At 44.3% G+C, this 72,089-nt stretch overlaps 1 protein-coding gene and 1 non-coding gene across 2 annotated transcripts; one reads left to right on the top strand and one right to left on the bottom strand.

The window, feature by feature from the left end:
* Positions 1-42,429: 42,429 nt before the first annotated feature.
* On the top strand, positions 42,430-42,511 carry TRNAS-AGA (transfer RNA serine (anticodon AGA)). The gene has a single exon. It is a non-coding gene; the product is annotated as a tRNA-Ser (tRNA).
* A 12,704-nt stretch (positions 42,512-55,215) lies between these two features.
* Positions 55,216-55,866, bottom strand: LOC138672463 (olfactory receptor 8U9-like). The gene has a single exon (XM_069760493.1). It carries the CDS (start codon positions 55,864-55,866, stop codon positions 55,216-55,218), a length of 651 nt encoding a protein of 216 aa, XP_069616594.1.
* Between the last annotated feature and the right edge of the window lie 16,223 nt (positions 55,867-72,089).

The raw sequence follows: 72,089 nt of genomic DNA, 5'->3' as shown, positions 1-72,089 counted from the left end.
CTGTGTCCAGTTTTGGGCACCGGTGCTCAGGAAGGATATAATGGAACTAGAGAGAGTACAAAGGAGGGCAACAAAATTAATAAAGGGGATGGGAGAACTACAGTACCCAGATAGATTAGCGAAATTAGGATTATTTAGTCTAGAAAAAAGATGACTGAGGGGCGATCTAATAACTATGTATAAGTATATAAGGGGACAATACAAATATCTCGCTAAGGATCTGTTTATACCAAGGAAGGTGACGGGCACAAGGGGGCATTCTTTGCGTCTGGAGGAGAGAAGGTTTTTCCACCAACATAGAAGAGGATTCTTTACTGTTAGGGCAGTGAGAATCTGGAATTGCTTGCCTGAGGAGGTGGTGATGGCGAACTCAGTCGAGGGGTTCAAGAGAGGCCTGGATGTCTTCCTGGAGCAGAACAATATTGTATCATACAATTATTAGGTTATGTAGAAGGACGTAGATCTGGGGATTTATTATGATGGAATATAGGCTGAACTGGATGGACAAATGTCTTTTTTCGGCCTTACTAACTATGTTACTATGAATGTTATTGACATCATAGATAGACCACAACTATGAGAGTCAAAATGAGAAAACAAATCCAGAAAATCACCTTGTCTGATTTGGCAAGATTTATTTTGCAAACTATGGTGGAAAACAAGTATTTGGTCACCTAAAAACATGCAAGATTTCTGGCTCTCACAGACCTGTAACTTCTCCTTTAAGAGGCTCCTCTGTCCTCCACTCATTACCTGTAGTAATGGCTCCTGTTTAAACTTGTTATCAGTATAAAAGACACCTTTCCACAACCTCAAACAGTCACACTCCAAACTCCACTATAGTGAAGACCAAAGAGCTGTCGATGGACACCGGAAACAAAATTGTAGCCCTGCACCAGGCTGGGAAGACTGAATCTGCAATAGGCAACCAGCTTGGTGTGATGAAATCAACTGTGGGAGCAATAATCAGAAAATGGAAGACAGACAAGACCACTGATAATCTCCCTCGATCTGGAGCTCCACGCAAGATCTTACCCTGTGGGGTCAAAATGATCACAAGAACGGTGAGCAAAAATCCCAGAACCACACGGGGGACCTAGTGAATGACCTGCATAGAGCTGTGACCATCGTAACAAAGGCTAGCATCAGTAACACACTACGCCACCAGGGACTCAGATCCTGCAGTGCCAGATGTGTTCCTCTGCTTAAGCCAGTACATGTCCGTACCCGTCTGAAGTTTGCTAGAGAGCATGTGGATTATCCAGAAGAGTATTGGGTGAATGTCCTATGGTCTGATGAAACCAAAGTAGAACTGTTTGGTAGAAACAAAACGTGTCGTGTTTGGAGTAGATAGAATGCTGAGTTGCATCCAAAGAACACCATACCTACTGTGAAGCATGGGAGTGGCAACATCATGCTTTAGGGCTGATTCTCTACAAAGGGAAAGGATGACTGATCTGTGTACATGAAAGAATGAATGGGGCCATGTATCATGAGATTTTCAGTGCAAACCTCCTTCCATCAGCAAGGGAATTGAAGATGAAACATGGATTGGTCTTTCAGCATGATAATGATCCTAAGCACACCACCAGGGCAATGAAGGAGTGGCTTCGTAAGAAACATATGAAGGTCCTGGAGTGGCCTAGCCAGTCTCCAGATCTCAACCCCATAGAAAACCTTTGGAGGGAGTTGTAAGTCCGTGTTGCCCAGTGACAGGTCCAAACATCGCTGCTCTAGAGGAGATCTGCATGGAGGAATGGGCCAACATACCAACAACAGTGTGTGCTAACCTGGTGAAGACTTACAGGAAACGTTTGACCTCTGTCATTGCCAACAAAGGATAAAAACAAAATATGGAGATGAACTTTTGTTAATGACCAAATACTTTTTCCACCAAAATTTGCTAAATAAATCTTCCCAAATCAGACGCGGTGATTTTCTGGATTTGTTTTCTCATTGTGACTCTCATAGTTGAGGTCTACCTATGATGTCAATTACAGGCCTCTCATCTTTTTAAGTGGGAGAACTCTCACAATTGGTGGCTGACTAAATACTTTTTTCCCCACTATAATGCAAAATAAAAAAATAAAAATAAATTATACCTCCCCTTTAGCATATGTTCACACAGAGCGTTTTGGCGTTAGTTTTTCCTTTAACATTGGTGAGGGCTCTCAATTCTACATTTGTGAGGTCCCTCCCTCATGCCAAATAGTTAGCAAGGTAGTGGAATACATATTCCCCATCCCTTTACAATGCCAGTTAAATTAAAACATGCCCATTTGAATTTTGGGATTCGCCCATCACCACCACCGCCATCTCAATATGCGGCCCTCACTTCACTTTTTCAGAGGGCCAGCAGGTGGTGTGAAACCTGCGTTTTGTAAGGTCCACGGTACTTTTTTAGCAATGGAGCTGCAGAATCTGAAAGAGGAAGCTTTGAATGCCGAGCAGTTGACTATGGAGCAAGATTTTACAGTGCCTGATACCACACAGCCCGGCCTCACACAATATTCTCAAGCCACATTGGGTCATGGTGAGGAACAGCAGGAGGAGGAGGATAATAATAATCTTTATTTTTAAATAGCGCTAACCTATTCAGCGCTTTACAGTTTGCACACATTATCAGGATTATCATCAGAATGAGGAGAATCAGGAGTTTTTGTTCTGCGCTACACCGGGGACTCCCAATCCCAGTTTCATGCATGCCCAGTATGGATGGCCTGAAGAGGAGGAGGAGACTGAGTAGGGAGGAGGAGAGGATGGTTAGTGTTCTTCCTGGTGAGGACACTGAATGCTTGACTCTTTGTAGTCTTCCACACATTGCACAGTTCATGTCCAGATGCTTTTTCTAAAACCCTTGCGTGCACCTTTCTTGACCTATGGTACAAGGAGAAATTTGCTTCTTTCATGTTGGAGGTAGATGTGCCATTTTCAGTGCGTGCATGCCAGAGGGCCGTTGTGGAAGACTTGCCAAAAAGATTACCCTCAGTCAACGCTGCTGGCTGAGGTACCGGCTCTTTTCACCCACAAGGATTGCAGTGGAGGGCCACAAACACAAGGTGCAATTCGGGAGGGGGGGAATGTCCACCAACTGGGCCATTCTCATGAGACCGTCACATCAGCAAGGACTATCTTAGGGTGTAACTATGACGAGGAGGGAGAAGTTGACCAAGATGATGGACTACTTAAATGACCATACCAGCGTCCTTCCTTATTGCTCAGTACCCTTTAGCTATTGGTTGTCCAAGCTCCACATTTGGCCCAACCTCTCCTTGTACACCTTGGAGGTGCTGCCATGCCCTGCTGCAAATGTGATGTTGGAGCGAGTTGTAGTTCAGGTGCAATCATAAGGGAAAGGACAGGCTGACTCTTCTAAAATTGAACAAGAGCTGGATTTCCTGCAACTTTGTAAGCCCTACAGATGACAGCAATATAATGTAAGAGCAGACAAAATGTTTTGTTTGGGAAGTTGTCTTAACGTCCATCCCTTACCATCCAGACCCATTTTGTTCAGGAAATCACCTCCTCCTGCTTCTGCAACAAGTGCTAAGTGTTCATCATTGTATTATAGAAACTTGATTCCTGGTCACCCAATTGCTCTATGCTCATCCACCTGGGGCTCAGACACCGGCCTCACCCTGGCCTCACATCAACTCATGAGTAAGACTGCCTAGTGCAGTCGAACCTCATAGACTGGGTCAAGTCGACCATGTAAATTTTTCTTTTTTATGTGTAGGAGGGCGATGCTGTTATGGACAGTAAGGAAAACGCTGTTACTTTAAGAGACTGCACCCCCTTGTCTGGCAGGATGGAATGTTCTGCTTCTCCCCTGCAGTAGACCGTGTGAATGAACTGGACTGTGCAGATGGCAGGGGTGGATCCTGAACAGAGTGTGTGAGCTAAGGCTGCTGCAGAGAGAACTTTGTACTGATAGCTGCAAGAGAGGAGAACTGTGTCTTGATATAGCTGCAAGAGAGGACTCCCAGCCTGTAACGGAGTGGACTTGTGAGATTTGACAGACTTTTCCAGGTGCAGTGAGGGTGGCTGTCCTGTGTTAGTTCGAGGAGCCATGAAGATACAGATTTACAGTTTCCAGGAACACCTCCAGTATCCAGAAGCAAGGAAAGACCACGTTTCATGGAGCTGACAGAAAGCTGTGCGCACCACCGTACTAGACTGTTGGGGGCCCCCTGGGACTGGATCTGGGTCCCCAACATCACCTGTTTTGTGCACATGCCAGGGCCTAGTGTAGGCTTCAATAGTCAGAACACGGCAGCCGTGAGGCCTGCTTAGTAAAGGCCAGGGAGGTTATATGTAGAGTAGCATCATTATTTGTTTATTGTTTGCATTTACTTGTGTGACGTATGTTGTGTCTGTAACAGTTGGAGCACCGTGCTATTTTATGGACAAGCTAAAGAATATAACTCTTGTAAATTATCTTTTGCCATTGCATACGCCTGTTTGCATCTTCCTCATCCGCTTCATTCCTTGCCTTCCAATAAATCTACCCTTTGTTGTTTGCACCTCATCTTGTGTAGAGTAGTCTTCCTGCACCGTGGTGGCCCCCCGGCCATCGCTTCATATGCACCATATTTTCTTTTGAAAAATAAGAAGAAAATGAAAATCCAGTCCAGTTGAGCGGGACTCCAATTTTTTCTATTATCCTTCATCTGTGTACACCCCATGTGGCTAATGCTTTGTACTTTGTGCAAACTTGGCACATTGTTCAATGGTGAAACTTTTCCTCCATATCAATTCCCTTGCTGACACACTCCAACAGCGTAGTAATGAAGACTATTGCCCCTGCCAAATTGTCACGTAAGATTATTTCTACCCAGATTGCATCAGTCAGACAACTGCTAAATAGAGATAAAAGGGAGACACAAAAGTGCAAATAGGGTCCTATCAAACGTTACACAGCGTTGCCCACCAAGAGAACTACTCACCTGGTGAGAGTGAAGGACATATACTAATGGCGGCAGCTGCAGATCCGCAGGTCAGTGCAAGACCTGATTGAAACATACACTTAGGTAGGAAAAAGGGATCATCCCCGCGCTGCCGCAAGAAGAAATCCAAAAATTGCAGAGGTTTTAACGCGCAGCGCGTGGATGATCCTTTTTTCTACCTAAGTGTACAACTGCTGGATAAAGATACTCTATTTTTTTTACTTCTATTATCTATCTGTCTTTTATCTATAAATTATATATCTATTATCTATTATCAAACTATTACCATATATACTCGAGTATAAGCCGACCCCCCTAATTTTGCTACAAAAAACTGGGAAAACTTAATGACTCGAGTATAAGCCTAGGGTGGAAAATGCAGCAGCTACCGGTAAATGTCAAAAGTAAAAATAGATGCCAATAAAAGTAAAATGAATTGAGACATCAGTAGGTTAAGTGTTTTTGAATATCCATATTGAATCAGGAGCCCCATATAATGCTCCATACAGTTCATGATGGCCCCATAAGATGCTCCATATTAAAATATGCCCCATACAATGCTGCATAAAGGTTAATAATGGCCCCATAAGATGCTCCATAGACACATTTGCCCAAAATCACACATTTGCCCAAATGTTGATTATGGCCCCATAAGATGCTCCATACAGACACTTGCCCCATTTGCTGTTGCTGTAATAAAAATAAATAATCACATACTCACCTCTCCGTTGCTCAAGCCCCCGGAAGTTTCAATATTCACCTGACTTCTTTCCGGCGCTGCTCCATCTTCATCATCTTCAGCACTAACGTTCAGGCAGAGGGTGCGCACTAACCACGTCACCGCATCCTCTGCCTGAGCGACACGGAACGAGGAGCAGGTGAATATCGCGCAGCGCTCCCCTCCCCTTTATACTCACCTGCTCCTGGCGCTGTGCAGTCCCTGCTTCCCGGCGCCGGCAGCTTCATCCTGTACTGAGCGGTCACCGTTACCGCTCATTACAGTAATGAATATGCGGCTCCACCCCTATGGGAGATGGAGCCGCATATTCATTACTGTAATGAGCGGTACCATGTGACCGCTCAGTACAGGAAGAATCTGCAGAGTCGGGGAAGCAGGGACCTGCAGGGACCGCGCCAGGAGAAGGTGAGTATAATTAGACAGCCCCCGCTCCCCCTCCCCTGCCGACCCCTGGGTATGACTTGAGTAGGGGGACTTTCAGCCCCAAAAAAGTGGGCTGAAAATCTCGGCTTATACTCGAGTATATACGGTATATATTTTCTATCTATTATCTATCTATCACTTACCTATTATATATAAATTATCTATCTAATATCTATAATCTATCTATTAATTATCTTCAATCTATCATTTATTTATTACCTATCTATTATCTATCTATATAGTATGTATCTATTTTATATTTATCAATTACCTATCTATTATCTATTATATCTACAGATAATGCAGTAGATGTTGCCTGCAGTCCTATGTAACACCACAGATAACACACTGATAACTCTCTGAGTACAGATAATGCAGTAGATGTCGCCTGCAGTCCTATGTAACACCACAGATAACACACTGATAACTCTCTGAGTACAGATAATGTAGTAGATGTCGCCTGCAGTCCTATGTAACACCATAGATAACACAGTGATAACTCTCTGAGTACAGATAATGTAGTAGATTTCGCCCGCAGTCCTATGTAACACCACAGATAACACAGTGATAACTCTCTGAGTACAGATAATGTAGTAGATGTCGCCTGCAGTCCTCTGTGCGCATCTACTCCCCCTCCAACCTCCAACTGGCTGTCATCTACCGTCCCCCAGGGCCAGCCACCACCTTCTTCGACCACTTCACCACCTGGCTACTCCACTTCCTCGCCGCTGACATCCCCACTATCATCATGGGCGACTTCAACATCCCCATTGACACTTCCCTCTCAGCTGCCACTAAACTTCTATCTCTCACTTCCTCCTTTGGCCTCACTCAATGGTCTTCTACAGCCACCCACAAAGATGGTCACACACTGGACCTCATTCTCACCCGCCTCTGCTCCCTATCTAACCTCTCAAACTCACCTCTTCCTCTTTCTGACCACAACCTACTTACATTCTCTTCCCTTTCCACTCCTTGTCTACAACCCCCACCCCACAAACTCTCACACCCTTGCAGAAATCTTAAACACCTTCATCTTCACTCACTCTCTGAATCCCTCCTCCCTCTCACAGACATAAGCTCCCTACACAATGCGGATGATGCTGCCACTCTATATAACACCACAATAGCTGCAGCTTTGGAATCTCTTGCCCCTCTCACACATGTCAAAGCTCGCAAAATCAACAGACAACCCTGGCACACCAGCATGACAAAAGAACTGAGGCGAGCTTCCAGAGCTGCTGAGCGCAGATGGAAAAGATCCCACTCCATCGAGCACTTCATCGCATTCAAACAGTCCCTCACTGCTTTCAAAACCATGCTCGCCACAGCAAAACAAACCTACTTCTCATCTCTCATATCCTCCCTGTCTCACAACCCCAAACAGTTATTCAACACCTTCAACTCTCTCCTCCGTCCCCCAGCACCTCCTCCCTCCCCACTCATCTCAGCTGAAGACTTCGCCTCATTTTTCAAGCAGAAAATTGAGAACATCAGAGACAATTTTAGTAAACAACCCCCAGAACCCTTCCTCCCAACTACCCAGCCCTCCACCTCCAAAACCAACTTCTCCACCATTACAGAAGACGGACTCTCCACTCTACTCTCAAGATCGCATCTCACCACCTGTGCACTTGACCCACTCCCATCCCACTTCATCCCAAACCTCACCACAGTCTTCATCCCAACCCTAACCCATCTCTTTAACCTATCACTAACAACTGGCATTTTCCCCTCAAGCTTTAAACATGCCACAATCACACCTATCCTCAAAAAGCCCTCTCTTGACCCATCCTCTGTATCTAGCTATCGCCCTATATCACTTCTCCCCTTTGCCTCAAAACTACTGGAACAACATGTCCATATTGAACTGTCCTCCCATCTATCTTCCTGCTCCTTCTTCGACCGCTTTCAATCAGGCTTCCGGTCACACCACTCCACTGAAACTGCCCTAACTAAGGTCACCAATGACCTATTAACCGCCAAGAGCAAGCGACACTACTCTGTCCTCCTCCTCCTGGACCTGTCCTCTGCCTTTGACACAGTGGACCATTCCCTGCTGCTGCAGACCCTCTCATCCCTTGACATCACAGACTTGGCCCTATCCTGGATCTCATCATAGCTAACTGACCATACATTCAGCGTCTCCCACTCACACACCACCTCCTCACCTCGCCCCCTATCTGTCGGAGTCCCGCAAGGTTCAGTTCTAGGACCCCTGCTCTTCTCCATCTACACCTTTGGCCTGGGACAGCTCATAGAATCTCACGGCTTTCAGTATCACCTCTATGCTGACGACACACAGATCTACATCTCTGGACCAGATATCACCTCCCTACTAACCAGAATCCCTCAATGTCTGTCCACTATTTCATCCTTCTTCTCCGCTAGATTTCTAAAACTTAACATGGACAAAACAGAATTCATCATCTTTCCCCCATCTCACGCGATCTCCCCAACGAACCTATCCATTACAGTAAACGGCTGCCCACTCTCCCCAGTCCCACAAGCTCGCTGCCACGGGGTAATCCTTGACACTGATCTCTCCTTTAAACCACATATCCAAACCCTTTCCACTTCCTGCCGCCTCCAACTCAAAAATATTTCACGGATCCGCACATTCCTAAACCAAGAATCTGCAAAACCCCTAGTCCATGCCCTCATCATCTCCCGCCTTGACTACTGTAACCTCCTGCTCTGTGGCCTCCCCTCTAACACTCTTGCACCCCTCCAATCTATTCTAAACTCTGCTGCCCGACTAATCCACCTGTCCCCCCGCTATTCCCCGGCCTCTCCCCTCTGTCAATCCCTGCACTGGCTCCCCATCACCCAGAGACTCCAGTACAAAAGCCTAACCATGACATATAAAGCCATCCACAACCTGTCTCCTCCATACATCTGTGACCTCGTCTCCCGGTACTTTCCTGCACGCAACCTCCGATCCTCACAAGATCTCCTTCTCTACTCCCCTCTTATCTCCTCCTCCCACAATCGCATACAAGATTTCTCTCGTGCATCCCCCCTACTCTGGAATGCTCTACCACAACATATCAGACTCTCGCCTACCATCGAAACCTTCAAAAAGAACCTGAAGACCCACCTCTTCCGACAAGCCTACAACCTGCAGCTACCACCGATCGACCAAACCGCTGCACGGCCAGCTCTACCCTCACCTACTGTATCCTCACCCATCCCTTGTAGATTGTGAGCCCTCGCGGGCAGGGTCCTCTCTCCTCCTGTACCAGTTGTGACTTGTATTGTTAAAGATTATTGTACTTGTTTTATTATGTACACCCCTCCTCACATGTAAAGCGCCATGGAATAAATGGCGCTATAATAATAAATAATAATAATAATAATAATATAACACCACAGATAACACAGTGATATCTCTCTGAGTACAGATAATGTAGTAGATGTCACCTGCAGTCCTATGTAACACCACAGATAACACAGTGATAACTCGAGTACAGATAATGTAGTAGATGTCGCCTGCAGTCCTATGTAACACTACAGATAACACAGTGATAACTCTCTGAGTACAGATAATGTAGTAGATATCACCTGCAGTCCTATGTAACACTACAGATAACACAGTGATAACTCTCTGGGTACAGATAATGTAGTAGATGTCACCTGCAGTCCTATGTAACACCACAGATAACAAAGTGATAACTCGAGTACAGATAATGTAGTAGATGTCGCCTGCAGTCCTATGTAACACTACAGATAACACAGTGATAACTCTCTGAGTACAGATAATGTAGTAGATATCACCTGCAGTCCTATGTAACACTACAGATAACACAGTGATAACTCTCTGAGTACAGATAATGTAGTAGATGTCACCTGCAGTCCTATGTAATACCACAGATAACACAGTGATAACTCTCTGAGTACAGATAATGTAGTAGATGTCACCTGCAGTCCTATGTAACACCACAGATAACAAAGTGATAACTCGAGTACAGATAATGTAGTAGATGTCGCCTGCAGTCCTATGTAACACTACAGATAACACAGTGATAACTCTCTGAGTACAGATAATGTGGTAGATGTCACCTGCAGTCCTATGTAATACCACAGATAACACAGTGATATCTCTCCGAGTACAGATAATGTAGTAGATGTCGCCTGCAGTCCTATGTAACACCACAGATAACACAGTGATAACTCTCTGAGTACAGATAATGTAGTAGATGTCACCTGCAGTCCTATGTAACACCACAGATAACACAGTGATAACTCTCTGAGTACAGATAATGTAGTAGATGTCACCTGCAGTCCTATGTAACACCACAGATAACACAGTGATAACTCTCTGAGTACAGATAATGGGGTAGATGTCACCTGCAGTCCTATGTAACACCACAGATAACACAGTGATATCTCTCTGAGTACAGATAATGTAGTAGATGTCACCTGCAGTCCTATGTAACACCACAGATAACACAGTGATAACTCTCTGGGTACAGATAATGTAGTAGATGTCACCTGCAGTCCTATGTAACACCACAGATAACACAGTGATAACTCTCTGAGTACAGATAATGTAGTAGATGTCACCTGCAGTCCTATGTAACACCACAGATAACAAAGTGATAACTCGAGTACAGATAATGTAGTAGATGTCGCCTGCAGTCCTATGTAACACTACAGATAACACAGTGATAACTCTCTGAGTACAGATAATGTAGTAGATGTCACCTGCAGTCCTATGTAACACCACAGATAACACAGTGATAACTCTCTGAGTACAGATAATGTGGTAGATGTCACCTGCAGTCCTATGTAATACCACAGATAACACAGTGATATCTCTCCGAGTACAGATAATGTAGTAGATGGCGCCTGCAGTCCTATGTAACACCACAGATAACACAGTGATAACTCTCTGAGTACAGATAATGTAGTAGATGTCACCTGCAGTCCTATGTAACACCACAGATAACACAGTGATAACTCTCTGAGTACAGATAATGTGGTAGATGTCACCTGCAGTCCTATGTAACACCACAGATAACACAGTGATATCTCTCTGAGTACAGATAATGTAGTAGATGTCACCTGCAGTCCTATGTAACACCACAGATAACACAGTGATAACTCTCTGAGTACAGATAATGTAGTAGATATCACCTGCAGTCCTATGTAACACCACAGATAACACAGTGATAACTCTCTGGGTACAGATAATGTAGTAGAGGTCACCTGCAGTCCTATGTAACACCACAGATAACACAGTGATAACTCTCTGAGTACAGATAATGTAGTAGATGTCACCTGCAGTCCTATGTAACACCACAGATAACACAGTGATAACTCTCTGAGTACAGATAATGTAGTAGATGTCATCTGCAGTCCTATGTAACACCACATGTAACACAGTGACTGCCCCTGAGAAATTGGTTGTTGCCCATGAGCACTTCGTTGTTACCCCTGAGCACTCGGTTATTACCCCTGAGCACTTGATTATTACCTCTGAGCACTTGGTTGTTACCCCTGAGCACTTGATTATTACCCCTGAGCACTTGATTATTACCCCTGAGCACTCGGTTGTTACCCCTGAGCACTCGGTTGTTACCCCTGAGCACTCGGTTGTTACCCCTGAGCACTTGATTATTACCCCTGAGCACTTGATTATTACCCCTGAGCACTTGGTTATTACCCCTGAGCACTTGGTTATTACCCCTGAGCACTTGATTACTACCCCTGAGCACTTGATTATTACCCCTGAGCACTCAGTTATTACCCCTGAGCACTCAGTTGTTACCCCTGAGCACTTAATTATTACCCCTGAGCACTTGGTTATTATCCCTGAGCACTTGGTTATTACCGCTGAGTACTTGGTTATTACCCCTGAGCACTTGGTTATTACCCCTGAGCACTCGATTAACACCCCTGAGCACTTGATTATTACCCCTGAGCACTTGGTTATTACCCCTGAGCACTTGATTATTACCCCTGAGCACTTGATTATTACCCCTGAGCACTCGATTATTACCCCTGAGCACTCGGTTGTTACCCCTGAGCACTTAATTATTACCCCTGAGCACTTGGTTATTACCCCTGAGCACTTGATTATTACCCCTGAGCACTTGGTTATTACCCCTGAGCACTTGGTTATTACCCCTGAGCACTCGATTATTACCCCTGAGCACTTGATTATTACCCCTGAGCATTTGGTTATTACCCCTGAGCACTTGATTATTACCCCTGAGCACTTGATTATTACCCCTGAGCACTCGGTTATTACCCCTGAGCACTCGGTTGTTACCCCTGAGCACTTAATTATTACCCCTGAGCACTTGGTTATTACCCCTGAGCACTTGATTATTACCCCTGAGCACTTGGTTATTACCCCTGAGCACTTGGTTATTACCCCTGAGCACTCGATTATTACCCCTGAGCACTTGATTATTACCCCCGAGCACTTGGTTATTACCCCTAAGCACTTGATTATTACCCCATAGCACTTGATTATTACCCCTGAGCACTCGGTTATTACCCCTGAGCACTCGGTTGTTACCCCTGAGCACTTAATTATTACCCCTGAGCACTTGGTTATTACCCCTGAGCACTTGATTATTACCCCTGAGAACTTGGTTATTACCCCTGAGCACTTGGTTATTACCCCTGAGCACTCGATTATTACCCCTGAGCACTTGATTATTACCCCTGAGCACTTGGTTATTTCCCCTGAGCACTTGATTATTACCCCTGAGCACTCGGTTATTACCCCTGAGCACTCGGTTGTTACCCCTGAGCACTTAATTATTACCCCTGAGCACTTGGTTATTACCCCTGAGCACTTGGTTATTACCCCTGAGCACTTGATTATTACCCCTGAGCACTTGATTATTACCCCTGAGCACTTGGTTATTACCCCTGAGCACTTGGTTATTACCCCTAAGCACTTGATTATTACCCCTGAGCACTTGATTATTACCCCTGAGCACTTGGTTATTACCCCTGAGCACTTGATTATTACCCCTGAGCACTTGATTATTACCCCTGAGCACTTGGATATTACCCCTGAGCACTTGGTTATTACCCCTGAGCACTCGATTATTACCCCTGAGCACTTGATTATTACCCCTGAGCACTTGGTTATTACCCCTGAGCACTTGGTTATTACCCCTGAGCACTCGATTATTACCCCTGAGAACTTGGTTATTACCCCTGAGCACTCGGTTATTACCCCTGAGCACTCGGTTGTTACCCCTGAGCACTCGGTTGTTACCCCTGAGCACTCGATTATTACCCCTGAGCACTCGGTTATTACCCCTGAGCACTCGGTTATTACCCCTGAGCACTCGGTTGTTACCCCTGGTCACTCGGTTATTACCCCTGAGCACTTGGTTATTACCCCTGAGCACTTGGTTATTACCCCTGAGCACTTGGTTATTACCCCTGAGCACTCGGTTATTACCCCTGAGCACTCGGTTATTACCCCTGAGCACTTGGTTATTACCCCTGAGCACTCGGTTATTACCCCTGAGCACTCGGTTATTACCCCTGAGCACTTGGTTATTACCCCTGAGCACTTGGTTATTACCCCTGAGCACTCGATTATTACCCCTGAGCACTCGATTGTTACCCCTGAGCACTTGGTTATTACCCCTGAGCACTCGGTTGTTACCCCTGAGCACTCGGTTGTTACCCCTGAGCACTCGGTTGTTACCCCTGAGCACTCGGTTATTACCCCTGAGCACTCGGTTGTTACCCCTGAGCACTCGGTTGTTACCCCTGAGCACTCGATTATTACCCCTGAGCACTTGGTTATTACCCCTGAGCACTTGGTTATTACCCCTGAGCACTTGATTATTACCCCTGAGCACTTGGTTATTACCCCTGAGCACTTGGTTATTACCCCTGAGCACTTGATTACTACCCCTGAGCACTTGATTATTACCCCTGAGCACTCAGTTATTACCCCTGAGCACTCAGTTGTTACCCCTGAGCACTTAATTATTACCCCTGAGCACTTGGTTATTATCCCTGAGCACTTGGTTATTACCCCTGAGCACTTGGTTATTACCCCTGAGCACTTGGTTATTACCCCTGAGCACTCGATTATTACCCCTGAGCACTTGATTATTACCCCTGAGCACTTGGTTATTACCCCTGAGCACTTGATTATTACCCCTGAGCACTTGATTATTACCCCTGAGCACTCGGTTATTACCCCTGAGCACTCGGTTGTTACCCCTGAGCACTTAATTATTACCCCTGAGCACTTGGTTATTACCCCTGAGCACTTGGTTATTACCCCATAGCACTTGATTATTACCCCTGAGCACTTGGTTATTACCCCTGAGCACTTGGTTATTACCCCTGAGCACTCGATTATTACCCCTGAGCACTTGATTATTACCCCTGAGCACTTGGTTATTACCCCTGAGCACTTGATTATTACCCCTGAGCACTCGGTTATTACCCCTGAGCACTCGGTTGTTACCCCTGAGCACTTAATTATTACCCCTGAGCACTTGGTTATTACCCCTGAGCACTTGGTTATTACCCCTGAGCACTTGATTATTACCCCTGAGCACTCGGTTATTACCCCTGAGCACTCGGTTGTTACCCCTGAGCACTTAATTATTACCCCTGAGCACTTGGTTATTACCCCTGAGCACTTGGTTATTACCCCTGAGCACTCGATTATTACCCCTGAGAACTCGGTTATTACCCCTGAGCACTCGGTTATTACCCCTGAGCACTCGGTTGTTACCCCTGAGTACTCGGTTGTTACCCCTGAGCACTCGGTTATTACCCCTGAGCACTCGGTTATTACCCCTGAGCACTCGGTTGTTACCCCTGAGCACTCGATTATTACCCCTGAGCACTCGGTTATTACCCCTGAGCACTTGGTTATTACCCCTGAGCACTCGGTTATTACCCCTGAGCACTCGGTTATTACCCCTGAGCACTCGGTTATTACCCCTGAGCACTCGGTTATTACCCCTGAGCACTCGGTTATTACCCCTGAGCACTTGGTTATTACCCCTGAGCACTTGGTTATTACCCCTGAGCACTCGATTATTACCCCTGAGCACTCGATTATTACCCCTGAGTACTCGGTTGTTACCCCTGAGCACTCGATTATTACCCCTGAGCACTTGGTTATTACCCCTGAGCACTCGGTTATTACTCCTGAGCACTCGATTATTACCCCTGAGCACTTGGTTATTACCCCTGAGCACTTGGTTATTACCCCTGAGCACTCGATTATTACCCCTGAGCACTCGGTTATTACCCCTGAGCACTTGGTTATTACCCCTGAGCACTTGGTTATTACCCCTGAGCACTCGATTATTACCCCTGAGCACTTGGTTATTACCCCTGAGCACTCGGTTGTTACCCCTGAGCACTCGGTTGTTACCCCTGAGCACTCGATTATTACCCCTGAGCACTCGATTATTACCTCTGAGCACTCGATTATTACCCCTGAGCACTCGGTTGTTACCCCTGAGCACTCGATTATTACCCCTGAGCACTCGATTATTACCCCTGAGCACTCGGTTACTACCCCTGAGCACTCGATTATTACCCCTGAGCACTCGGTTGTTACCCCTGAGCACTCGATTGTTACCCCTGAGCACTCGATTATTACCCCTGAGCACTCGGTTGTTACCCCTGAGCACTCGGTTGTTACCCCTGAGCACTCGGTTGTTACCCCTGAGCACTCGATAATTACCCCTGAGCACTTGGTTATTACCCCTGAGCACTTGGTTATTACCCCTGAGCACTCGATTATTACCCCTGAGCACTCGGTTATTACCCCTGAGCACTCGGTTGTTACCCCTGAGCACTCGGTTATTACCCCTGAGCACTCGGTTGTTACACTTGGGAATTGAAGGTTATATCCGAGCGCTGTGGGGTTAAATTACAATAATAATGAATATTAAGCTTTAAACACTGTAAACCTGGAATCCTTCTTGTACAGGTCTGTGGAGTAACTTCTATGTGATGGCTTCTAAACGCCACTTAATTGTCCCGTTAATTAGATGTTAATGATTACATTAACGCCGCTCTGCTTTTCCCATCAGAACTGGTTTTGCTGCTATCCGGGATGGATCAATTATCCCTCAGAAACTGCAGGTCGGCCATTCCCCATCACAGGCGACAGCAGAAGGTGGCGGAGGCAGCGATGGGGCCGAGCGCTCTCCGCTAGGGCTGATGGATCAAGCATTAAAGATGAAGGACTCCGGACATAATACCTAGAGAGTGGAGAAATCCAGCAAACACTGCGCTCGGCGCTGTACACAACATATCGGGGAAACGTGATCAGGGAATGGGGAGCAGGAAGGGTTAAAGGCGACATCAATAGATCGTGTTCTAGAAAATGTTACTAGCGGAGTGTAGAGGTGAAGGACACACGTCCGCAAACTGGTATCAAAGGGGCAAACTAATCTGAAATCACATTTTAAAGAGACTCCTTGTGGCACGGAGACAGGTAAAGGGAGCACGGGAACAGGTAGTGGTGGCACTGGGACAGGTAGTGGTGGCACTGGGACAGGTAGTGGTGGCACTGGGACAGGTAGCGGTGGCACGGGAACAGGTAGTGGTGGCACTGGGACAGGTAGTGGTGGCACTGGGACAGGTAGCGGTGGCACTGGGACAGGTAGCGGTGGCACGGGAACAGGTAGCGGTGGCACGGGAACAGGTAGTGGTGGCACTGGGACAGGTAGTGGTGGCACTGGGACAGGTAGCGGTGGCACGGGGACAGGTAACGGGGGCACGGGAACAGGTAGTGGTGGCACTGGGACAGGTAGCGGTGGCACTGGGACAGGTAGCGGTGGCACGGGGACAGGTAACGGGGGCACGGGAACAGGTAGTGGTGGTCCATGGACAGGTAGCGGTAGCCTGGGGACAGGTAGTGGTTACACAGGGACAGGTAGCAGGGGCACTGGGACGGGTAGTGGTGGCACTGGGACAAGTAGTGGTGGCACAGGGACAAGTAGTGGTGGCACTGGGACAGGTAGCGGTGGCATGGAGACAGGTAGCGGTGGCCTGGGTACAGGTAGCAGTTACACGGAGACAGGTAATGGGGGCACAGGGACAGGTAGTGGGGGCACTGGGATGGGTAGCGGTAGCCTGGGGACAGGTAGTGGTTACACAGGGACAGGTAACAGGGGCACAGGGACAGGTAGCGGAGGCGGTGGGACGGGTAGCAGGTGCGCGGGGACAGGTAGCGGGGGTGCCGGGACGGGTAGCGGGGGTGCTGGGACGGGTAGCGGGGGCGCGGGGACAGGTAGCGGGGGCATGGGGACAGGTAGTGGTGGAACTGGGATAAGTAGTGGTGGCACAGGGACAGGTAGTGGTAGCCTGGGGACAGGTAGTGGTAACACAGGGACAGGTAGCGGGGAGCTGGGACAGGTAGCGGGGGCATGGGGACAGGTAGTGGTGGCACTGGGACAAGTAGTGGTGGCCCAGGAACAGGTAGTGGTGGCCCAGGGACAGGTAGTGGTAGCCTGGGGACAGGTAGTGGTTACACAGGGACAGGTAGCGGAGGCGCTGGGATGGGTAGCGGCGGTGCAGGGACAGGTAGCAGTGGCAAGGGGAAAGGTAGCAGGGGGGGACAGGTAGTGGTGGTACTGAGAGAAGTAGTGGTGGCACAGGGACAGGTAGTGGTGGCACGGGGCCAGGTAGTGGTGGCACAGGGACAGGTAGTGGTGGCACAGGGACAGGTAGTGGTGGCACTGGGACAAGTAGTGGTGGCACGGGGCCAGGTAGTGGTGGCACAGGGACAGGTAGTGGTGGCACAGGGACAGGTAGTGGTGGCACGGAGACAGGTAGTTGTGGCACAGGGACAGGTAGTGGTGGCACAGAGACAGGTAGTGGTGGCACAGGGACAGGCAATGGTGGCACTGGGACAGGTAGTAGTGGCAAGGGTAGCTCCTTTCCTGCCCTCGATGAGTTCAGCCCGTGAATCCTGAGACAATTGCTGAAGCCTCGTGTTTTTAGAAGAGTAACAAAACTTTTCAAAAACTTTTCACCCGTTAAAGTCGACTTTCTACAGTTTTGACCCATGAGGTCTGGCTCGTAAAACTACTTCTGACCAGTGGAAGTGAGAAGAGGTCAACTTTGCCTCGATGGTGATCAGAGCCAAGACCTCAATAAAAAGTTTTTGGGTCCATGCTTCTAGGATTAGCTGAGCACTTCTGCCATTTATTTTTCCCAGGACCCAAACGCCCATCAATCAAAACTGTTGAAAACTCATCTCACAACATGTTGAAACTTTTTTTTTAAATGCTCAGTTTTAAAAAGCAGCGCTCCTCTTGATTTCCCTCCATACCCTTACAGATGCTGAAAGATTCCCCAAAGAAAAAGTCTTAGGGCCCATTTTATCATTTCTTTTTTTTTTTTTTTTTTTTTTTTTTGGGGGGGGGCACTTTTTTTTACTAACATTTTTTTTCTTTAGTGGTATTCACTGGTATTTTTTGTGTGCCAAAGTCATCAAAATGGTGCACACGGTTCATGAATTTTGTACAAAGTTGAAAACGTTCTTTTTTTAAAATGTTTAACCATTTTTACGATTTTTTTTTAATTAAAACTTGACTCTTTTTTTTGCAAAACTTCACAAAAATTGCCAACAAAAATTCTGGCGTACATAAAATCACACTGCAGAGTGGCGATGGGAGGGGAAAAGGAGACAAATTTTGCGACTTTTTGAAAAGTCACAAATGATCAATCAGGTGAAAACATCTGAAAACTCTAAACTTCTCCCCCAGGGGGCAAAAGTAAAAAACTAACAAATAAACAACAACAACAAAAAATAAACAGTGGAAAACATCTAAAATAGAAAGTGGATGTCAGTTATTTGAAGTGGATAGTGATGGAAAGTGAGTCACTGTCCGATCGACAGGCTGCAAAGAACACTCCAGGCGAAAAAACTCTCCGAAAACGACATTAAAACTGCTTCAGGAAACTCTTCAAGAAATGAAAAACTCCTCCAAAACTCCCTTAAAGTAGTTTTTGTAGCAGAAATTGTGAGGAAACTCTCCAAAATCTTCTCCAAATCTCAAAACCCCACAAAAAATGGGAGTTTTTGTTCCAAAATATTCAGTAAATAGCTTCCCCAATAGTACCGGTGGGTGATGTCTTTTTCAGGGGATTCTGCCTGGAAACCTCCTGAAGAAGCACTAAAAAGAAGCTTCATGTCCGTATTTTTTAACCGTTTAAGGCATACCCCAAAAAACTATTTTTGAAGTTCTCAAAACGCACCCTCAATCACTCCTGTTTCTTAGTCATTCGCCCATAGCTAATACTTCACGTAGCTTCTCTAGAGCTGCACGTTATGGGATGTCTGGAGTCCTCAGAGCTTTCCGGGTATCTGGTAGTCCTCCATCAGCCTATATTGTGGAGCTTTCGCCTGCGTTCCTGCTGACCCACAATATTCTGTACATCCCTATCATAGGATTAGCGTCTGGTGAGATCTGATGAGCCATAGTATGTGATACCCCGAGCCTTCAATCCCAGCCAAGGATCATTCCTGATTGTTGTGTAATCCCCGCCAGCCATGCAGGATCTTCTAATATATGACTCTACTGCCCCATCCTGGCTGTGCATGGAAATTTCCGTATTTCTTTTATTTATTTGGATAATTTAGTTATTGATCAAATATTATTCTTGCTTCTGTTTATTTTCACACCAGTTCTTGCCTTGCCATATCATTTTTTTGATCGAATTAACCCTGCTGTTCTGTTTAGATTTCACATACACTTGTACTGTTCCCGGTCATTTTTGACCGTCCTTATAAAATAATCATTTTTAGCTAATCTAAGTGTTTTTTTTAAACAGTTTTTGCACTATTATATTGCTTGTGAAGATGGTTGTTCAAATACCAGAAAAAAAATAAATACAAAGCTTGTTTTATATTTTTTTTATATCCAAAAGGGAACATGGTATTTTTTCGTTTTTTGTAAAAATTGATTATTTTTGCAGATAAAAAAAAATCTTGATCTAAATGTTAACTATAAGTAATAATATCAAACATTATGTAGATATACTTTTTTCAAAGGCAAAAAAAAAAAAAAAAAAGCTTTTTTCTCTATAAAATGGCAAAAAACGTTGTTTTTTATACACTTATACTGTTCCCGGTCATTTTTGACCGGACCTAACATCCTCGTCTGTATCGGAGTCGTTTATAAACTCCTCCAATTCAGCTTGGGTGAAGTGTCTTCTTCTCATGCTGTAAGGCATCACTGTTGAATGAAAAAATAAAATATATCCATAAACAATGAATGAAAAAAAAAATCAAAACAATTTCACAACAATACACACAATAACGTCCCGTCACACATTGAGATATGCCCTGTGATTATGGTGCTGGAGCGTCGCAAACAAAAATGAGGCATGCACTCATTCTATCACAGCAGTGAGAATATGTACTCATAAGCAGACATTGAGTCTACACAACCCTAATGCTAACCCCCTATCATCCATTCTATCACAGCAGTGAGAATATGTACTCATAAGCAGACATTGAGTCTACACAACCCTAATGCTAACCCCCTATCATCCATTTTATCACAGCAGTGAGAATATTGAATAATTTTAGAATAAAAGAATAATTTATCTGTAACATACCTGTAAAAATGGGACTTCAGAGCTCTGACGTCTGAACCTCTGCTCACTCTGTGTTGTCTCCAGCTGAACTGAAACTCTACACTGCTATGTTATCTGTCTACAGATAAGATCAGAGCAGACACCACCCTGCAGCAGGAAAAAGCTCACAGTACAACACTTTAGGTGAATTCTGCTTAGGACAGCATTGCACAGTATAATACTGTACAACCAGCAAACACATGGAAAATCAGAAAATCATGATTTACAATATGAAATGTTGACAACTGAATGGAACTAGATCTATATGAACAGCAGGGTAAATAAAAACCAGTGAAATAAATTGCGCATAGCTATACTGGAAGCGAATCCGTCGGCTGTATCGCAACTTGAAAATGTTGGTATGTGTAAATCTTTTCTGACCAAAAGTAGTCAGATACATTGATAAATAGTAGTAGATGCAATATATAGTTCAAAATGAGGTGATAGCACCTTTATTTTTGTCAAAAATTGTCTGGAGAGCTGAATAAAGGCCTATCGGTCATTTTTGACCGAACAGTACAAGTGTAAAAAAAATTGTACCAAATAAAGTAAACAAAAATTAAAAAAAAAAAAATTCCCACAGAGAGTACCCCCCTAATGACGAAAAGTCAGGGAGCCTCAAGTCTCAGAATCACACGCTGAATTTTTATAACATTATAGAATTTCAAAAACGGTCATTTTTGACCTAACAGAACAGCAGGGTTAAACCAAAAAGAAATTTACAAAAAAACTTTTTTAAGGTCTTTCTGCATTTTAAAGCACAGTTAAGGCTTTGCAGAACTTTTCAAACCCGACACCAAATCCTTGTTTACAATCCATAGGCTAAAATTCCCGGACCGACTGCAGGACTTCAGACCCAAACTAAGAGCCTTATATTTGATGCCTAGAATGCAAAACATGGAAATATGAATTTATCCATAGACTTATTTACTAAAGTTTGGTACTGGGGCAAAAATTTGGTGCAAGGTGAACAGCATCAGTGTCAACTTCATCTAAACTGAGGCCATCAAGTAACTTGTGTTTCTCTGTTTTAACTTCATCTAAACTGAGGCCTTCACGTAACTTGTGTTTCTCTGTGTTTCAGCTTCTTCTAAACTGAGGCCATCAAGCAACTTGTGTTTCAACTTCTTTTAAACTGAGGCCTTCAAGGAACTTGTGTTTCTCTGTGTTTCAACTTCTTCTAAACTGAGGCCTTCAAGGAACTTGTGTTTCTCTGTGTTTCAACTTCTTCTAAACTGAGGCCATCAAGTAACTTGTGTTTCTCTGTGTTTCAACTTCTTCTAAACTGAGGCCATCAAGTAACTTGTGTTTCTCTGTTTCAACTTCATCTAAACTGAGGCCATCAAGTAACTTGTGTTTCTCTGTGTTTCAACTTCTTCTAAACTGAGGCCATCAAGTAACTTGTGTTTCTCTGTGTTTCAACTTCTTCTAAACTGAGGCCTTCAAGGAACTTGTGTTTCTCTGGGTTTTAACTTCTTCTAAACTGAGGCCATCAAGTAACTTGTGTTTCTCTGTGTTTCAACTTCTTCTAAACTGAGGCCATCAAATAACTTGTGTTTCTCTGTTTCAACTTCATCTAAACTGAGGCCATCAAGTAACTTGTGTTTCTCTGTGTTTCAACTTCTTCTAAACTGAGGCCTTCAAGTAACTTGTGTTTCTCTGTGTTTCAACTTCTAAACTGAGGCCATCAAGTAACATAGTAACATAGTTAGTAAGGCCGAAAAAAGACATTTGTCCATCCAGTTCAGCCTATATTCCATCATAATAAATCCCCAGATCTACGTCCTTCTACAGAACCTAATAATTGTATGATACAATATTGTTCTGCTCCAGGAAGACATCCAGGCCTCTCTTGAACCCCTCGACTGAGTTCGCCATCACCACCTCCTCAGGCAAGCAATTCCAGATTCTCACTGCCCTAACAGTAAAGAATCCTCTTCTATGTTGGTGGAAAAACCTTCTCTCCTCCAGACGCAAAGAATGCCCCCTTGTGCCCGTCACCTTCCTTGGTATAAACAGATCCTCAGCGAGATATTTGTATTGTCCCCTTATATACTTATACATGGTTATTAGATCGCCCCTCAGTCGTCTTTTTTCTAGACTAAATAATCCTAATTTCGCTAATCTATCTGGGTATTGTAGTTCTCCCATCCACTTTATTAATTTTGTTGCCCTCCTTTGTACTCTCTCTAGTTCCATTATATCCTTCATGAGCACCGGTGCCCAAAACTGGACACAGTACTCCATGTGCGGTCTAACTAGGGATTTGTACAGAGGCAGTATAATGCTCTCATCATGTGTATCCAGACCTCTTTTAATGCACCCCATGATCCTGTTTGCCTTGGCAGCTGCTGCCTGGCACTGGCTGCTCCAGGTAAGTTTATCATTAACTAGGATCCCCAAGTCCTTCTCCCTGTCAGATTTACCCAGTGGTTTCCCATTCAGTGTGTAATGGTGATATTGATTCCTTCTTCCCATGTGTATAACCTTACATTTATCATTGTTAAACCTCATCTGCCACCTTTCAGCCCAAGTTTCCAACTTATCCAGATCCATCTGTAGCAGAATACTATCTTCTCTTGTATTAACTGCTTTACATAGTTTTGTATCATCTGCAAATATCGATATTTTACTGTGTAAACCTTCTACCAGATCATTAATGAATATGTTGAAGAGAACAGGTCCCAATACTGACCCTTGCGGTACCCCACTGGTCACAGCGACCCAGTTAGAGACTATACCATTTATAACCACCCTCTGCTTTCTATCACTAAGCCAGTTACTAACCCATTTACACACATTTTCCCCCAGACCAAGCATTCTCATTTTGTGTACCAACCTCTTGTGCGGCACGGTATCAAACGCTTTGGAAAAATCGAGATATACCACGTCCAATGACTCACCGTGGTCCAGCCTATAGCTTACCTCTTCATAAAAACTGATTAGATTGGTTTGACAGGAGCGATTTCTCATAAACCCATGCTGATATGGAGTTAAACAGTTATTCTCATTGAGATAATCCAGAATAACATCCCTCAGAAACCCTTCAAATATTTTACCAACAATAGAGGTTAGACTTACTGGCCTATAATTTCCAGGTTCACTTTTAGAGCCCTTTTTGAATATTGGCACCACATTTGCTATGCGCCAGTCCTGCGGAACAGATCCTGTCGCTATAGAGTCCCTAAAAATAAGAAATAATGGTTTATCTATTACATTACTTAGTTCTCTTAGTACTCGTGGGTGTATGCCATCCGGACCCGGAGATTTATCTATTTTAATCTTATTTAGCCGATTTCGCACCTCTTCTTGGGTTAGATTGGTGACCCTTAATATAGGGTTTTCATTGTTTCTTGGGATTTCACCTAGCATTTCATTTTCCACCGTGAATACCGTGGAGAAGAAGGTGTTTAATATGTTAGCTTTTTCCTCGTCATCTACAACCATTCTTTCCTCACTATTTTTTAAGGGGCCTACATTTTCAGTTTTTATTCTTTTACTATTGATATAGTTGAAGAACAGCTTGGGATTAGTTTTACTCTCCTTAGCAATGTGCTTCTCTGTTTCCTTGTGTTTCTCTGTGTTTCAACTTCTTCTAACCTGAGGCCATCAAGTAACTTGTGTTTCTCTGTTTCAACTTCATCTAAACTGAGGCCATCAAGTAACTTGTGTTTCTCTGTGTTTCAACTTCTTCTAAACTGAGGCCTTCAAGTAACTTGTGTTTCTCTGTGTTTCAACTTCTAAACTGAGGCCATCAAGTAACTTGTGTTTCTCTGTGTTTCAACTTCTTCTAAACTGAGGCCTTCAAGTAACTTGTGTTTCTCTGTGTTTCAACTTCTTCTAAACTGAGGCCTTCAAGGAACTTGTGTTTCTCTGGGTTTTAACTTCTTCTAAACTGAGGCCATCAAGTAACTTGTGTTTCTCTGTGTTTCAACTTCTTCTAAACTGAGGCCATCAAATAACTTGTGTTTCTCTGTTTCAACTTCATCTAAACTGAGGCCATCAAGTAACTTGTGTTTCTCTGTGTTTCAACTTCTTCTAAACTGAGGCCTTCAAGTAACTTGTGTTTCTCTGTGTTTCAACTTCTAAACTGAGGCCATCAAGTAACTTGTGTTTCTCTGTGTTTCAACTTCTTCTAAACTGAGGCCTTCAAGTAACTTGTGTTTCTCTGTGTTTCAACTTCTAAACTGAGGCCATCAAGTAACTTGTGTTTCTCTGGGGCAACTCAGTAATAAACACGGACATTGCAGGATTCTTATCTGTGGGCTGCAGGGAGGACAATGGTTAAAGTATCAGGAAGTAGAATTGAGCAGTAGAGAGGGGACTGGACAAGTGGGGAGGAAGTGGAGAGGAGCAGGGTGGTCTTAGAAGGAGGGAGGAGCTGCATGCCCTTTCCCGCCAGTGCCTGGAGAAGTTGGCCGCCAGTGTCCCCATACTTTCATTACCTGTTGACCGGGCCTCAGTGGTGGCCCACCTAGCATCTAACTTTGTTCAGTAGTCATAGTGGTTTTGGGCTCCCATCATTCCCATCCAATCTATTAAGACCAAGCTACCTGGTGTTGCTCAAGATACAGCGGAGTCACAGACGAGAAAAGAACTAACTTCCACACAGTTCAGTAACTAACTTACTTAGGAACAATGATATTCCCACTCGGTTTTGACAAACACACAAAGAAATCGCATCAAACAAACATTTTGCTAGAAGGCTATATCCACTGTACGAGACAGCTCGGCACCCAAGAGAAGTGTTTCTGCTCTTTTCTCTATGTGAATTTACCTGTTGGCGCACCCGTCTGGCCGCCGTTACCTTATTACACCCTGAGAGCAAACTGGTTCAATCAAGTGAGCGCAAAGCACGGGCTCGCCTGCAGTCCAGCACAGTGGTTCACAATCTTAAGAATTTCTATATATACTAGATGGCAGCCCGATTCTAAAGAATCGGGAGTCTAGAATCCATATATACTTGAAATTCGGCAGGAGCTTGAAGAGCAACGTCACTGGGCCCGCCTCCACGCAGTAGAAACTTGCTGTGAGGTAAAAATTCAAAAATCACACCAAAATGGCGGGCGGAGTGTGTCATAGTACGGCACGTTTCTGATTGGTCGCTCGCAGCAGGCGGCAACCAATCAGACACTGGACACTGTTGACGTCACTTATCTCCGGACATTAGCTCCGGACATTAGCTCCGGACATTAGCTCCGGACATTATCTCCGCACATTAGCTCCGGACATTAGCTCCGGACATTAGCTCCGGACAAAGCCACGGAAGTTGGCACAAATTGCAGGAAGTAGTATTCTAGGCAATTATATATTAGATATATTTATATTCCTATTTCCTAACCAAATGTTCCCCCCTGTCCCCGTATAAACTCAAGGAACTAGAGAAAAAGTCCGTCCTCGACTATATGGAGAACATTACAATATGAACCAAATATACAGGTCTGGCAAAAATTAAGAGACCACCACATCAAATCCCTGTCATGGCTGCCCAATCTCCAGACCTGAACCCCATTGAAAACCTCTGGAATTTAATTAAGAGGATGATGGATAGTCACAAGCCATTAAACAGAGAAGAATGGCTGACATTATTGTACCAGGAGCAGCGTGAAAGACTGGCGGAAAGCTGCCAAGACGCATGAAAGCTGTGATTACAAATCATGGTTATTCCACAAAATATTGATTTCTTAACTCTTCCTGAGGTAAAACATTAGTGTTGTTGTTTCTAAATGATTGTGAACTTGTTTTCTTTGTGTTATTTGAGGTCTGAAAGCACTATTTTTTTTATTTTGACCATTTTTCATTTTCAGAAAAAAAATACAAAATGTATTGCTTGGAAATTCGGAGACATGTTGTCAGAAGTTTATAGAATAAAAGAACTATTTACATTTTACTCAAAAATATTCCTATAAAGAGAAAAATCAGACAAACTGAACATTCTGCAGTGGTCTCAGAGCTGTATATGTGTATACATCAGAGAAGGTGCTGTGGACAAAGTCTGTTGGGGCCGAATCACTGCTCCACCTTATAATGTCCCACAGATAGACTTCTCTTCCAGCAGAACAGAGAGAAAAACAGAAGTCCTTCCTGAAGTTCACTGCTTGCTGTCAGCACCTATATGTAGCATAGAATCTTGTCACTGAACAGCATGAAAACGTATTGACAAATCCAGGGTTTCTGGCCGATGATTCTGGTAGGAAAACGTGGTCCGTCAATATACCTCACTAACTAAAGACTTTGTTCCGGCAGTGTGTCTCTTGGAGCGAAAATATATTTTGATGCGTGCATGTTCACTTACTGTGGCGTCGCAGTGCGCTTTTAGTGTTTCTTGCTGACGGGTCTGCTCCCAATGACATAATTAGGACACGCAGGCGGTGAGCAATACAGAGGAGGCTTGTGCAATAACTCTTCCACAGGATGTGGCATCTTTCACTTCACAGGTCCCGGGTCCCTTCTGTTCTTTATCAGCTTTTACAGCAGGAATTCCCTCACATTCGGACAGGTTTGGATACCATTTCAGTTCAACTTCAATCTGCCACTGTTCTTTACTCAGGAGGGTGCTGTCACCAGGGAATTTCACCACATCCCTCTCCAGCACAGCCTCATACACTCCTCATTCCTGCAGAATCTGCTCAAGAAGGAGGAGCTCCCTCTTCCTGACTTTCACTTTATAAAACTCTCCCTTTCACATCTTACAGACATACAGTGGGTACGGAAAGTATTCAGACCCCTTTAAATTTTTCATTCTTTGTTTCATTTCAGCCATTTGGTAAATTCAAAAAAGTTCATTTTTTTTTCATTATTGTACACTCTGCAGCCCATCTTGACTGAAAAAAAAACAGAAATGTAGAAGTTTTTGCAAATTTATTAAAAAAGAAAAACTGACATATCACATGATCATAAGTCTTCAGACCCTTTGCTCAGACACTCATATAAGTCCCATGCTGTCCATTTCCTTGTGATCCTCCTTGAGATGGTTCTACTCCTTCATTGGAGTCCAGCTGTGTGTAATTAAACTGATAGGACTTGATTTGGGGCGGCGCACACCTGTCTATATAAGACCTCACAGCTCACAGTGCATGTCAGACCAAATGAGAATCATGAGGCCAAAGGAACCGGCCAAGGAGCTCAGAGACAGAATTGTGGCAAGGCGCAAATCTGGCCCAGGTTAAAACAGAATTTCTGCAGGACTCAAGGCTCCTAAGAGCACAGTGGCCTCCATAATCCTTAAATGGAAGAAGTTTGGGGCCACCAGAAGTCTTCCTAGACCTGGCCGTCCAGCCAAACTGAGCAATCGTGGGAGAAGAGCCTTGGTGAGAGAGGTAAAGAAGAAACCCAAGATCACTGTGGCCGAGCTCCAGAGATGCCGCAGGGAGATGGGAGAACGTTCCACAAAGTCACCTATCACTGCAGCCCTCCACCAGAGTGGCCTTTATGGCAGAGTGACTTGACGGAAGCCTCTCCTCAGTGCAAGACATATTTGTGGAGAAGACCAGGCGCTGCTCATCACCTTCAAACAACAGCGACATCTTGTGGCCAGTTTACAACTTTAACTCTAAAGAAGCAAATCTATTGACAACAAGTGCAAAGATTATTCAGGAGTGAGTACAATTACATTTATCTTCAATAACACCGCCCTGGTGAGCTGGCACTCATCTCACTGAAGGACACGTTGCAGATTTAGCATCCTTGTTATGGCAGCCTATCCTTGAGTGAAAAAAAATGAAATGGGGGATCAGAAATGTTCCCTATGGGTCTAAAGAGATTCCACAGAGAAATCTGGGGACACAGTACATCTTTGTAACCTTTGTCGCGCCACCTGATGCAGAATGATGGAGGATTTTGCATTTGTTACTGATTGGAAAATGGCATACCAAGCTCTGACGACATCGTAAGCTCAACTCAGCTCCGAAGATGCCAGGATCTAGAAGAATACACCTTACCAGACACAAGAAGACCACCACATGTGAGAAAGCTAAAGGCCAGACGAGTATCATTTTTATATATTTTTTTTTTTAAACAATTCTGTGAGCAGCATCTGTAATCATGGCCTAGGACTTTGATTGACGGCATCTTTATACAGACGGGCAGCAGAAATATCTGTCAATCAAAGTGTCAGTGTTGTATACTGCAGCTGCCCACAGAATAGCGAGAGATGACTGGTGAGATCCGTAGTCCGAGTGCCATCCTTATGTACGTATGTGACATCCGTGTGACATCCGTGTGTCCAATGGCTGTCCGTGTGCAACATACGTGTGGCATCATGCGACACATATCGGCACCTGGGAAAAAGCAGTACAGTTCACGCTGTTCCGAGGTGCCGGCTGCTGAAGGCAGCTCTCATCATTGTTGACTGGTCTCCCTGAGTTTAGCGCGACTAGGCGACAATGATGGGAGTTGTATCCAGCACCCGCTGTGTACATCTTGTGTAGAATTAAGAATTACATTTTAAAAATGGCGAGGGCTCACATAATTTTCGTAACCAGCAGAGGTACAATCCACGTCTGGGGGCTGATGTTAATAATCAGGGAAATGGAACAATATCCCAAAAGATTCCCAGTCTATTAATAATAGCTCACAGCTGTTTGCTTAGCCTTTACTGGTTAGTTTTTTTTTTTTTAAATAAAGTGGGGCCCCCCTAATAAAATCAAGTCAGCAAAGGCTAAACAGATGGTTGTGGGCTCATATTAAAAGCCTGGGAAGGGGCAAGGGATATTGGCCCCCTCCTAGACTAAAAACATCAGCCACCACAGAAATGGCGCATCCATAACATGTGCAAATCTGGTGCTTAGCCTCACTTTTTCCACTTGCCCTGCAGCAGTGGCAAATGGGTTAATAAAGTTGGGGTTGGTGTCAGCTTTTTATTGTCAGCTGACTTCAAATCCACAGGTTTACAATGGAGAGGCATTTATAAGGGTATTTTTCCAGGTGGCGTATTTGCTACGTCCTATCTACAGTATCCAGGTGTTACAGCACAGTAGATGGGATTTTATGAAATCCCATATCCACTATGCCTACAAAAACACAGGTGGTATACCTGCATTTACGCACATGTGGCGCGTCTTTTTAGACCGCAGCATGTCTATTTATCTTGCGGAGAAGCACAGTCCTTTATTTGAAATAAAACTCAACACCTTCCTTTACACATTTACTAAAAAAACAAAAAACAAAGTTATACTCACTTTTACTCCTATAATCCATTGATGCCCATGTCTCCTGTAAAAAAATAATAAAACACCATATACCTCACCTGTTCAAGTATAATCTACTGAAGCCCATGTTCCCTGTAAAAGGCAAAAAACTATTACCTGTACGACGAGAAGATAATAATTTGTCCCATGCCATAATCCATCTCTGGATCTGCACTTCAAGTTGAACAGTGACATGATGCGATTGTTCAGGCTGAAATCCAAGAGACACTGAGCTGCTGAGAGCGCAGCTTCAGTGATGATTGGTAACGTCATAGAGGTTACCACAGGTCAGTGAAGCTGCAGTTCCCACGCTCAGTTTACTGTGAGCTAGCCCGATGAACTGCAGTGACCTCAATGAGATCACTGCTAGCACCTTGAGAATTAACATCAAAAAGGTTACACCCGTTAATCTGCCGGCTCACAGTGAACTGAGCGTGGGAATCACAGCTTCAGTGACCAGCAGTAACCTCTATGTCGTTACCGCTCATCACTGAAGCTGCATTCTCAGCAGCTCAATGTCTCCTGGATGTCAGGGTGAAAGGTCGCATCATGCCACCATTCATCAAGAAATCGAGATGTAGCAGAGATGGATGTGGATTGGTACAAATGGATTATCTTCTCATCGGACAGGGGAGGCGTATGAAATTTTATTATTTTCTGTCTTTTACAGGGGACATGGGCATAGATGGATTATCTTCACATCAGACAAGTGAGGAATGTGGTTGTTTATTGTTTTCCTTTTTCAGTATTACAGTTGTGCTCAAGAGTTTGCATTCCCCAGCAGATTTTTTGTTTTCTTCACCTTTTTTCAAAAAATATGAATGATAACACCAAAACTTTTTCTCCACTCATGGTTAGTGGTAGGGTGAAGCCATTTATTGTCAAACTACTGTGTTTTCTCTTTTTGAATCATAATGACAACCCAAAACATCCAAATAACCCTGATTAAAAGTTCACATACCCTCGTGATTTTGGCCTGATAACATGCACAGAAGTTGACACAAATGGGTTTGAATGGCTACTAAAGGTAACATCCTCACCTGTGACCTGTTTGCTTGTAATCAGTGTGTGCATAAAAACTGAGTGAGTTTCTGGGATCCAGACAGACTCTTGCATCTTTCATCCAGCCACTTATGTTTCTGGAGTGTGAGTCATGGGGAAAACAAAAGAATTGTCAATGGATCTACGGGAAAAGGGAAAAGGATACAAAAAGATATCCAAGGAATTGATAATGCCAGTCAGTAGCGCTCAAACTGTGATTAACAAATAGAAAATCAGGGGCTCTGTAAAAACAAAACCACGGTCAGGTAGATCAACAAATATTTTGTCCTCAACTGCCAGGATAATTGTTCAGGATGCAAACAAAACCCATAGATAACATCAGCTGAAATACTGGACTCTCTGAAATCTAGCGGTGTGGTTGTTTCACAATGCACAATAAGGAGGAACTTGAAGAAAAATGTGCTGCATGGTCGAGTCGCAAGAAGAAAACCATTACTGCGCAAATGCCACAAAGTATCTCACCTACAATACACAAAATAGCACAGAGACCAGACTCAAAACTTCTGGAACAAGGTAATTTGAAGTGATGAGACCAAAATTGAACTTTTTGGCCAGAAGCATAAATGTTACATTTGGAGAGAGGTCAACAAGGCCTATGATAAAAGGAACACCATTCCTACTGTAAAGCACGGAGGTGGATCGTTGATGTTTTTGAGATGTGTGAGCTACAAGGGCACAGGAAACTTGGACAAAGTTGAAGGATAGATGAATGCAGCACATTATCAGCAAATACTGGAGGCAAATTTACACTCATCAGCCCGGAAGCTGCACATGGGACATACTTGGACGTTCCAACATGACAATGATCCAAAACACAAGGCCAAGTCGACCTGACATTGGCTACAGCAGAACATAGTGAAGGTTCTGGAGTGGCCATCTCAGTCTCCTGAACTCAGTATCATTGAGCCACTCTGGGGAGATCTCAAGCGTGCAGTTCATACTAGACAGCCCAGGAATTTACAGGAACCTGAGGCTTTTTGGCAAGAAGAGTGGGCAGCTTTACCATCTTAGAAAATAAAGCACCTCATCCACAACAACCACAAAAGACTTCAAGCTGCTATTAATGTTAGAGGGGGCAATATACGGTATTAAGGAATGGGGTATGTGAACTTTTGATCAGGGTCATTTGGATGTTTCAGGTTGTCATTATGATTTAAAAAGAGAAAACACAGTAGTCTGACAATAAATGGCTTCACGCAACCACTGACCATGAGTGGAGAAAGCAATTTGGTGTTATCATTCATATTCTCTGAAAAAAGGCCAAGAAAGCAAAAATTCTGCTGGGATATGTACATTTTTGAGCACAACTGAAAGTGGACAAAAGAGAGTTGGAGGGTATTTATTTCAAATAAAATATTTCATTCTTGCTGTGTGTTTATTTCAAAACTTACTGTAGGGTTAGTAATGGGGGCATCTTAAAGACCCCTCTCCATTACTAACCCCTGGGCTTGATGTCAGCTGACTATACAAAGCTCAAATCAGCTCCAACCCTTTTACCCCATTTGTTGCCGCCACAAGGCAAGTGGAAAGAGTGAGGCTAAGCTCCAGATTTGGCACATCTTTTGGATGAGCCATTTTTGGGGCCAGCTGAGAGCTGATGATGGTAGTCTGGCATGATAGCAATATCCCTGGCCTCTCCCAGGCTGTTAATATCAACCCAAAGCTGTTTGTTTAGCTTTTGATGGTTAAAATTTAAAGGGGTACAATATGTAATTTTTTTTTCTGGAGTCCCCCATAAATTAACCAGCAAAGGATAAGAAAACAGCTTTGAGCTGTTATTAACAGCATTGGAACCTTTTTGGCTATTGTCCCTTTTCCCATATTATTAACATCTGTGGGCTTTCCCTCTGCTGGTTATAAAAATTACTTGGGAGCTCACACCATTTTTAAAGTTTTTGATTGTTGGACTGACTGAACTTATTGCTGAATTTTATTCACTTAGCATTCCGAAAAGAAAGTGTGACGTCACCAATCTCCGGCGGCTTTACACGCTGTACACGCCCACCTTCTCTGTACCAGACGGCTTTTCCCACACACACATGCCACCGGCCACTAGGCTACTAACCTACTCTGTGCACACTGTTACTGTAGGGTGAGTGGTGTCTGCACATATTACTCTATCAGAGGGAACACTTAGATAATCCCAATACCTCCTTCTAAGCGTAGGTTCACAATTTTACATTTAATTTTTTTAATTTAATTCTTAATTTTACACAGGAGGGACACAGAGGATGCTGAATACAGCTCCCATCATTGTCGCCTGTCACGCTATTCTCAGGGAGACCAAGAGACAATGATGAGAGTGTCCTTCATCAGTCGGAACCTGGGATCAGCGTGAACTTCACTGCTGCTTCCCAGGTGCTGGAATGTGCCACTCTCATGACACACAAATGTCATCCATGTGTCATCATGATGCATGTGTGCGACATGCATATTGTCCGTGCTGTGCAAAAAAAACCTGACATGTCTGCATGTTCTTCACACGGACACATGATGTGAAAACCTGACATGTGAGCACCACCGTTGAATACAATGGGTGCGTATGTCCATTTTTTTTTGTTCTTAAAAATTGGACATGTGAAGGGGGCCTAAGGGGCCGGGCAGCATTGTAACCCTATTTACCTGGAGATTAACCCTATTTCAGCAAATAAATAACGTTTTTCAAGGTGACAGGTTCCCCGTAAATAGCGTATAGGAGGTTTTCAACAAGTTACAACATTAAAACAATGTTTACGAATAAAGAATTAATTTATTTTGTGGAGTTATGTTTTGCCATTTGCTGAGTGAATATTGAGTAGTATGGTCCACAGTCTGATAATGACTGATATCAACAACTGCCAGCATCTTCTTACAATTGTCAAGGACATAATGGGAGCCATGTGATACAAATGTACAGTATATGAGGCTGACCGGACATTACACTTAATGTACCATGTACTGTTGGTGATCCTGGTAATGTGTCATGTGTTGATGGTGGTTGAAGTGATGTATTCATGTACTGATAGTGTTCAAGTGATGTATTCATGTACTGATGGTGGTTCAAGTGATGTATTCATGAACTGGTGGTGGTCCAGGTGATGTATTCATGTACTGATGATGGTTTAAGTGATGTATTCATGAACTGGTGGTGGTTCAGGTGATGTATTCATGTACTGATGATGGTTCAAGTGATGTATTCATGTACTGATGATGGTTCAAGTGATGTATTCATGTACTGGTGGTGGTTCAGGTGATGTATTCATGTACTGATGATGGTTCAAGTGATGTATTCATGCACTGGTATTCCTACACTGAGGAGAATTGTGATGCTGTGTTTCTGTATTGATGTGGTCTACTGATGCATTTCTGTACTGATGAGGGTTGTGATGCTATGTGTCTAAACTAATGAGGGTTTTACTGTTGTATTTCTGTACTGCTGGTGGTACTCGTGATGTATTTCTATGCTGATGATGGTTCTGGTGATGTTTCTATACTGCGGGGGGTTAATAATTGATAGTTTAGTATGGCCCGAACTGTTATGGCTGGCAATCAGGCAACACAGCGTGCAGTAATCAGCGCACATACAGAGATCTGGCAATAACCAAAAACAATAGGACGAGCTCTGAGACGTGGAATCTCTGTAGACTGCAGTACCTGATCTATCCTCACACAACTGTAAGCAGCAGTGGATTGCGCCTATCAACTACCTATGCAACTCGGCACTGCCTGAGGAGCTGACTAGCCTGAAGATAGAAATACAAGCCTGACTTACCTCAGAGAAATACCCCAAAGGAATAGGCAGCCCCCCACATATAATGACTGTTAGCAAGATGAAAAGACAAACGTAGGAATGAAATAGATTCAGCAAAGTGAGGCCCGATATTCTAGACAGAGCGAGGATAGCAAAGAGAACTATGCAGTCTACAAAAAACCCTAAAACGAAAACCACGCAAAGGGGCAAAAAGACCCACCGTGCCGAACTAACAGCACGGCGGTGCACCCCTTTGCTTCTCAGAGCTTCCAGCAAAAGTTAATAGCAAGCTGGACAGAAAAAACAGTAAACAAACTAGAAGCACTTATCTAGCAGAGCAGCAGGCCCAAGGAAAGATGCAGTAGCTCAGATCCAACACTGGAACATTGACAAGGAGCAAGGAAGACAGACTCAGGTGGAGCTAAATAGCAAGGCAGCCAACGAGCTCACCAAAACACCTGAGGGAGGAAGCCCAGAGACTGCAATACCACTTGTGACCACAGAAGTGAACTCAGCCACAGAATTCACAACAGTACCCCCCCCTTGAGGAGGGGTCACCGAACCCTCACCAGAACCCCCAGGCCGACCAGGATGAGCCACATGAAAGGCACGAACAAGATCTGGGGCATGGACATCAGAGGCAAAAACCCAGGAATTATCTTCCTGAGCATAACCCTTCCATTTGACCAGATACTGGAGTTTCCGTCTAGAGACACGAGAATCCAAAATCTTCTCCACAATATACTCCAATTCCCCCTCCACCAAAACAGGGGCAGGAGGCTCCACAGATGGAACCATAGGTGCCACGTATCTCCTCAACAACGACCTATGGAATACATTATGTATGGAAAAGGAGTCTGGGAGGGTCAGACGAAAAGACACCGGATTGAGAATCTCAGAAATCCTATACGGACCAATAAAACGAGGTTTAAATTTAGGAGAGGAAACCTTCATAGGAATATGACGAGAAGATAACCAAACCAGATCCCCAACACGAAGTCGGGGTCCCACACGGCGTCTGCGATTAGCGAAAAGCTGAGCCTTCTCCTGGGACAAGGTCAAATTGTCCACTACCTGAGTCCAGATCTGCTGCAACCTGTCCACCACATAATCCACACCAGGACAGTCCGAAGACTCAACCTGTCCTGAAGAGAAACGAGGATGGAACCCAGAATTGCAGAAAAATGGAGAGACCAAGGTAGCCGAGTTGGCCCGATTATTAAGGGCGAACTCAGCCAACGGCAAAAATGACACCCAATCATCCTGGTCAGCGGAAACAAAACATCTCAGATATGTTTCCAAGGTCTGATTGGTTCGTTCGGTCTGGCCATTAGTCTGAGGATGGAAGGCCGAGGAAAAAGATAGGTCAATGCCCATCCTACCACAAAAGGCTCGCCAGAACCTCGAGACAAACTGGGAACCTCTGTCAGAAACAATATTCTCAGGAATGCCATGTAAACGAACCACATGCTGGAAGAACAAAGGCACCAAATCAGAGGAGGAAGGCAATTTAACCAAGGGCACCAGATGGACCATTTTAGAAAAGCGATCACAGACCACCCAAATGACCGACATTTTTTGAGAAACGGGAAGGTCAGAAATGAAATCCATCGAAATATGTGTCCAAGGCCTCTTCGGGACCGGCAAGGGCAAAAGCAACCCACTGGCACGTGAACAGCAGGGCTTAGCCCTAGCACAAATTCCACAGGACTGCACAAAAGCACGCACATCCCGTGACAGAGATGGCCACCAGAAGGATCTAGCAACCAACTCCCTGGTACCAAAGATTCCTGGATGACCGGCCAGCACCGAACAATGAAGTTCAGAGATAACTTTACTAGTCCACCTATCAGGGACGAACAGTTTCTCGGCCGGACAACGATCAGGTTTATTAGCCTGAAATTTCTGCAACACTCTCCGCAAATCAGGGGAGATGGCAGACACAATGACTCCTTCCTTGAGGATACTCGCCGGCTCAGATAACCCCGGAGAGTCGGGCACAAAACTCCTAGACAGAGCATCCGCCTTCACATTTTTAGAGCCCGGAAGGTATGAAATCACAAAATCAAAACGAGCAAAAAATAACGACCAACGGGCCTGTCTAGGATTCAAGCGCTTGGCAGACTCAAGATAAGTAAGGTTCTTATGATCAGTCAAAACCAACACGCGATGCTTAGCACCCTCAAGCCAATGACGCCACTCCTCGAATGCCCACTTCATGGCCAGCAACTCTCGGTTGCCCACATCATAATTACGCTCAGCAGCAGAAAATTTCCTGGAAAAGAAAGCACATGGTTTGAACACTGAGCAACCAGAACCTCTCTGTGACAAAACCGCCCCTGCACCAATCTCAGAAGCATCAACCTCGACCTGGAACGGAAGAGAAACATCAGGTTGACACAACACAGGGGCACAGCAAAAACGACGCTTCAACTCCTGAAAAGCTTCCACGGCAGCAGAAGACCAATTAACCAAATCAGCACCCTTCTTGGTCAAATCGGTCAATGGTCTGGCAATGCTAGAAAAAGTACAGATGAAGCGACGATAAAAATTAGCAAAGCCCAGGAATTTCTGCAGACTTTTTAGAGATGTCGGCTGAGTCCAATCCTGGATGGCCTGAACCTTAACCGGATCCATCTCGATAGTAGAAGGGGAAAAGATGAACCCCAAAAATGAAACTTTCTGCACACCGAAGAGACACTTTGATCCCTTCACGAACAAGGAATTAGCACGCAGTACCTGGAAAACCATTCTGACTTGCTTCACATGAGACTCCCAATCATCTGAGAAGATCAAAATGTCATCCAAGTAAACAATCAAGAATTTATCCAGATACTCACGGAAAATGTCATGCATAAAAGACTGAAAAACAGATGAAGCATTGGCAAGTCCGAACGGCATCACCAGATACTCAAAATGACCCTCGGGCGTATTAAATGCCGTTTTCCATTCATCTCCCTGCCTGATTCTCACCAGATTATACGCACCACGAAGATCAATCTTAGTAAACCAACTAGCCCCCTTAATCCGAGCAAACAAGTCAGAAATCAATGGCAAGGGATACTGAAACTTAACAGTGATCTTATTAAGAAGGCGGTAATCAATACACGGTCTTAGCGAACCATCCTTCTTGGCTACAAAAAAGAACCCTGCTCCCAATGGTGACGACGATGGGCGAATATGTCCCTTCTCCAGGGACTCCTTCACATAACTGCGCATAGCGGTGTGTTCAGGTACGGACAAATTAAATAAACGACCCTTAGGGAATTTACTACCAGGAATCAAATCGATAGCACAATCACAATTCCTATGCGGAGGTAGGGCATCAGACTTGGACTCTTCAAATACATCCTGAAAGTCCGACAAGAACTCTGGGATGTCAGAAGGAATGGATGACGAAATAGACAAAAATGGAACATCACCATGTACTCCCTGACAACCCCAGCTGGTTACCGACATAGAGTTCCAATCCAATACTGGATTATGGGTTTGTAGCCATGGCAACCCCAACACGACCACATCATGCAAATTATGCAGTACCAAAAAGCGAATAACTTCCTGATGTGCAGGAGCCATGCACATGGTCAGCTGGGCCCAGTACTGAGGCTTATTCTTGGCCAAAGGTGTAGCATCAATTCCTCTCAACGGAATAGGACACCGCAAAGGCTCCAAGAAAAATCCACAACGTTTAGCATAATCCAAATCCATCAGATTCAGGGCAGCGCCTGAATCCACAAACGCCATGACAGAATATGATGACAAAGAGCACATTAAGGTAATGGACAAAAGGAATTTGGACTGTACAGTACCAATAACGGCAGAGCTATCGAACCGCCTAGTGCGTTTAGGACAATTAGAAATAGCATGAGTAGAATCACCACAATAGAAACACAGTCTGTTCAGACGTCTGTGTTCGTGCCGTTCTACTTTAGTCATAGTCCTGTCGCACTGCATAGGCTCAGGCTTACTCTCAGACAATACCGCCAGATGGTGCACAGATTTACGCTCGCGCAAGCGACGACCGATCTGAATGGCCAAGGACATAGACTCATTCAAACCAGCAGGCATAGGAAATCCCACCATTACATCCTTAAGAGCTTCAGAGAGACCCTTTCTGAACAAAGCCGCTAGTGCAGATTCATTCCACAGAGTGAGTACTGACCATTTCCTAAATTTCTGACAATATACTTCTACATCATCCTGACCCTGGCATAAAGCCAGCAGATTTTTCTCAGCTTGATCCACTGAATTAGGCTCATCGTAAAGCAATCCCAGCGCCAGGAAAAACGCATCGACACTACTCAATGCAGAATCTCCTGGTGCAAGAGAAAACGCCCAGTCCTGTGGGTCGCCGCGCAAAAAAGAAATAATAATCAAAACCTGTTGAATAGGATTACCAGAAGAATGAGGTTTCAAGGCCAAAAATAGCTTACAATTATTTCTGAAGCTCAGGAACTTAGTTCTGTCACCAAAAAACAAATCAGGAATCGGAATTCTTGGTTCTAGCATCGATTTCTGATCAATAGTATCTTGAATCTTTTGTACATTTACAACGAGATTATCCATTGAGGAGCACAGAGCCTGAATATCCATGTCCACAGCTGTGTCCTGAAGCACTCTAATGTCTAGGGGAAAAAAAAGACTGAAGACAGAGCTAAGAAAAAAAAATGATGTCAGGATTTCTTTTTTCCCTCTATTGGAAATCATTGGTTGGCTCCTTGTACTGTTATGGCTGGCAATCAGGCAACACAGCGTGCAGTAATCAGCGCACATACAGAGATCTGGCAATAACCCAAAACAATAGGACGAGCTCTGAGACGTGGAATCTCTGTAGACTGCAGTACCTGATCTATCCTCACACAACTATAAGCAGCAGTGGATTGCGCCTATCAACTACCTATGCAACTCGGCACTGCCTGAGGAGTTGACTAGCCTGAAGATAGAAATACAAGCCTGACTTACCTCAGAGAAATACCCCAAAGGAATAGGCAGCCCCCCACATATAATGACTGTTAGCAAGATGAAAAGACAAACGTAGGAATGAAATAGATTCAGCAAAGTGAGGCCCGATATTCTAGACAGAGCGAGGATAGCAAAGAGAACTATGCAGTCTACAAAAAACCCTAAAACGAAAACCACGCAAAGGGGCAAAAAGACCCACCGTGCCGAACTAACAGCACGGCGGTGCACCCCTTTGCTTCTCAGAGCTTCCAGCAAAAGTTAATAGCAAGCTGGACAGAAAAAACAGTAAACAAACTAGAAGCACTTATCTAGCAGAGCAGCAGGCCCAAGGAAAGATGCAGTAGCTCAGATCCAACACTGGAACATTGACAAGGAGCAAGGAAGACAGACTCAGGTGGAGCTAAATAGCAAGGCAGCCAACGAGCTCACCAAAACACCTGAGGGAGGAAGCCCAGAGACTGCAATACCACTTGTGACCACAGAAGTGAACTCAGCCACAGAATTCACAACACCGAACTAAGTTGTAAATATCCAAATAGCCTTTGGCAGACAAAGGTTCCCCACTACTGGTCTGGCACAAGCTGCTTTAGTGGTTTCTAAGAGGACCGGAAGGACCATAAAAAAGTGCTTTCTGAAGAGTACCTATGACTTTTCTGAGAAGAATGCCAAATGCAAACTTTTACCTTTCATGAAAAAGTTGTTTGCATCATGAAAAGTTCTGTTATTATGTTTTTCTTTTAAGACAAAAAAGATGTTAATGTATGAGTTGTTTTTTCTAAACTAAAACCTCAGTATTTGGGTTAAATATTCGTGTTGACACTTTGAGATAAATAAGTGGGTTTTGGGTTGCAGTTTGGGCACTCAGTCTCAAAAGGTTGGCCATCACTGGCATAGAGTATTAGTATAGTAGAAAACGAAGCTTTCAACTAATCTTGTCTTTGTAGCTTTACTCACTCATTCACGGGGCAATTGTACCACTAAAGCCAAGCACAGGTGAACCGCCGTTCTGGAAGTCTTCTAATTAAGCTGGACTTTAGGTTGCTGTTGACTGAACAAGCTTTATCCAAAAACGTGTTCCTCCTCAAACCTTTCTTTTACTTACGCATGCTCAAGGTGAGGAAAATTAGCTGAAGCCAGACACCTTTAACAGTGGCTTAATGTCACTTTTCAACCAGAAGAGCAAAAGTTGAAAAATTCAATTGTATTGCTATTGTGGGGCAGACCGTAAGGTCTCAGTAGAATGAGGATTCAACTTTGTGATGACCTTCTTGACCGTATCTTTAACTTCTCGATTATTGAGACTGTAAATGAGAGGGTTCAACATCGGAGACACGATGACATAAAATATGGAGCTATATTTCTCTTGATCTGTGGAGTACATGGAGGAGGGACCAAAATACATCAGCATGACCGTCCCGAAGTACAAGGCCACCACACCTAAATGGGATGTGCAGGTGGAAAAAGCCTTAGACCTTCCCGCTGAGCGAATCTTCAGCACGGAGGATATGATAGCAGCATAAGACAGTAAGATAAGCACAAGAGGAAGAAGAAGAGAAAGAAAACTGATGGAAAATATCAGAAGCTCGTTATAAGTGATGTTTTCACATGATAACTTTATGAAAGCCAACATCTCGCACATGAAATGGTTGATCTGGTTGTAACAAATAGTAAGTGGCGTAAAGATGGAAGGAAAAATGGTCAGCATAAATGTTATCATGAAGATGAGACCTACCAGCTTATAACAATTACCCCAACGCATGAGGATGGGGTAGTGGAGAGGTTGGCATATGGCAACATATCGATCATAAGCCATGACAGCCAGGAGAAGACATTCAGATCCTTCAACCAAGAGAATGACATAGACCTGAATGACACATGCACTAAGTGAAATTGTCTTCTCACTTGACAAGAGATCAGTCAACAATTTTGGTAAAACGGCTGAAGAATAACCCAAGTCGAGCAAGGATAGCATGCAAAGGAAGAAATACATAGGCTTGTGCAACTGAGGGTTGATTATGATCATGCAGATTATAAGGCCATTTCCGACAATAGTAACCATGTATGTAACCAAAAATAGGACAAATAGGCCAACGTTTATCCTTGGATCCATGGTGAACCCAAGTAGAACAAATTCAGTGATAACTGTCTGGTTTTTGGTGTCCATTCTGAAAATTATTTTAACCAACAAAATGTGATGCAATATATACATGCAATGCAGTATATAGAATAATGCAATTAGTGATACAACTTTGTGCTTTTTCTGGAGTAAGAAGGTCAAGAGATAAAAATAACTAATAAAAAATACAAATTGTCTACAGAAAATGTAAGAATCAATCAAGATGAGAAATATGGTGATATAATGACACTGGTAAGATTGATAAAGTTCTTGACCAGAACAGTAGCTATTTGAAACTTCAGATGGAGGACCATACTTTGACATGCATATGATCCCGGAGGGAAGGATCGTTCCAGAAAAATACTCTTTACTGAACATGAAGGAATGTTTCTCGAGATAAAATGAAGAGTAGAGAAAAATATGGATGGTTGAAATCTTTTAATGAATGTTTTTATGTTCATGGGTATGCATTACTGGATCATTCAGACCTGTAATGGAAATTATTGGAACAATAATGGTGTTACCTCAAGATGTCAAAGTCCCATTTTGTTATTGTCACAAGTGGAGACAAGAGTGTAGAAAATTGTTTAAAGGGAACCTGTCATGTCCAAAAACGCTATTAACAACCTGCAGATACGGGGTAAACCGCTGTAATCGTGGCCAAGTGGTTAAGGAGATGGACTAGAAATTCATTGGGGTCTTCCCGCACAGGTTCAAATCCTGCTGACTACGTGGAAAGTTTTTTTGATAGATGCCTTGCTACAGTCAACATGAGAGTTTTAAACTAAAGCAATATGCAATGGGAAATATATGGCCAGGAAGAAATAGGCAGCTAATGAATTCTTCTGAGAGCCCGGCTGTGAAGAAGAACAAACTAAATGAAAATAGAGGAGCAAGAGAAACAAACAAAGAGAATTGGAGCTGCTAACACAGGAAGAGAGATATGATACTGAAGCTTGGTTGGATGATACACATGACTGGAATACAAACCTTGATGACTACAACTTATTTATTAGAAGCAGGATTAGCAAGAAGGGAGGAGGTATTGCATTGTATGCTAGGAAACATCTCCACAGAGATCCAGGTTTCAGAGAATGGTAGCTCTGCAGAAACACTTTGGGTAAGAATTCAAGGGGAGGAAAACAGAAAAAACATTACTGTAGGTGTTTGCTATAGGCCACCTGGACAGACTGAAGAAATGGATGTCTCTGTTCTCAAAAAAGTACAACATAGTGATCATGGGAGATTTTAACTTTCCAGATACTTGTTGGGAATCTCTCAGGCAAAAGTACTGTGTCCAGAAAATTATTATCTTCTCTTGCTGACAACTTTAACTTTCAAAATCTAGAGCAAAGAACAAGAGGATCTTGGACCTAATTCTTACCAACAGGGAGGACATGGTTGAGGAAAAAAAGGTGGCTGGGAATTTAGGAGGCAACGATCATGCTATCTTCAAATTTTGGATTACAAGAGAAGGAAGGACTCAGACTTTAACCCCTTAGTAATACACACAGGCCAGGGACCCATCAGACTGAGACCACCTTGACGTTGGTTGATGGGCACATAATATTTGGCCAAATTTTATGCTAAGCGTCTCATATTTTTTTCCTAATTCTCCAAAGCCATATTGCGCTTCAAAGTGCACATATTCCAAATTGACATGCTTTAGCATGATAGAGTGCAACCTTTTTTGTATATTGCATATGGATGTAGCTCCTCCTGGTATGCACCTATTCACACTAGTCTGGATGTGCCAGTCGGTTTTTTGTCTTTTGTCAATTAAAAGGTTGTATCTGCATCACAATGGTATCATTAAAAACGTCAGCTCGGCACACAAAAAATAATCTCTCACCTAACACGAGATCACTAAAAATGTAAACGCTACAGGTATCAGAATATGGCGCAATATATATATATATATTTTAACAAAGTTTGGAATTTTTGCTTCACCACTTAGATAAAAAAGAACCTAGACATGTTTGGTGTCTATGAACTCGTAATGACCTGGAGAATCATACGGACAGGTCAGTTTCAGCATGTAGGGAACCTAGTAAAAAAGCCAAACAAAAAACAAGTGTGGGATTGCAATTTCACCGCACTTGGAATTTGTTTACTGTTTTCTAGTACACAACATGGTAAAACCAATGCTGTCGTTCAAAAGTGCAACTCTTCCCACAAAAAATAAGCACAGACATGGCCATATACACAGAAAAATAAAAAAGTTATGGCTCTAGGATGAAGGGGAGCGAAAAACGAAAACGCAAAACCGAAAAAAGCTCGGGGGGTTAAGGGGTTAAGGTTGGACTTCAAAAAGGCACATTTTAATGGACTCAGAAACAGGGTAGGAAAGGTCCAGTGGCTGGATGTTCTGAAGGCCAGAAATATCCAAGAAGGATGGAAGATATTCTCACCGGACAATTGGTAACAATCCCGAAAAGAAGGAAGAATTAGAAGCGTTGAAAGAGACCAGGGTGGATGAACACAGAACGTATCACAAGTTAAAAGTGAATAAAGAAATGTTTATCAAATGGAAAGAGGGAGGCATATCTAAGGAAGAATATAAAGCTGTTTGCAAAGAAAAACCCACAAATAACATCAGCTGAAATACTGGACTCTCTGAAAACTAGCGGTGTGGCTGTTTCAAGATGCACAATAAAGAGGCATGGTTGCCAGAAGAAAGCCATTACTGCGCAAATGCCACAAACCTATACATACAAGGCCAAAATCCACATAAGACACAATAAAGGATGTGGAAGGAATGAAGAAACGATTCAGTGCCAAACTAGATAGCTCAAAAAACGAACATGCACCACCATGAATCAGTATAAAAAGTACAACTTTTATTAGAACAAGTATAAAACAATACATGGGATGTGGCAGGGGTTACACCAGAACAAGGGTGTAAACACAACAAGGGAAACAGGCACCAGCAGGTGTACAAAAATATTAGGGAAACTCCATGGTGTGCAGTAATCAGTTTAGATAACCAGTCAAAGAATGCACATGCACACCTTATACCGAACACCAAACAGAGAGGCTGTATACCGTATCTGAAACTAGTGAAAGGAGTGGAGAACCGAATCAAAAAGACATAGTAGTTACCTGCCGGTGTCTGGAGCCCCGTGTGTACCACCTTCCCCAAATGCCAAATGCAAATGCCACAAAGTATCTCGCCTACAATACACAAAACAGCACAGAGACAAGCCTCAAAGCTTCTAGAACATGGTAATTTGGAGTGATGAGACCAAAATTGAACTTTATGGCCACAACCATAAACGTTACATTTGGAGAGAGGTCAACAAGTCTATGAAAATAACACCATTCCTACTGTAAAGCATGGAGGTGGATTGCTGATGTTTTTGGGATGTATGAACTAGAAAGGCACAGGAAAGTTGGTCAAAGTTGAAGGAAAGATGAATGCAGCATGATATCAGCAAATACTGGATGCAATTTTGCACTCATCAGCCCGAAAGCTGCGTATGGGATGTACATGGACGTTCCAACATGACAACAATCCAAAACACAAGGCCAAGTCCACCTGTCATTGGCTACAGCAGAACAAAGTGAAGGTCCTGGGGTGGCCATCTCAGTCTCCTGACCTCAATATCATTGAGCCACTCTGGGGAGATCTCAAGCGCGCAGTTCATGCTAGACAGCCCAGGGATTTACTGGAACTGGAGGCTCTTTGCCAATAAGAGTGGGCAGCTTTACCATCTGAGAAAATAAAGAACCTCATCCTCAACTACCACAAAAGACTTCAAGCTGTCACTGATGTTAGAGGGGGCAATACACGGTATTAAGAAATGGGGTGTGTGAACTTTTGATCAGGGTCATTTGGATGTTTTGTTTTGGGTTCTCATGATGATTTAAAAAGAGAAAACACAGTAGTTTGACAATAAATGGCTTCACCCAACCACTAACCATGAGTGGAGAAAAAGTTTTGGTGTTATCATCCATATTTTCTGAAAAAAGGCCAAGAAAGCAAAAATTCTGCTGGGGTATGTAAACGTTTGAGAACAACTGTATCTCAACTTCAGCAAAGCATTTGATAAAGTATGTCATACTGTCCTTATTGAAAAAATGACCAAGTTTGAGATTGACAAGCCTACAGTTAGGCGGATTCATAACTGGCTCAGTGATCGTACACAGTGGTAATAAATGGTTGCACATTCAATTGGAAAAGTGTTTAAAGTGGGGTACCACAAGGCTCTGTCCTGGCCCCAGTGTTGCAAGTGGGGTACCACAAGGCTCTGTCCTGGCCCCAGTGTTGCAAGTGGGGTACCACAAGGCTCTGTCCTGGCCCCAGTGTTACAAGTGGGGTACCATAAGGTTCTGTCCTGGCCCCAGTGTTACAAGTGGGGTACCACAAGGCTCTGTCCTGGCCCCAGTGTTACAAGTGGGGTACCACAAGGCTCTGTCCTGGCCCCAGTGTTACAAGTGGGGTACCACAAGGCTCTGTCCTGGCCCCAGTGTTACAAGTGGGGTACCACAAGGCTCTGTCCTGGCCCCAGTGTTACAAGCGGGGTACCACAAGGCTCTGTCCTGGCCCCAGTGTTGCAAGTGGGGTACCACAAGGCTCTGTCCTGGCCCCAGTGTTGCAAGTGTGGTACCACAAGGCTCTGTCCTGGCCCCAGTGTTACAAGTGGGGTACCACAAGGCTCTGTCCTGGCCCCAGTGTTACAAGTGGGGTACCACAAGGCTCTGTCCTGGCCCCAGTGTTACAAGTGGGGTACCACAAGGTTCTGTCCTGGCCCCAGTGTTACAAGCGGGGTACCACAAGGCTCTGTCCTGGCCCCAGTGTTACAAGTGGGGTACCACAAGGTTCTGTCCTGGCCCCAGTGTTACAAGCGGGGTACCACAAGGCTCTGTCCTGGCCCCAGTGTTACAAGCGGGGTACCACAAGGCTCTGTCCTGGCCCCAGTGTTACAAGCGGGGTACCACAAGGCTCTGTCCTGGCCCCAGTGTTACAAGCGGGGTACCACAAGGTTCTGTCCTGGCCCCAGTGTTACAAGCGGGGTACCACAAGGTTCTGTCCTGGCCCCAGTGTTACAAGCGGGGTACCACAAGGCTCTGTCCTGGCCCCAGTGTTACAAGTGGGGTACCACAAGGCTCTGTCCTGGCCCCATTGTTACAAGTGGGGTACCACAAGGCTCTGTCCTGGCCCCAGTGTTACAAGTGGGGTACCACAAGGCTCTGTCCTGGCCCCAGTGTTACAAGTGGGGTACCACAAGGTTCTGTCCTGGCTCCAGTGTTACAAGTGGGGTACCACAAGGTTCTGTCCTGGCCCCGGTGTTACAAGTGGGGTACCATAAGGTTCTGTCCTGGCCCCAGTGTTACAAGCGGGGTACCACAAGGCTCTGTCCTGGCCCCAGTGTTACAAGTGGGGTACCACAAGGCTCTGTCCTGGCCCCATTGTTACAAGTGGGGTACCACAAGGCTCTGTCCTGGCCCCAGTGTTACAAGTGGGGTACCACAAGGCTCTGTCCTGGCCCCAGTGTTACAAGTGGGGTACCACAAGGTTCTGTCCTGGCTCCAGTGTTACAAGTGGGGTACCACAAGGTTCTGTCCTGGCCCCGGTGTTACAAGTGGGGTACCATAAGGTTCTGTCCTGGCCCCAGTGTTACAAGTGGGGTACCACAAGGCTCTGTCCTGGCCCCAGTGTTACAAGTGGGGTACCACAAGACTCTGTCCTGGCCCCAGTGTTACAAGCGGGGTACCACAAGGCTCTGTCCTGGCCCCAGTGTTACAAGTGGGGTACCACAAGGCTCTGTCCTGGCCCCAGTGTTACAAGCGGGGTACCACAAGGTTCTGTCCTGGCCCCAGTGTTACAAGCGGGGTACCACAAGGCTCTGTCCTGGCCCCAGTGTTACAAGTGGGGTACCACAAGGCTCTGTCCTGGCCCCAGTGTTACAAGTGGGGTACCACAAGGTTCTGTCCTGGCCCCAGTGTTACAAGTGGGGTACTATAAGTCTCTGCCCTGGCCCGAGTGTTACAAGTGTGGTACCACAAGGCTCTGTCCTGGCCCCAGTGTTACAAGTGGGGTACCACAAGGCTCTGTCCTGGCCCCCGTGTTACAAGTGGGGTACCACAAGGCTCTGTCCTGGCCCCAGTGTTACAAGTGGGGTGCCACAAGACTCTGTCCTGGCCCCAGTGTTACAAGTGGGGTACCACAAGACTCTGTCCTGGCCCCAGTGTTACAAGTGGGGTACCACAAGGCTCTGTCCTGGCCCCAGTGTTACAAGTGGGGTACCACAAGGCTCTGTCCTGGCCCCAGTGTTACAAGTGGGGTACCACAAGACTCTGTCCTGGCCCCAGTGTTACAAGTGGGGTACCACAAGGCTCTGTACTGACCCCATTGTTACAAGTGGGGTACCACAAGGCTCTGTCCTGGCCCCATTGTTACAAGTGGGGTACCACAAGGCTCTGTCCTGGCCCCAGTGTTACAAGTGGGGTACCACAAGGCTCTGTCCTGGCCCCAGTGTTACAAGTGGGGTACCACAAGGCTCTGTCCTGGCCCCGGTGTTACAAGTGGGGTACCACAAGGTTCTGTCCTGGCCCCGGTGTTGTTCAACATTTTTATAATTGATCAAGATAAGGGAAATTAAGTTAAATTAATCAAATTTACAGATGATACAAAGCTAGGAGGGAGAGCTAACAGTAGAGAAGGCAGAGAAAGGATTCCCTACATTTGAAGTATTACTTGATGGAAGGATATCTCCATACCTACTGCCTCCGAATCAGCTTTATGGCAGTGTGCATACAGTGAGTGACTGTGTAGATGGACCCCATGGCTATCTTCACACAAGAACCACTTCTATGGGAGGATTTACGTATCATACAGACCTAACCAGAGCTCAATACAGTACTTACAACTAAGGATGAAGCCGATGGACCTCCATTTGCCTCCATACCTTCTCCCTCACGTGGCAAATCCAAAACACATTTATAAATATAACGGTAAAAAATATTTGTGAAAATGATGGGTCCGATCCATCATTTGCAATTTATTGAAATCACAAATTTTTTTTTGTCTTTTGATATTCATTGAGTGTTTTTGCGACAAATTCCTCAAGATGGCGCATGCGATTCATGAATGGGTCGTACAATTAAAGCAATTATCTTTATTTTTTTTTATCTTTAACAGTTTTATGTGACTTTTCGGAACCCAAGTCATAAAACGCTTTGAAAAAAAAATTGGGCCAAACTGAAAATTCCTCCAGAAACCTTACTTTCCTGGGGGAAAGGTTGGCATGAGATGTAGAAAGAAAAGCGTGATTTGGTAAAAGTTGCATTACACGAATCTGTCTCAAACATCTTGAGAAGCAAAGTTGTCAAAGACAAGAAAAATAGATTGAAAATTTAAAAAAAAACAACAACTTAAAAAGTGATGGAAAAGGTCTACAAAATAAGATGCAAATTGAAAAAGCCACCAAAAAGGACAAATGACTCCAGAAAACTGGAGAAACAATGATGAATCAGTTCGAATGTTTTTGCTTTTTATTGCATATTATTTAACATCGATCGTGTTCCAGTGATGTAGACTAAATGACAGAAAACTGCTTAGTAATAATTGCTGATTGCCTTCATTTTAAAAATTATAAACTTTTGTGTTAAAACTATGAAATTTGCTTTTTTCATACCAAATTATAAAGTTCTGTAAAATAAAAGTAAAATGTGAAAATAACAAAAAAATTGATATATAAAAAAAAGAAAAGAAAAAAAGCTGCTCTTCCACTAACCTGAAGTTAGAAAGCACAAATTGGGAGAATCAGTTCAGGCACAGAGGCAGAAATATCCACTGCTGACCTGCAGTTTGGATTATATATTAACGTCTGTAAACACCGGAGATTAATTATTCTTCTTCCAGATTCTAAATAAGAATCAAGAGGAATGGCCGAGAGGGAGATTAACCAAATTATTAATATTTCTTTATTGTTTATTTTGGCTTAGATCTTTTCCTAAAGGTATGACATCATTTAGAATGTATGATGTGTCGCATGTGATTACCGAGACAGTATTTTGTGCTAACATTGATCGTTTTATCACCTCGCTGCTCACCTTTGTCGTCGCCCCTGCTTCTCGTTGCCCACAGTTTGGACTCCATGCCTCTTTGCTTCCAGAAGTTACAGCCTAGAGTGAAGACACCTGAGATGCAACATGCGAGGGAAGGATGAAAAGATGGGGAGGCCTGAACGGTGGGCAATGAGCAGAAGTGCGGACCAGAAAAGTGACTTTTGAGATGAATTTTAGTTTTTCTGTGAGTCTTGGCTGCTGACTGGTTTCCCCACTCATGGACAGAAGAAGGAGCACAGCTATACACTTGAGAGTTGTGGTTTCTCCTTGAACATGTCCTCTTCATAGAGGACTCATGAATAGAGTTGAGCGAGTTTTTCAAAATTTGGTTCCAATTAAGATCGGCGGCGAATATTGTTTTTTGCAATATTCGCCGAACCTAGCTGAATGTCATTGGAGTCAATGGCAGAAGAAATGAACGGATATGTTCGGAATCGATCTTCAAACGTAAATTCGGCACCAATAGGGTACCAATATGGCAGGAATATGGCAAATTCAGATTCAGTGACCGATTCCAATCCAAACATATTTGCTCAACTCTACTCATTGTAGTGAATGTGAATTCGTTTGGGGGACACTCACTTGGCAATGGGATTAAGGCACACAGGAACAATTTTCCACTTGAACCAGTCCATGCAGTTTATTATGCAATCGTAAACCACCTTTGGCCATGTTATACATCACAGAACTAACATACAGTCCACTCTCAACTTGCGGTCCACTCTCAACTCCGCACAGTTCAATAACTGATCCTTGTCAGTGCACAGTCACCCATGCTCTGGATTACCTGCTTGGCAGCATTGCAGGCTTCACAGGCTGGCATCACATAGGTCGTGGCTTCCAGGGAAGCTGCCTTACCGGGATCACTGACTCGTACTATGACTTGCTTGACAAGCTCACATCCGTCAGTTTCAGACCCACAGAAGGACCGTAGCTTCCCCAACACAGGTAGCCATCATGGACGTTCTGACTTCCTGGGAAGCTGCCTTACTGGGATCACCGACCCATACTATGACTAGCTGTACAAGCTCAAACTCCGTCAGTGCCAGACCCTCAGAAGGACGGTAGCTTCCCCAAGACAGATAGCCATCATGGACGTTCTGACTTCTATGGAAGCTGCCTTACTGGGATCACCGACCCATACTATGACTAGCTGTACAAGCTCCAACTCTGTCAGTGCCAGACCCTCAGGACGGTAGCTTCCCCCAACACAGATAGCTGTCTGTTATGATCTGGTGGCCTTGGAGCAGCATGAGACGTACTCTGGAGAAGGTGGTCCCTGTACTGCCGCAAACCCTGAACTTAGCAGCGCAACTAGAAGTAGCCGTGGGGGGTACCTAACGCTCCCTAGACCCCTCAGCACAGCCTAAGAACTAACTACCCCTAAAGACGGAAACAGGAAACCTATCTTGCCTCAGAGAAAATCCCCAAAGGATAGACACCCCCCCACAAATATTGACTGTGAGAGGAGAGGGAAATAACATACGCAGATATGAAATCAGGATTTAGCATAGGAGGCCATACTAGCTAAAAAGAAAGGATAGAACAGAGTACTATGCGGTCAGTATAAAACACTAGAAAATATCCACCACAGAAAATACAAATCACCACATCTGACTAAAGACATGGAGGGTATATCTGCATCTCCAGAGACACAGCAAGGCTGCAAAAAATCCTTCACAGACAAAGCTGGACAAGACGAAACATGAAAATGCACAGAACTATAAGGTCCACAGCAGGTGGACAGCAAAAACAAAGCCAGGACTTATCTTTGAAGAAAAGCACAGTGAACAGGAGAGACCAGAAGGGATGTGAATCCTCCAAAAACAATGGAAAACTGGCACAGACTAAAGGATCAAGCAGGACTAAATAGCTGAGTCCAAATTGAACACACCTGATAAATGCTGCGATCCACAGACAGCAGCACTACCACTCATAACCACCGGAGGGAGCCCAAGAGCAGAATTCACAACAGCTGTCACGGACTCTGCAGGCACATGCCTCCTCCATGTACCTCCCAGTAAAACCTGTCCAGTTTCAGGACCTTCCAACACAGAGACCATGTGACAAAAACACAGTATAACGTATGAGACACACCCATTGATGGGAGGTGTGTGGTTAGCCAGACCCGCCCAGCTCTCTGACTAACCCTACAATCCCAGTCCCTTATACACTAAGCAATGGCTTATAGAACTAAAGGTCCCAGAGAAACATTCCAGGCTTACAGTGCAGAGGACCTCCTCCTCTGTGACACATACCGGCCATTCACAACAACGCCGGTCACTGTCTCACATCATGAACATTAGCTAATATGAGAGAGGCCTTTAATTGCTTAGAAGTTACCTTGGGTTCCTTTGTGACCTGCATGTGTCCTGCACTTTGAGTGATCTTTGTTGGTCGACCGCTCCTGGGGAGTTTAATAATGGTCTTGAATTTCCTCCATTTAAACACAAGTAGTTTGACTGCAGATCGGTGTATTCAAAAATCTCAGTGACGGTTTTGTAACCTTTTCCAGCCTGATGAACATCAACAACTCTTCTTCTGAGGAGCTAAGAAACCTCCTTTGTTGATGCCACAAACACATTTTGAAGATCAAAATTTAATAGGTCCCTTTTCTTTAAATAAAACAGGTCGCCCACTCACACCTGATTGCTATCCCATTAACTGAAAACACCAGACTCTAATTTCACCGTCAAATTATTTGCTAATCCTAAAGGTTCATATTTTTGCCAGTCACAGATAGTGAAAATGTATTATTTTATTCATTTAAAAAATAATAATATTATAATAATAATATTTTTGACTCATTTGCTTGATTTGGTCTTGTATCTACTTTTAGGATGTGTGCGAAAATGTGAAGTAACCCCCTTTGCTTTTTTCGCTTTTGCGTTTTCATTTTTCGCTCCCCTCCTTCCCAGAGCCATAACTTTTTTTATTTTTCCATCAATATGTCTATGTGACAGCTTATTTTTTGCAGAACAAGTTGTACTTTTGAACGACATCATTGGCTTTACCATGTCGTGTACTAGAAAATGGGAAACAAATTACGGTGCGGAGAAATGGCAAAAAAAGTGCAATCCCACACTTGTGTTTTGTTTGGCTTTTTTGCTACGTTCACTAAATGCTAAAACTGACCTGCCAGTGTGAGTCTCCAGGTCATTACGAGTTAATAGACACCAAACATGCCTAGGTTTTTTTTTTAGCTAAGTGGTGAAAAAAATTCCAAACTTTGCAAAAAAAAAAAAAGAAATTGCGCAATTTTCCGATACTTGTAGCGTCTCCATTTTTTGTGATCTAGGGTTGGGTGAGGACTTATTTTTTGAGTGCCAAGCTGACGTTTTTAATGATACCATCTTGGTGCAGATACAATCTTTTGCTCGCCCGTTATTGCATTTTAATTCAATGTCATGGCGACCAAAACGTAATTCTGGCGCTTTTTATTTTTTTCTTGCTACGCTGTTTAGCGATCAGGTTAATCCTTTTTCTTATTGATAGATCAGGCGATTCTGAACTCGGCGATACCAAATATGTGTAGGTTTGATTTTAATTTTATTGTTTTATTTTGAATGTGGCGAAAGGGGGGTGATTTGAACTTTTATATATTTTTTTTTATTTTTTTTAATATTTTTAAAAACATTTTTTTTTACTTTTGCCATGCTTCATTAGTCTCCATGGGAGGCTAGAAGCTGGCACAACTCTATCGGCTCTGCTATATAGGAGCGATCACCAGATCGCCTCTATGTAGCAGAATTACAGCATTGCTATGAGCGCCGACCACAGGGTGGCGCTCACAGCAATCTGGCATCAACAACCATAGAGATCTTCAATAGACCTCTGGTTGTCATACCGACTCACCGATGACCCCCGATCACGTGAGGGAGGTCACTGGTGCGCGTATTTCTGGCCGGATTGTCGGAAGTGATTGTTAAATGCCTCTGTCAGAGTTTGGCAGCATGATTTAAATAGTTAATAGCAGTGGGTGGATCGCGATTCCACCCGTGCCTATTGCGGGCACATGTCAGCTGTTCAAAACAGCTGACATGTCCTGGCTTTGATGCGGGCTCACCGCCTGAGCCCGCATCAAGGCGGGGTTCTGCCATCGGGCGTACTATCCCATCCAATGGCAGAAATGGGTTAAGGTCAAATTTATGCCGAAATATGGAAAATTCTGAAGGATTCCCAATCTCAGCAGCTTCACTCTCACTCTGGAACAGTCTCTATTTGATGTTTTCCTTGTATCTGGGGCTCTTATAGATGCCCTACAAATTTATTGACCAAAAGAAAATTAAACTTTCAGAATATGGTGATTTAAGCAAAAACATATATTTTTTTTTTTACTAGTAATAAAACAACAACAAAAATAGAAGCAAAAATATAAAATACCTATATAAATTTGGCATCATCATATCAGAACTGATTTATAGAGCAAAGTCGCCCGGTTATTTTTATCCCTAAGTGAATGTCGACAAACAAAACAAAACAAAAAAACAACGGAAATACTGATTTATTTGTTTATTTCACTGACTTTGATTTTTTTTTCTTGCTTGTCGGTATATAATATGGTAAAATTGTAAAATGATTATTCTGCAAAAAACAAGCCCTGATACATCGTCGGAAAACTAATATGTTACTAGAAATGAAAGCACAAAAAAAAAAGAAAAATTGTCCAATCCTTGGAGGTTAAAAGAATGAATAAAAAAAGACACAAACATTGATTCAAACAAAATATATTTAAATGTAAAATCATATTTACACTAACACACCGCACATATTTACATAACCGCAGAAAGCTGCCGATCAGTGGTGTGGGCGGAGTTAAACACAGAAAACTGCCAATCAGCGGTGTGGGCGGGGTTATACACAGAAAACTGCCAATCAGTGGTGTGGGTGGGGTTATACACAGCTCTGCATTCTGAGCTCTGCTGTACCTACAGCAAAGAAAACTGTGATACTATCACAACGGCTGCAGCCAGTAAACTAAGTGACACATTGCTGGAATCGGGATCTCGTTTCCTACATTATGCTGTTGTCAAATTACATAGCAAAAATCTGCTGACAGATTCCCTTTAAATAACAAAGAAAAGCGCGGTGGAGTGGTAGGTTTTAATTCTTGGAACATACAGCTTAAAATTAGAGGTCGGCATAATGTAGGTGGCATCTCAGATTCCTACTTCAGTATATGGCCACTATGGGAAAGCTGTGGTTGACAGCCGCTGCACATGGACATGTGAACAGCCCCTATTTTCCTTCTCCAACCAAATATGAGTTTTTTGATCCATTTTTATGGAATAGAGCTGGTGAAACCTGTAATGCTGCAGCCTTCATCGAAACCTGTAGGAACCAACGAACATCTGTTTTCCTCTCTAACTTATAGAAGGTTTCAAGACTGTGAGGATCTTCTTGATTGTGTCTTTAACTTCCCGATTATTGAGAGTATAAATGAGAGGGTTCAACATCGGAGACACGATGACATAAAATATGGAGCTATATTTCTCCTGATTCGTGGAGTACATGGACGAGGGACCAAAGTACATCAGCATGACCGTCCCAAAGTACAAGGCCACCACCAATAGATGGGACGTACAGGTGGAAAAGGCCTTAGACCTTCCCACGGAGCGAAGTTTTAGGACAGAAGATATGATAGCAGAATAAGACAATAAGATAAGCACAAGAGGAAGGAGGAGAGTGATAAAACTGACGGAAAATATCTGGAGTTCACTGGAAGAGATGCTCTTACATGATAACTTTATAAAAGCCAAGATCTCACACATGAAATGGTTCATACGGTTGTAACAAATAGTAATGGGATTGACCATCGCTGGTAGAGTGCAAAGCATAAAGGTTAAGATGAATACTAATGCCACCAACTTATAGCAGTTACCCCAACGCATGAGGACTGGGTAGTGGAGAGGCTGACATATGGCGACATATCGATCGTAGGCCATGACAGTAAGAAGCTGGCACTCCGACCCTTCCACGAGAAGGATGACATAAATCTGAAGGGTACAAGCCATATACGAGATGGATCTTTCAGTAGAAAACAGATCGGCCAATAATCGGGGCAAAGCCGTCGTCGAATAACACAAGTCAAGAAGGGATAATATGCAAAGAAAAAAGTACATGGGTTTATGCAACTTTGGGTTGATGATGACCATATATATTATGAGGCTGTTTCCAGTAAACGTGACTACGTAGATGATAAAGAATAACACAAATAGTGCGGCATTTGTCTTTGGATCTGTGGAAAATCCAAGCAGAATAAATTCTGTAATGATGGTGGTGATGTTCTCCGTCTCCATCATCAGGTAAGTGATAACTTAGTCTAGGATCTGATATAATGTTAAGATAGTGATTGACGATATTGACCGTTACTGGAGACTATTGAATATTTGGGTTTACCTATAGATTAGTAATATATAACTTTATATTGGATTTTTATAAATTTAAAGTAAGAGAAAGCAGTAATTATTGATATAACTAGATGGTGGCCAGATTCTAACGCATCGGGTATTCTAGAATATGTATGCGTAGTACATTGCGCAGCCCACGTAGTATATTGCCCAGTCATGTAGTACATTGCGCAGCCCACGTAGTACATTGCACAGCCCACGTAGTATATTGCACAGCCCGCGTAGTATATTGCAAAGCCCACGTAGTATATTGCACAGCCCACGTAGTATATTGCGCAGCCCACGTTGTATATTGCGCAGCCCACGTTGTATATTGCGCAGCCCACGTATATAGCAATGTGGGCATGATATCCCTGTTAAAAAAAAGGAATTAAAATAAAAAATAGTTATATACTCACCTTCGGTTGGCTCCTGGATCCAGGAAGCGGTTACCGACGCTCCTCGTGCGCTCCGAGTCTGAAGAGTGCATTGCGGTCTCGCGAGATGATGACGTAGCGGTCACGCGGGTCCTGATTACGTAGTTGGTCACACAGGGTTAATAGCAGCGTTATTGGAGTGCGTTACACCGCGGCATAACGCAGTCCATTAGCGCTGCCATTAACCCTGTGTCAGCGCTGACTGGAGGGGAGTATGGAGCGGGCACTGACTGCGGGGAGGAAGGAGCGGCCATGTTGCCGTCGGACTGCGCCCGTCGCTGATTGGTCGTGGCAATGGTCATGGGCGTTTTGCCATGACCAATCAGCGACTTGGATTCCATGACAGACAGAGGCCGCGACCAATGAATATCCGGGACAGACAGACGAAAGTACCCCTTAGGCAATTATATAGTAGGATGGGTGCAAAGAAGAGTCCAGTGTATGTCTACATAGAAAAATAACATCTAAGGTCTCCAGTGGACATCATTCATGGCATGAAGGTTCCCTTTTAAAGTTGATTAAATAAGAAAATGTAACCTTTTAAAAAAAAAATCTGTAAAAATGTTACAACTTGCATAATGGTTATTGTTTATACTTGATGTTACGCCGCCTGTCTTGCCGCCTAATACTTACCTGTCCGGCCGGCCCGCTCCCGATGTCCCTGCTCACTCTTCTTCCTCAGGATTCTCGGGCACTCGTCCTTTCTGCGGTCCGTGCATGCGCAGATGAGCTCCTTTCACCGCTATGGCTTCTGGGAGGTCATGACCCGGTGGCTCTGCCTCCAATATGGCAGCGCCTGTCGGGTACTTCTTCCCAGCAACTGTCCAGGTAAGACGCCTTTGCGTCTATTGCGTTCGCTAGCTCCTTGCTGGTGTCAACTAAGGTTCTTTGGCTCCAGTCTCTTTTCCTCCCGCTTTGACCCAGTCTTGACTCGTCTCTGTTTGCCGTCCCTGCCAGTCCTGTATTCCTGCCGTGCCTACCAGTCGTGTGTTCCTGCCATGCCTACCAGTCCTGTGTTCCTACCGTCCCTGCCAGTCCTGTGTTTCTGCTGTGCCTACGAAGTCCTGTGATCCTGCCGTGATTACCAGTCCTGTGTTTCTGCCGTCCCTGCCAGTCCTGTGTTACTGCCTGACCTGTGTTTTCAGCTGTCCCTGCCAATCCTGCGTGCCTGCCTATCCTGTGTTCCTGCCGTACCAACCAGTCCTGTGTTCCTGTCGTTCTCTGCCAAACGTGTCCTTTCGCCATACCGGTCAGTACTCTGTCCTTGCAGCCTCTGCCCATCCTGTGTCTCTGCTGTTCGGGTCACGTCAGTGGCTCCGTCTCTCTCCCGTCTGCTGTCCTTCTTTGGTTCAGCCCACAGTCATCCCTTTGGCTCCGGCAGTTGCGGCTTCACCCTCCTTGGGCCTGTGCCAAACACTCCCTGTACAAAGGGTGGCGCTATCTGGTCCGCTCGTCCTCGGGGGCTCTGAAGCTGCGACCCAGAGGGTCCACTACTCGAGTTGTTATACTTGATGGTTTCTTTCCACACTCGAGGTCCCGGAATAGACAAAACATTCTAGAACAAAGTTTCAATGGTTAAGACTTAACTCAAAACAGGCCATTGTTGTCTTCACACTGACCTCTGGACAGTCTTCTCTTCACAAAGACCTCTGAACAGTCTTGTCTTCAAAAGAACTCTGGACAGTCTTGTTTTCGTACAGATCTCTGGACAGTCTTGTCTTTACACAGACCTCTGGACAGTCTTGTCTTTGACAAAACTCTAGACACTCTTGTCTTCGCACAGAACTCTGGACAGTCTTTCCTTTACACAGACCTCTGAACAGTCTTATCTTCGACAGAACTCTGGACAGTCTTGTCTTCACGCAGATCTCTGCACACTCTTGTTTTCGTACAGAACTCTAGATTGTCTAGTCTTCATGCAGATCTCTGGACAGTCTTGTCTTCGTACAGAACTCTGGACAGTCTTGTCTTCATACAGAACTCTGGACAGTCTTGTCTTCGACAGAACTCTGGACAGTCTTGTCTTCACGCAGATCTCTGGACAGTCTTGTCTTCGTACAGAACTCTGGACAGTCTTGTCTTCATACAGAACTCTGGACAGTCTTGTCTTCACGCAGATCTCTGGACAGTCTTGTCTTCGTACAAAACTCTGGACAGTCTTGTCTTCATACAGAACTCTGGACAGTCTTGCCTTCGTACAGAGCTCTGGACGGTCTTGTCTTCACGCAGATCTCTGGACTGTTTTGTCTTTACACAGACCACTGGACAGTCTTGTCTTCAACAGAACTCTGGACAGTCTTGTGCTGGAGCTGCACCTGCTCAGAAAGAACTTGTTTTCCTGCGGGAGAATCAGACTCAGATGATGTCCTTTACACTGCGAGCAGAATTATTAGGCAAGTTGTATTTTAGAGGATTATTTTTATTATTGATCAACAACTATGTTCTCAATCAACCCAAAAGACTCGTAAAGATCAAAGCTTAATATTTTTGGAAGTTGGAGTGGGTTATTTTTAGATTTGGCTATCTTAGGAGGATATCTGTTTGTGCAGGTAACTATTACTGTGCAGAATCATTAGGCAACTTAATAAAAACCAAATACATTCCCATATCACTTGTTTATTTTCACCAGGTAAACCAATATAACTGCACAAAATATAGAAATAAACATTTCTAACATGCAAAAACAAAACTCCCAAAAATTAGTAACCAATATAGCCACCTTTCTTTAAGATGACACTAACAGCCTTCCATCCATAGATTCTGTCGGTTGCTTGATCTGTTTACGACCAACATTGCGTGCAGCCGCCACCACAGCCTCCCAGACACCGTTCCGAGAGGTGGACTCTTTTCCCTCCCTGTAGATCTCATATTTTATGAGGGACCACCGGTTCTCTATGGGGTTCAGATCAGGTGAACAAGGGGGCCATGTCATTATTTTTTCTTCTTTGAGACCTTTACTGGCCAGCCACACTGTGAAGTAGTTGGAGGCATCTGATAGAGCATTGTCCTGCACGAAAATCATGTTTTTATTGAATGATACCGACTTCTTCCTGTACCACTGCTTGAAGAAGTTGTCTTCTTGAAACTGGAAGTAGGTCTGGAAGTTGAGTGTCACTCCATCCTCAACCTGAAAAGGTCCCACAAGTTCATCTTTGATGATACCAGCCCATACCAGTACCCCACCTCTACCTTGCTGACGTCTGAGTCGGAGTGGAGCTCTCTGCTCTTTACTGACCAGCCTCTGGCCCATCAAGAGTCACTCTCATTTCATCAGTCCATGAAACCTTTGAAAAGTCAGTCTTAAGGTATTTCTTGGCCCAGTCTTGACGTTTTATCTTATGTTTCTTGTTCAAAGGTGGTTGTTTTTCAGCCTTGCTTACCTTGACCATGTCCCTGAGTATCGCACACCTTGTGCTTTTTGTTACTCCAGTAACATTGCAGCTCTGAAATATGGCACAACTGGTGGCAAATGGCATCTTGGCAGCTTCACGCTTGATTTTCCTAAATTCATGGGCAGTTATTTTGTGACCCTGTTGGCTATTTGCCATGAAACGCTTGATTGTTTGGGGATCACGCTTCAAAAGTTTGGCAATTTCAAGACTGCTGCCTCCCTCTGCAAGACATCTCACAATTTTGGACTTTTCATAGCCCGTCAAACCTCTCTTCTGACTCATTTTGCCAAAGGAAAGGAAGTTGCCTAATAATTAAGCACATCTTATATAGGGCTTTGATGTCATTAGACAACACCCCTCCTCATTACAGAGGTGCACATTACCTGATTTACTTAATTTGTAGTTGGCTCTCAAGCCTGAACAGCTTGGAGTAGGACAACATGTATAAAAAGTTTAATGTGATCCAAAAAACAACTTGCCTAATAATTCTGCATGCAGTGTATGAAATCTATGGACTCCCGTCTCTCAGCCCTCCAGTCCTCTGATCCGGGGAATGCCTCCCAGCTGGCCAGTTTGCAACAAGAACTGGCTCAGCAGCGTGATGCCCAATCCCATATTCTGGGTTATATGGCATCTGTCGATAGCCGACTCCTTTCTCTTCAGTCAGCCGTATCCGTTCCTTCACCAGCTCTTGCTCCTCATCCCCCTCCCCGTTTGGCCAAACCTCCTCGCTTTAATGGAGATCCCAAATTATGTTGGGGATTTCTTAATCAGTGTCGTCTTCATTTCGAGCTCCTTCCACTGCAATATCCTATGGATCGGGCCAAGGTGGCTTTTATTGTTTCGCATTTGGAGGGTGATGCTCTAGCATGGGTTTATCCTCTTTGGGAGCGGTATGATCCTGTGGTTCTTCAGCTCACTTCATTTTTGGAGACGTTTCGTCGAGTTTTCGATGAACCGGGTCAGTTGGCCTTTACCACTGAGGCTTTGTTTAATTTACTTCAGGGATCTTTAGCTGTTGGGCAATACGCTATCCAGTTTCAAACCTGATCTTCCAACTTGGGTTGGAATAATGAAGCGTTAGTGGGGGCTTTCTGGCAGGGGCTATCTAGCCGTATCAAGGATGAACTAGCTGGCCGAGATACTCCAACTAATTTGGAGGATTTAATTGCCTTGGCTACTCGCATAGACCTTCGCTTTCAGGAGTAAGCTCGGGAGAAAAAATTTCCTCGTTCTTCTATGCCTTCTCGTAGACCTCCCAGTCCACGTCCCAGAGTCTCTGCTTTGGCTTCTGCTCCTGGGCCGATGCAAGTGGATCGTCTAAAAACTCTCTGAACAACGTCGTAATGAGAGACGCGCCCAGGGACTCTGTTTTTACTGTGGAAGCTCCTCTCATCTTCTCCGAGCCTGCCCTGATCGTCCGGAAAACTCCTTCACCTAGGTCAGGTAAGAGAGGCCTCCCTAGCTGCATGTGAAACCTCTCAACCCCTCACTCTGCCTGTTTTGTTGCATATTCACGATAAACATTTTTCTCTTGAGGCTTATGTGGACTCGGGTGCAGCGGGAAATTTTATTAGGTTAGAGGAGGTTATTATGTTTTCTGTCCCTGTCATGTCTTTAGAGAATCCTCTTTTTCTCGCTTCCGTAGATGGAAAACCTTTGCAAGAGACTATAACTCAGTATATATATATATATATATATACGCAGTTAGTACAGCTTCAGGTAGGGGCTCTTCATTGGGAGAGAATTTCGTCTTTCGTTTTTGCCAACATCTCTCATCCTATTCTTCTTGGTCTTCCATGGTTGCACGTCCACGAACCCTTCTTAGATTGGCATAGGGGCAACATTCTTCTTTGGGGAGATTCCAGTCGAACTTGTTGCCTGCTGCCGGTGCGTCCTGTGGGTGTCCCCTGTTCCTCCTCCATTCCTTCCGGGTTGCCCTCTATTTATTCTTTCTTTGCTGATGTTTTTGACAAAAAGAGACGGAGACTCTTACGCCACATCGACCCTATGACTGTCCTATTGACCTCGTTGCTGGCACCACTCCTCCTAGGGGAAGAATCTATCCTCTCTCTCCTGCAGAGACTCTTGGCTTCGTTAATTACTATAGACAATTTATCCCTCATTTCTCCTCCTTGACCAAACCAATTTCTGCTCTGGTCCGCAAGGGAGTCGACACTAATCTCTGGCCTCCGGAGGCCGAAGCTGCCTTCAAAACCCTCAAGCAAGAATTTGCTTCAGTACCGGTGCTCCATCGACCGGATACCAATAAATTATTGGCCATAAAATTGGCCTTGGAGGAGTGGAGGTACCTCCTTGAAGGGGCTGTACATCCTTTCATTATTTTTACAGATCACAAAAATCTGGCTTATGCCCAGTCCGCCCAAAGGCTGGCTGAATCCTCGACAAGCCAGATGGTCCTTGTTTTTTGGACGTTTCGACTTCAAGCTGCATTTCCAACCTGGAAATAAGAACATCAAAGCAGACGCTCTGTCAAGATCATTTCAACCTCTGGATGAAGAAGAGGGACCAGCGCATATTTTTGATCCTGTTAAGATCGTTTCTTTAGCTCCTCTGGATGTGATCACTCCTCCTCCGGGAAAAATCTGCATGTCAAATCATGACAAGATGAAAGTCTCGCGTTGGGGTCATTCTTCCCGGTTCGTGGGACACGTTGGAGGCAAGAAGACTCTCTCCCTGATTTCTCGCCATTATTGGTGGCCTTTGCTTCGCCAAGATGTCCTGGACTTCGTTGCTTCCTGTTCCTCGTGTGCTAGGAACAAAGTTCCTCGACAGCTTCCTTCGGGATCACTGCATCCACTTCCTGTACCTTCTGTTCCCTGGAGTCATATTGCGATGGACTTCATCACCGATTTACCGAAGTCTTCTAATTGCACTGTAATTTTGGTGGTGGTGGATAGATTTTCCAAAATGGCTCACTTCATCTCTTTACCTGGTTTACCTTCTGCTCCTGATCTAGTGAAGATCTTTTTACATCAAGTATTTAGACTTCATGGATTCCCTCAGCATATCGTGTCCGACCGGGGAGTTCAGTTTACCTCTCGTTTTTGGAAAGCTCTTTGTGGACTTATGAAGGTATCATTGGATTTTTCTTCTGCAAACCATGCCCAGTCCAATGGTCAAGTGGAGTGGGTAAACCAAATTCTCACATCCTATCTCCGCCATTTTACCAATGCTCATCATGATCACTGGGTGTACCTTCTTCCCTGGGCTGAATTCGCCTATAATAATCACAGTAGTAAATATTTGTCTAAATCTCCTTTTTTTATTTTTTTTGGGCAACATCCCGGCATTCCTCTCCCTGTTCTCCCCACCTCAGGTGTACCGGCGGCGGATTCCTTGTCCTTGGAATTTTCCAAGATTTGGCAGGAGGCTAAGGAGGCGCTTGAGAGGGCTAGTAGCAGGATGAAAAGGTATGCTGAGAAGAGGCGTTTAAATGTCACTCCGTATCTTCCTGGCGATAAGGTCTGGCTATCCTCTCGCTACATTAGACGCAAGATTCCCTCTCAAAAGTTAGGTCCACGTTACATCGGTCCCTTTGAGATTTCTAGCCAAATTAATGATGTAGCTTACAAGTTGAAGTTACCCACCTCATTACGCATTCCTAACTCTTTTCGTGTATCGCTCCTCAAACCCGCAATTTTTTATAATTTTCATTCTGCTCCATCGCGTTCTCATCTACCCATTTTTTCTGATACCTCTTTTAAAGTCAAGGATATTCTCGCTACGAAATCTGTTTAAGGTTGGACTTTTTATTTAATTGATTGGAAGGGGTTTGGTCCCGAAGAAAGATATTGGGAACCCCTAGAGAATATCAATGCTCCTTTAATCTTGAAAAAGTTCCTCTCCAGTTTTAAAGAGAGGGGGGATGAGAGGGGGTACTGTTATGCCGCCTGTCACACCACCTAATACTTACCTGTCTGGCCGGCGCGCTCCCGATGCTACTGCTCGCTCTTCTTCCTCAGGCTTCTTGGGCGCTCGTCCTTTCTGCGGTCCGCGCATGCGCAGATGCGCTCCTTTCACCGCTATGGCTTCTGGGAGATCGTGACCCGATGGCTCTGCCCCCAATATGGCTGCGCCTGTCGGGTACTTCTTCCCAGCATCTGTCCAAGTAAGACGCCTTTGCGTCTGATGCGTTCGCTAGCTGCTTGCTGGCGTCACCTTAGGTTCTTTGGCTCCAGTCTCTTCTCTTCTCGCTTTGACCCAGTCTTGACTCATCTCTGTTTGCCAACCCTGCCAGTCCTGTGCTACTGCCGTGCCTACCAGTCCTGTGTTCCTGCCGTGCCTACCAGTCCTGTGTTTCTGCCATCCCTGCCAGTCCTGTGTTCCTGCATGACCTGTGTTTCCAGCTGTCCCTGCCAATCCTGCGTGCCTGCCTATCCTGCGTTCCTGCTGTACCACCAGTCCTGTGTTCCTGTCGTTCTCTGCTAAATGTGTCCTTTCGCCATACCGGTCAGTACTCTGTCCTTGCAGCCTCTGCCCGTCCTGTGTCTCTGCTGTTCGGGTCACCTCAGATACCGGTCAGTACTCTGTCCTTGCAGCCTCTGCCCGTCCTGTGTCTCTGCTGTTCGGGTCACCTCAGTGGCTCTGCCTCTCTCCCGTCTGCTGTCCTTCTTTGGTTCTGCCCACAGTCATCCCTTTGGCTCTGGCAGTTGCGGCTTTACCCTCCTTGGGCCTGTCCCAAACACTCCCTGTACAGGGGGTGGTGCTATCTGGTCAGCTGTTCCTCGGGGGCTCTGAAACCGCGACCCAGAGGGTCCACTACTCGAGTTGTTATACTTGATGGTTTCTTTCCACACTCGAGGTCCCGGAATAGACAAAACATTCTAGAACAAAGTTTCAATGGTTAAGACTTAACTCAAAACAGGCCATTGTTGTCTTCAGACTGACCTCTGGACAGTCTTCTCTTCACAAAGACCTCTGCACAATCTTGTCTTCAAAAGAACTCTGGAGAGTCTTGTTTTCGTACAGAACTCTGGACAGTCTTGTCTTCAGCAGATCTCTGGACAGTCTTCTCTTTACACAAACCTCTGGACAGTCTTGTCTTAGACAAAACTCTGGACAGTCTTGTCTTCGCACAGAACTCTGGACAGTATTTCCTTTACACAGACCTCTGAACAGTCTTGTCTTCAACAGAACTCTGGACAGTCTTGTCTTCACGCGGATCTCTGGACAGTCTTGTCTTCGTACAGAACTCTAGACTGTCTAGTCTCCACACAGATCTCTGGATAGTCTTGTCTTCGTACAGAACTCTGGACTGTCTTGTTTTCACGCAGATCTCTGGACTGTTTTGTCTTTACATAGACCACTGGACAGTCTTGTCTTTGACAGAACTCTGGACAGTCTTGTCTTCGACAGAACTCTGGACGCACATAGAAAAGAAAAAAGCCAGCTCACCGATCTTCAGAAGGTGCACAGAACTCCGTCCTGATGAGATGTAACCATATAGAAAAAGGAAATAATTGTTCCAGCTCCTCTTGATAAAAAATCTTCAATTTTTATTCCATGGTAATAAAAAAACTATTACAGACAGCTCCTCGGACTACAACAAATCACACATGAGGACACGAGCGACGCGTTTTGATCGCTGCTGTGATCTTTATCAAAGCTAACTCCACCACTAACACCACTGCATCACAAGACATTACAAAAGAACCTAAATGTAAAAAAGAGGGACAGCACCACAGCAGTTGTGAAAAAAGAACCACTTGTTTATTCCACCTCTTGCAACGTTTCGGTCCTTAAGACCTTTGTCAAGCATATTCTGTGGAGTATTACAAAAGAACCTGTCTCCAATCAAATGTCAGAGTCTTATCACATGATCCTACGTCCTGCCGTGCAGCATAAACAAACTTATGTGCAGATCAATACATAATGAATTAATTTACAAATATAAAAAGACAGAAAACATGTTATTTACAAGAAAAAAATAGTTGACAATTAATTGTAACTTAAAATTCATATATTCTGATTTAATTTAATAGTGAAACCTCCCCGAGGTGGAGATATTAGAAGACACTTACTTACCAGGGAGGCTTATTGGATTTTCAACCTGGGGACCAGATTTCCTGACGGTCTGAAAAGAGAAATGAGATCATGTTTCACTAATAAATTAAATCAAAATATATGGACTTTAAGTTGCAATTAATTGTCAACAATTATTTTCTTGTAAATAACATTTTTTCTGTCTGTTTATATGTATAAATTAATTCATTATGTATTGATCTGCACAAAAGTTTGTTTATGCTGCACGGCAGGACCTAGGATCATGTGATGAGACATTTGATTGGAAACAGGTTCTTTTTTAATGTCTTGTGATGCAATGGTGTGTTAGTTTTGATAAAGATTGAGGCAGCGATCGAAACGTGTCACTCATGTCCTCATGTGCGATTTGTTGTAGTCCGAGGAGCTGTCTGTAATTGTTTTTTAATTACTATGGAATAAAAATTGAAGTTTTTTTATGAAGAGGAGCTGGAACAATTATTTCCTTTTTCTAGAACTCTGGACAGTCTTGTCTTCATACAGAACTCTGGTCAGTCTTGTCTTCATACAGAACTCTGGTCAGTCTTACCTTCTCGCAGTTCTCTGGACAGTCTTGTCTTCATATAGAACTCTGGATAGTCTTATCTTTCGTACAGAACTCTGGACAGTCTTGTCTTCGTACAGAACTCTGGACAGACTTGTCTTTACACAGACCTCTGGACAGTCTTGTCTTTGACAAAACTCTGGACAGTCTTGTCTTCATACAGAAATCTGAACAGTCTTGTCTTCACGCAGATCTCTGGACAGTCTTGTCTTCGTACAGAACTCTGGACAGTCTTGTCTTCGTACAGAACTCTGGACAGACTTGTCTTTACACAGACCTCTGGACAGTCTTGTCTTCATGCAGATCTCTGGACAGTCTTGTCTTCGTACAGAACTCTGGACAGTCTTGTCTTCGTACAGAACTCTGGACAGTCTTGTCTTCGTACAGAACTCTGGACAGACTTGTCTTTACACAGACCTCTGGACAGTCTTGTCTTCATGCAGATCTCTCGACAGTCTTGTCTTCGTACAGAACTCTGGACAGTCTTGTCTTCGTACAGAACTCTGGACAGTCTTGTCTTCGTACAGAACTCTGGACAGACTTGTCTTTACACAGACCTCTGGACAGTCTTGTCTTCATGCAGATCTCTGGACAGTCTTGTCTTCGTACAGAACTCTGGACAGACTTGTCTTCGTACAGAACTCTGGACAGTCTTGTCGTCACGCAGATCTCTGGACAGTCTTGTCTTTGTACAGAACTCTGGACAGTCTTGTCTTCACGCAGATCTCTGGACAGTCTTGTCTTAACGCAGATCTCTGGACAGTCTTGTCTTCGTACAGAACTCTGGACAGTCTTGTCTTCACGCAGATCTCTGGACAGTCTTGTCTTCAGACAGAACTCTGGACAGTCTTGTCTTTACACTGATATCCAGAACTTTACACATTAACAGTTAAAACCCAATAACAATTTTTTATGGTAAATAGGGGCTCACAACCCACCTCACGATGAAGCTAGGGACTGCAAAGTACAAAGTAAAAAACTTTACGGTATAACAAATGATTTGCTATGTTTTCCTTATAAAATTAATGGGGATTTGGTTTACTGAGTTTTAAGGTGTCCAACAATGGTTTGATGAAGATTCAATCAGATGTAGCCATCTATGTCTATATTATGCCTGTAGATCCTCCATGACCAAACATTGAGTCAACATCCTTTAACAAGCCTTTAATGATCGTGAGGACAAGTGCAAAATAGCTATGTCTTTCAGTCACCAAATCAGTGAATTTCCTTCTGTTCATGAAGTTAGCATAAGAATTAATGAGGTTCCTTCTTCTGGTGCTGATTCACAAAATCACCAAACTTCCTACCCCCTTACTATTTTGGCAGAGAGGAAGAAAACATTGTGCCTGCTCTCTTGACTAGATTTTCAAAGATTTACATCAAAATATTCAAGGCCACTTGTAAACTTTATTTTTTTGGTTTTTGAAGCATTGGGCTAGAGGAAACTAATGGCTGTGAACGTGAGCAGATCCTTTCAATTCAAACTCAATGGCTAGGACCATAAAAAATATAAGATCGTTCAATAAAAGAAAAACATTTTGTGTTGATTTTTTTTTTGTCCAAATGAGTAATACATGGTACAACAAAATACAAAAAAAGAACAACATATTCTGAACATTAAGTCAAATAGAAAAAAAGTGGCGTTTTCTTAAATCTCAAATACATTAGACGACACCTGAAGGGAAATTGAAGGTAATGGGGATTTTATAAGGAAGCCTTAACCAATTAGAATCTCTGTAGATTAATTATTTTTCACAGTTAATGAGACAAATGACAGAGGAGAGGAAATTACCGTAGATAGAAATTTATTTTAAGACATTTGTAAATAATGAGCAATATTTTTTTCCAGCTAATATATAGACCAAAAAAAAGTTCTCTAAAAATTGTGGGCTTTTTGGCCCTGTGATCAACTGCTGTACTTAGAAAAACACTGTTTCAAACAAGCACAGTGCCTCAGCATTCTGATGAAACGACTGTGACAGGGTCACTGGCACTGTATGTGAGGGGAGATATGTGTCACGGAAATTGTTTTCCTCCGTGATCTAGAAACCCATACGTTTTGCTTCAGCATGCTATGTGCTGAAGGAGTTGAGTGGCCATGTTATGGGCTTGTTTTTAGGTGAGAAGTTAAGAGATGGATGGGACGCCTACTCACCATATATCCACCTCAAGGGTGTGGCTGGGGAATTAAGTGTCTAGATAGTGTTTTTTCCTTGGTCTATGTTGTTGGAGGGAAGGAAGTCTCCTGTGAGAACTGCCATATGCATTGTCCCAGAAATACTGGGCCGGATTGTGCATAAACTGTTAATTTTCTTTTGAGACAGACAGGCTGTTTCCTGTTACCATTTGGAGTTTTCGGTCTATGATACAATCATCCACACAGAGACTTTAACCCCATGTGTGCCTGTGTCTATCTCAAGGAGCAGCTAAGTGACCCAACCTGCCACAAGTGGTGTTTCGGATGCGGGCAACATTCCAGGAACATGTGTAGCAGCGGTGGGCAAATCATATATCCTGGGTTAAGGAAGCTGCGAAGATGGATCAGCGGTCAGACAAAATGGAGGAGCTACTCAAGCACCTTATCCTGAGTCAGCAGCAACAGCACCAGGTACAGCAGGAGACTAATAAACTCTTAATACAACAGATTCAACAACAGCAAAGGGAGATGGAACTCCTGACGGGAAATGATCCGCAGCAGGGAAACCGCCCCTCCCCCACATCAAGGTGATGACTTGTGTGTCCGCAAAGGAGTAGAACAAACCATGCAAAATATGACCCCAGCGCATGATATAGAGGCATTTTTGACTGTTTTTCAATGTGCTGCAGAGCAGGAGAGGCTGCCTCCGGAGCAGTGGGCAGAGGTCCCACGGTATGGTGTTCCATCAGGTCAGGGTAGTCAGAGACTTACTACACCCCGTGATAATTGGATGGGATTTCAGCCTGTTCTGGAACTTATGGTAAAAGGCAGGGTTGCCCAGTGGCTCAGATAGGAGCCAGCGCCACCTTGAAGAATCCACATCTCAGTCAGAGGTGGAGGAGTTCCCCTTGTGTGTCCTAGCTGGTGATGAGGATGAAATGGTGACCAGTGAGGCTGAGGTTCCTGCGGAAAATTTTGGGTCTGCTCAAATACTGTGATTGATGGGGTTGCTCAAGAGTCGGGGGCTGACACCAGGTACCCACACTTTGCAGTCAATAGCAAATTGCTGTATAGAGTGACTACACTGAGAGGAAGTGAAATAGTGGTAAACCTGTTGGTTCCAGGGCCATACTGGCAGAGCAGTCTAGTCATAGCCCATTCGCATGTTTTGGGGAGACATCTGAGGGTGGAGAAAATGCAGGAGAGAATACTGCAGAGGTTCTATTGGCTGGAATTTTATCAGGTGATCCTGAATTATTGTATGTCCTGCCCCATCTGCCAGATAACCGCTCCCTCTGCGCACATCTGAAGTCCTCTAGTCCAGTTACCAGTAATAGAGATCCCGTTTGAGAGAATTGTCATAGACCTAGTAGGTCCTTTAGTTAAGTCTGCATGAGGGCACCAATATCTCCTGGTGGCCATGGACTATGCGACCCAGAACCCTGAAGCAGTACCCCTAAGAAACTCTTCGACTAAGAGTAACGCCCAGTAGCTTGTCCATATTTTTGCTAAGATGGGCCTATCGAAGGAGATTCTCACAGACAAGGGAACCCATTTCATGAGCAAGGTAATGAAAAAGCTCTGTATGTTCCTCCAGGTTGTCCAGCTGCGAACCTCAGTGTACCATCCACAGATCGACAGCCTAGTAGAGTGCTTCAATAAAAGCCATGCTCAAAAAAGTCATTGAGAGGGATAGTCGAGACTGGGACTACCTGCCTTCCTTTCTGTTTTTCTCCATCAGGGAAGTTCCCCAGGCCTCTACAGGCTTTTCGCCGTTCGAGCTCCTGTATGGTCGACATCCACGAGGGCTCATGGATATCACCAAGGAAACATGGGAAGCTGAGATCACGCCACACCGGAGCATCATAGAGCATGTCGCCCAGCTGCAGGATAGAATGGTGAAAGTGATGCCTATTGTGAAGGAGCATGTTCTCCTGGCACAGGCAAGGTGTATGACCAATCTGCAAGGCTGAGGCAGTTCCAGCCAGGGGACCGCGTGCTAGTGCTTATCCCCAAAGTAGAGAGCAAGTTCCTAGCCAAGTGGCAAGGCCCATATTAGGTGGTGGAAAAACTGCACAAAATTAATTACAATGTACAACAGCTGGGTCAAAGGAAGCCTCACCAGGTCTATTATGTGAACTTACTCAAACCCTGGGAGACCGAGAATCGTTGGACACCCCTTGCCTGGGAGCCAGTCCCAAAGTCACCATGGACGTTGTCACCATTGCAGAGACTCTGATGCCGGCCCAGAGGCAACAGTGTTAGGAGCTGTTGCAGCGGAACTGGGACCTATTCTCAGAGTTGTCGGGGCATACGCAGGTGGTCGAGCATGATGTGTTGACGGAACCACACATAAGGGTAAACCTCAAGCCCTACAGAATTCTGGAAGAACGTAGGGAGATGATATGAAATGAGGTGAAGGGGATGCTAGACCTTAGGGTGATAAAGGAGTCAAAAAGTGGATGGTTGTTAAATATTAATTAATTGAATTATTCTTATTCTCAATTCTGTACTGAGGACATTGTCTTTCGCTGACATTACAAAGCTATTTCTGTATATATAGAGTATAAGTTAACACCATATAGAGAGAACACGTGGTTTTGTGGGACATATATAATTACGTCTCTTAGGAGGGTGGGGGCTGTCACGAGGGGGCTGTCAAGTGGGGGTCACCTCGTGCCTGCTTTTCCATCATTCTCCACGGACTTCAGACAACACAGAAGAAATGAACAACTGGTAGCCTTGACGACTTCTATTCCATGACAGAAAGACAGACGCTTTATACCATCTCAGGAAACATGAGGAACAAATGGACAATCTGTTCGTAACTATTCCACCTATTTTATGTTTTGCTGCAATGTGGTTTTTCTGTGGACAAGCCAATAAACCACTACATTTTTTATGAAAATATCATGACATTTTTTCTTTAAGAGTAATGCATCTGGCAAAGAATCCTGATTAAATAAATGTGCAAAATAAGCATATTTAACAATGGTCAAGTCCCATCGTCCTCGTACCGAAGCCTGATGGTGAGTGGCAGTTCTACAATGACTATCACAAGCTGAATGAAGTCTCTAGTTTTGATGCCTACCAGATGCCTCATGTGGACAAACTCATTGAGAGACTTGGAACCGCGAGGTCTATTAAAACCCTGGACCTAAAGAAGGGCTATTGGCAGATCCTCATGTCCCAGAGTGCCAAGGAGAAGACAGCCTTCTTGATGCCTGATGGGTGTTTTCAATACACCAGGATGCCCTTTGGTCTGCAGGGAGCCT

Source organism: Ranitomeya imitator, chromosome 1, assembly GCF_032444005.1.
Source record: "Ranitomeya imitator isolate aRanImi1 chromosome 1, aRanImi1.pri, whole genome shotgun sequence".
Lineage (NCBI taxonomy): Eukaryota > Metazoa > Chordata > Amphibia > Anura > Dendrobatidae > Ranitomeya > Ranitomeya imitator.
The sequence above is the reverse complement of the archived record's forward strand: the minus strand, read 5'-3'. Positions and strand labels throughout refer to the sequence as shown.

Coding starts and splice junctions, on each gene's coding strand:
- LOC138672463 (XM_069760493.1), bottom strand. CDS start 55,866: ATGGCTTGTACCCTTCAGATTTATGTCATCCTTCTCGTGGAAGGGTCG.